Raw genomic sequence first — 72089 nt, forward strand, 5'->3', positions numbered from 1 at the left:
AAGGAAGTGCGAATGTCACAATCTAGTTTGAAGTTTGAGCTCCAATGATCCCGATAAATCCCTTTTGCTCCCATGAAATATGAACCACTTTGAAAGATCAGGTTACGATCTGATTTATTCTAAAAATTAAGAAGGTGAAAAGCCCTTTACCATAGAAAGAAGAAGTGAAACACCAAAAAGTTTGTGGGCCTTGTAGTGGTTAGTTGGTACATCCACTTCTCGGGGATGTAAATTTGGCATACGATATATGATTTCGATGCATGATAGCTCATTTGAAAGAAATATTTGAGGAATAAAATTGTTGACTAGGTCTAGGGAGTGCCATGACATTCCCTAGTCCACCAAGCTTCCAAAAAACCTCATTTTTAGCCTCAAGATGACCCTAGAAGTTTGGGACCAAACTCTCTGCACCTTGACCATATAAAGAGAAAACACAAGGAGCACTAAGAAAAAACAAGGATGAGATTGCTCTAATACCATCGATTTGTCTCATACAGGAGAGGAAATGAAATGGAGGAAAGTAAATGGAAAACACACAAATAAATATAGTAGATATTAGAGACCCAACTTCTATTAATCAATGAAATAGTAATAAAAATTAGCTAAAATGGTGGAATCTATATCTATATAGAGAGAGAGATGATGGCTATATGCATTCCTAATAGATATTGAAAGAGGCTAAAATAATGGATTTTAATATAAGAAAAGTACCCGAGAGGTCCAAAAGATGAAACACTAAAATATTTGTGGGAATTTGGGTGGTTAGTCGATACATCAACTTCTCAAGGATGCAAATTTTTCATGCAATATCTATCTTTTAGGTGCATGATATCTGAGTGGAAAGAAATATCTTGTGATTACAGCTTCTCACTGGGGCTAGGGAATTGTGTGGCAATCCCTAGCCCATCAAATTTCTAGAAAAGCTAATTTTTGGCCTCAAAACAACCCATAGAAAAAAGACTCTCATTTATTTTAGAGATACAAGGTCTTGTGGTGATATTTTATTTTCCCTTTGAAGTCCCCTACATTGTTGGATTGTCTCCCTCCCATCTAATGTTCCTTGTCCTTTCACAACATTATGAATATTCAAGGGATGCATGATTTTAAGAAAGGGATTTTGCAAGGTCAACCTTCACATGATCAACTCCTATGAATTAAATTGGTGGTTGATTAGTTTTATCAAACTCCTAAAATCCTTAGTTTTGGTAGACAATGAGAGAAACATTTAGAATTTGCCAAGAATTTGAGCCTCATGTCTTTGTAAGAAAGGTTGTTGGATTTTATGAGCACAAGTTTTAACTTAATACTCCAAGTTTTAGAGAGGGATTCATTCTCCCACAAAAGGAAGACGTCAATATAGAGAAAAAGAATGAGGAATTCATGGAGAAGAAGGAAAAATATTGGAAGAGGAGGAGAATAGAAAAGGAGGGGAGACAAAGGAAAAGAGGTGGAAAACGAAGGAAAAGGGAAATAGAGAAGGGGAAAAAATTGAGGTTATTTTGATGTCAATGTTGGTATATTTCCATTCAAATTTATATAAACTTGGCTCTGACTTAAACCAACAAGCATTTTAATTTTAATTTTTTGATGAAGCATATTAACCTTGTAAAATAGTTGAATCCCATTGAGGCATTATGCATGAAAATTAATAAAATGTACAATTTAAAATAAATTATTGTTGCAGAAATTTGGATCCTCTCCATTTCTGCGTATTCCAATTAAGAAAAGAGTGTGTTCTTCCTTATTTTTGTTGTGACTCTAAGCTTATTTTTGGTAGAACTATTAATTGTTGTCATTTGCATGTTATGTTAGGGTTCTAATACCATTCAACATATGTTTCTTGCAAAGTAAACATAAATCATTAAAACGTAAATGCCTAAGACTTCGATGCCACAATCAGGGCCCCTAATATAGGACAATATTCCTAATCCATGACAGCATTCAAAACATGAGGAATTCCACTTTTAATCAACGGGGGAAACATTTATTTTTTTTCATGGAAACTTGTATAATTAATTTGTTTCTTTTTATTTAGTCAAGGAAATGCTCAAATGAACCAAACAAGTACTTCTTCATGATCCATGGATGGTGAACAAGGTAAATTGGTAACCTTAATTATAGCCCAACCTTAAAGGGATCAAAGAGAATTGAACCCGAACCCTTGACCTCCCCGATTTTGTGAGAAGGACAATCAATCTCACTCCAAGATTATGATCCTTGAAGATATAATATTATTATTAATGTGACCTCCATCATAAATATTGTACTTTTTATTCTCAAATATATACATAGCTTCTCAAAACTACACAAACTATATTCTAAACTAGGGGCATAACAAAGATGAATTTGAATTATTCCCACCTTAACTTGTCTTAAATTTGAATGAGAGGTATATTTATCTTGTTTTCAAAATTTATTTCAAAGTGCATTAATCCATTCAATTGAAGAATATGTTCTTATTCTTTTTGGTATGATGATTCATCTGCTATTGGTTTTTCTCATGCTTCATTCATATTCTATTGGTTTCTCTGATAGTTTCATTCTAGGGACCAACTCCCAAGGGAATGGGTGCACAAAAAGCCATCACGACTGAAAAGTTTGGAATTATCATGGTGAAGGTGGTGCTGCTAGAAGTTATTCCTTTGCCACGTCTACAAGAGAATGTCTGTGCCACATTTTCCAGTGGATTTCTATTTGAATTTTTTGTGTTCAAGTACTATTTTTTCATGAATAATCCTATCATGGTACGTGTATATGTATGATTCGAAGATTGTTTATATTTTTTTAGCTTTGGGTTACACCCATTAGGTAAAATAAAATTATGAATGGGCACCTACCTTTGGCATTGTGTTAATGTTGATGTTTCAAAAATCAACCATAATGTGTAGTTATTATTGTGTTAATGGGAATGACATTATTTTGTTTCAAAATGTTTCTATTTTTATAGGCCCTTGAAGGCAATGAATATTTCTAATATGTCTAGATAAGGTATATTATAGGAAGAATTAGGTAACTGATGCCATTGGTCTTTCTATACTGTTAATCTTGAGTTGGAATCGCTAGATCTGTCTATGGAACTAGACCACTGAATAGTTAATGTACTGAATTGGGTTTTTTTATGTATATAATCATTCCAATGGAAATATTGAGTTCACTATGTTTTTAATGCTATATATGTTCCTTTAACATTTAATCATTCTTTCTTTTCCTCAGTAAGGGAACAAGCTAGTTGGCGAGGACTTGACCAACCTAGCTTGTTACCCTCTGATTAGTGGTAGTCATCTGTGCATTGGAATGAATATTGGATTTTGGGTTTGATTTGAAAACAGAATTTCAATGTTGGTCGTTGGCTTCTTCTTGTTGTGAGTTTTTTATTTAAGAGATTGAAAACACAAGTTTAATGTTATAATCTTTTCAGTTTCCTTCTTTCATTCTAGAGGATTTTTTCCAGGTTCTGTGTACTCTTATGGTTATGTGATGAATTTTTAATACAAGAACTTGTGAGATAAAACTATTTACATGATTTAAACACTTGAATTTGTTATGATTTCATATCATTGTGATATTGTGGAAGATAGAGGCCTCGACAGGTAGAAACTTGGAGGGTTAGGGTTGGTACAGGAATAAAGATCAATATATTCCCTGTTTAGGAAGAGTATGTTTATAATCATTTGAATTCTTCCTATTATATTCAGGTTTTAATGAAACAAAATAGGATTTATTTATAGATATGATTTATAATACATATTATTCGAATACTTTGTATTGTACACTAACCCGAGAGGTGGAAAGAGGAGATAGATAGAGACCATTTGATTGTCAAGAAGGAGAAATGTTTTAATGTCTTTTTAATCAGTGTGGAAGAAGAAACATTTATGCTTAGATAAGTGAGTGTGAAGAAGAGTTTGGTTCAAAGGAAAGGTTTATGTTTTGTTTCCTTTACTTGAACTTAGTTCCCTTTTCACTGTGTATGATTGGAGTCATTCATTTTGGTTGAAGCTTAAGTCAACTTTGAGATATGAAGATTGATGTTTCTTGTCTGATTAAGGTGACAGTGATTTTCTTGGATTCACATGTTCATTTTTTGTTTATCACAATATTTTTCTTTCCAAATAACAAAGTGAAGATATTCTATTGCTAGGCATCATAAACAAAGTAGTAACTTTCCTTCTCACAACAGTGAGATCCCCAATGTGATTATTTGGTTTATCTTGGAGCTTGTTGATCAGCGTTTCTACTTAATCGAATGATTTATTTATTGTTTATTATCTCAGTAAGTTTGAATGGTTCATGAGTGGTGTTGTTAGTAGATAATGTGGTTTTTATATTGCAAAATCAGCTAGTGCAGGAACAGACTAGTAGGGTTCTTGATTTTTTTTTATTACAGAACATAGAGAGATTTAATGTTTGGTTGGAGATATTGTCCTGTAATACATATTTTACTATTACTTCTTGGCAATGACTATGATGTGCCTCAAATTGTATGATCTACTAGTTTGACAAGTAAATGTTGAGGACACCTTCACGACCAACAGGAGAGTGAATTCCTCTCTAAAATTTGGAGTATTAAGTTAAAACTTGCGCTCATAAAATCCAACAACCTCTCTTATAGAGACATGACGCTAATTTTTTTATCAAATTATAAGTGTTTCACTCATTATCTACTAAATATAAGTATGTTAATATTCAGATAAAACTAATCAACCACCAATTAAATTCACATGAGTTGATCATGTGAAGGTTGACCTTACACAATCCCTTTCTTAAAAGCATGCATCACTTGAATACACATAATGTTTTAAAAGGATGAGGATTGTTATCTAGGAGGGAGATGATCCAAAAATGGAGGGGACTTCAAAGGGAAAGGTAGATGTCACCACGATGCCCTATAGCTCTAAAATGCATGAGATTCATATGATGGAGTGGCCTCTATTAGTTTTCGCAAGGTTCTTTAGAATCTACAATGATGGCATCATCCAATAGCCATAACACTCTAACATGCTCGAGAGAAAGAATATGTAACACCCTCCTCTCACATTTACCCAAGCTAACCATTCCACCAAGGTAAACATGTGACAAAGAGTTACTATGGTATTATTCAACACCCTAAGTGTAGTTAAGGAAGTGGAACCAATGAACCAACACTTCACAGACCTCCCTTAGGTGCTACAGGAGCTCCAGGAGCCAATCCACCACTCCAAGTGCCCAACCCACGAGTTAACCTAGCCTTTCAATGAATTAAACCCAAAGTTTATCCCATGACATGGGAATGCATGCAATTGGGGCCCTCCAGTTTCTCCCACAAAGACTGCAATGAAAAGACTGAAGACTTTTTCAACTAGTTCTAGATTTAACCCACTTTTCTAGGTCTAGTCTCCATACCACTGCATGGAACTTGATGAGACTTTCCAAGGAAATAAATGACACAAATGCAAAGCCTCTAACATAAAAATTGATCAATGAGCTGACCGAAACAATCCTAACCATGTCATACATTTCGTCAAACACATTGGGAACATGCAATCTACAGGACATAAGAACATATCTGAGCATAAGGGTATCATACTTATGTGATAATTGATAAGAAAAATTGATGCCTTATCACATTAGCTGCATGATCATCTATTAGGTCATATATTGATTGTTCATTCGTTTACAAATCAAAACATGATGAGATCCATACATCATTGCTATCATAAAACATGCTCAAAACCAGCATGTAAACAACAAAAATAATAATGATACAAAAAACATAGAATCCACATATAAACAAATACATTTACACATGAAATACCTTGGAGAAGGAACCCTTATTAATGAATGTAAAGCCCAACCGAGATTGGGACTTCCACAAACCACTTGATCATAGATTGGCTGAACCAATTCTTTATTTCAGCCAAACACTCCTATGCCATATTCCAAGCATGAATGTGGAACTCATAACAAAATAAAAACAAATAAGTATGGATTTCGATTGGAATTTTCCACCTACACCATGAGGAATTTTATTGTCTCCTAGTCTCTATGCTTTACCGCAATCCACAATCTAATTCAAGGATCACTATGCCATGATCAAGACACCACCCTCCAAGCGTTATCATATATCCTACCATTCACTGGTCAAGGATTCCTAGTCCCAATCAAGGGCACCCACCTCTAGGCTTTGTCATATATCCCATCATTCATTGTTCAAGTATTCATAGGCCCACTGAGCCAACATAAAACCTAGTTGTACCACATCCCACAATTCGATTCATGGGTTACTAGGCCAAGGATTTAGCACAATTCATAGTTTGGTTCAAGGATCACTAGGCCATGTGTTCTTCTTTTCAGAGATCCACCTCACTTCGCTTCGAATCAATTTGGAAATCTAGCTCAACCAAACATGAGAACCCCATCACACCAAGGTTATCTGGAAATGACAATGATTGGTTGAAAAACATTGTCACCCCTGGAAAAACCCATGCCAATGACAACAAGAGAACCAAGAACAAACATGCATAACCATTCATGCCAAAACTAGCAAGGAAATAATACATGCAAATTGGTACCTAAAAATAATCCCACTATAGCTCCTCAATCATGTTCTTCCTTGCTTAATCCTTTCTTTTCTTTGCCTTCTTTTCTCTTCTTGATCCAATGCTGAAATGCTCTAAGAAAACTCTAAGTGTACAAGAATGAGAAAGAGAGAGAGAGAGAGAGAATAGATATCCAGAACTAAACTGAGAAAAGGTTAACCAGTAAAAGCTACCAAATCACCCTCAAAAGTCTGTTTCTTAATGAGGCCCCTATTTTCTTCACCTTTCCATTATTTTCCTTTGTTTTCCTCCGCACATGCAACCTACGATCTTTCACCTTACGTTTCTCCTAATTTCCATTATCTTCATAAATAAAATGTCAATAATTGCCTCTTCACTTTCCAAAGCCTTTTCCTTTTCCCTTTCCATTTTCCTTTAGATATAATAACCAAAATGAACACCCAGTAGGATGTTTTCCCATCATTCGGCTTGGAATATGTGTCCCATGACCTTGGTCTTATATGTTTTACATGGATTTTTAACAAGGGATGTTATAGAAACCTTCCCGTTGGAGGAACACCATCCTCAATGTTCAATGACACCTACAACCAGCAAGACCATTGAAAAGAAAAACATATTTCCCATGGAGATTTATAACACAGCTCATTGCAATATTTGCAATGATCACTATTGAAACATGACAAACATACCATTCACTAGATCTTGATAACACACCTCATTATGGTAATTATGATAACCATCACATATAATAATACACATTTACTTCAACAACCAAATAACAATATTTTTCATGGAGCTTTATAAATCCAGCTTGATACAATATTTACAATGATATACACATATGCACATTTGCTAAACCAGTAAATAAAAGGACACAAAGCATGCATCCACAATAAGTGAATCCAGAGGTTCACGCCTCCAACCTCAAAACTAATACCAAGATTTAATTCCTTCCTAGGAAGTCCAAAATCCACTTCCAAAGTCAAAGTTGCATCCATTGTCCAGCGGTAGGATCATGTGCCACGTATCCCCTCAATGAACAATTATTGATTCATTGTTCCAAGGAACACTCGCATTGTGCATCTGATTCCATCTCGTAATGCTAATGAAAAAAACAAATTTATTCCCAACCTTCACTTCTTTGCTACACAGTCCCTTGGGCATTTTCGTCACCCCGTTCAGTGTAGTCACACACCTTCCAATCTCCATGGGCATCCCCTTCTCTGCTACATAGTCCCTCAAGAAACCCCCCCTGGCAAGGTTTCCTCACATCAAAAGGTCTAAAAACCAAGGCATATCCCTACCTCAAAACCATCATACCAATCGTAGCATGCTCATGGAAATCAATGGACACTATTGAGTACCAGTGTCCCACAATGGTCATGATTTTGAAGTTCTTTAACAACATAGTATAATCCGTCCAATTCCTTTAACACATATTTCATTAAATATGGAAGTATTCAGTGGATCTAGAATTTAGAACTTTAACTAAATTAAGTTTTTTCAAAATGAGGAATTAGAAAGTCACTTAATCCACTAATTTTAATGTAGATATTCACCATTTTTGTGTAAAAATTATCATGATAAACTTTATAAAACAAATTTATATAAACTTGCTAAAAAAAATATTTCACATTTTAATCTTGGATTCCTTACATTATCTATTTTAATATTTTTTATGGTTTATAGTAAAAAATAAGTTTGTTAAGGTTATTTTATGAAAATAATGATGCATATGTTACTATTATTAATACATTTAATTATAATCTGATATAGTAAATATCATGTATGTGTTAAGTCATGATTATTACTAAGGCAGTGTTGGCACAATTTAAAAGTCTATCACCTTTGCAACACTAGTTATATTATGGTTGAAGATTAAAAAACCCTCAAAGCATCGAGTTTATACTCGTATTAGAATTAAATTTCAATATATTTGTGATGGTACCAACCTTTTTGATTGTTTAACTAAACAAAATTATGATGATATTGAAACACTTCTTTTAATGCTTTTTCAGCATAACAATAAAATTCGAAATAACTCTTAATAATATATTTTTATCTCCTTATTTAGCATAGTTGGTCTTAGTGGATGATAATCATCATTATCACCATCATAATTACATACTATTGTAGAAAGTTTGCACCATTTTAGAGTTGAGGAGAAAAATAAATTTATGATCAAATTAAATGTTGAATGTGAGTAGTAGCATAATTTATTTTTATTTATTAGTTGTACCCTTATGTTAATAAAGAAGTTGATTGAGGCTCACTTTATGAATAATAGATTAATATGCAAGATATATATTAAGTATAAAGTTATTTAATGACAAATGAAATTTTTGGTAATGTGTCCAATATATACCATTATTTAGAACTTTAACTAGATGATATTTTTTCGAAATGAGGAAGTAGAAAGTCACTTAGTTCACTAATTTTTATATAGATATTCACCATTTTTTGTGTAAAAATTATCATGATAAACTTTATAAAACAAATTTATATAAACTTGAAAAAGAAAATATTTCACATATTAATCTTGGATTCCTTACATTATCTATTTTAATATTTTTATGGTTTATATTAAAAAGATAAGTTTGTTAAGGTTATTTTATGAAAATAATGATGTGTGTGTAACTATTATTAACCGATAATCCGATATAGTAAATATCATGTATATGTTGATTTACGATTATTACTAAAACAATGTTGGCACAATTTAAAATTCAAAATAACTTTTAGTAATATCTTTTTACCTTCTTATATACCATATTTGGTCTTAGTGGATGATAATCATTATTATCACCATCATCATTACATACTATTGTAAGAAGTTTGCACCATTTTAGAGTTAAGGAGAAAATATTTTCTTAGGATCAAATTAAATGTTGAATATAATTTATTTTTATTTATTATTTGTACTTTTATGTAAGAAACGAAGTTGGTTGAGGCTTACTTAATGAATAATATATTAAAATGGAAACTATATATTAAGTATAAAGTTGTTCAATGACAAATGGTCATAGTAATGTGTCCAATATATACCATCATAGATCCATTTTAAGTACATATGTAGGGATCAAATTTCAAGTGCAAACACATTTAGAGTGAAAGATACAATGTGTTATTTTTAATTGTTTAAACTATAATTTTGAATGCTAAATAGAGTATATATACGAACAAATAATAATTTTAACCATAAGAAACTTTTTTTTTATATATATAGATACATATGAAGTTAGTTAACAAAAATCTTCAATAGTTACTTTTGAAAATTATAAGATTTAAACCTCTGATTCACACATTTTTTTTTACTTCTAATTACTTTACAAAATATTCTTTTTTTATATTTTTCTATTTAGAACATAATTTTTATTTTAAACCGGCACAGACGGATAGACAAACTTACACATCCCCCCATATTGGGCTGTAAAACGAGCCTCTCGTCTCAATTACTAATCATTTTAATGATCAAAATCAATCATGAATTAGAATAGTAACAAAGTAGTACAATTTGATTATTTTCAAATACAACAAGAAAGAGAGAAAAATGAGTAAGATATTTATTACACATGTTTAGTTTTTATCCCTGTAATGTTTAAGGATACTATATTGAAAAGAACATATTAACATTCATCTAAAACTTAAATTCCTTACATTATTTCTATTACCATTAACATTTATATTTATGTATTAAATATGACCATGAATATTAGATTGTGTAAAAAAAATCTTACCTATAAAGTTATTTAACAATATATTAATATTGTTTTTCTTACTATTATTGACCATTTTAAATTGACACTAACTACTTTTCCTAAGTTGAGTACAAATTAATTATACTAGTATAATGTTGGCACTACTTCAAAATCTATAAGTAGAAATATTTTATAATTCTAGTTGTGTTGTTCAATGATCAAAATATTTTTTTTATAAATTAACATGCAACAAAATAGGGAATTTGATTATATCAATTATAATAAGGAAAATTAAGGAAAACTCACCTCAAAGATTATATCAAGCGTCTAGCATTTATTCATTAAGTGTTTAAATGGTTTATATTAAATATAATACTAATTAGGTATCCCATTGTAGTTTTAATATAACAAGTTTAGAAGATGTTTTTAGGTGCATTATTGAATTTTATTACACATATTTCATATGGTGAGAAGTCATGCTGGTCAAATAAAGCTTTGAAAACTTAAATATTTTATGGCATTGTCATGTAATTTGTATAACACGATTACATTGAAATATTAAATAATATAAAACTCCTTCAAAAAAAAATATGAAGAGAATTTTTATACAATAAATATGGGAAAATGTGTCTGAATGTATATTAATAGATCCTCCAAAAAAAAAATTACATTTATGTATCATATAAACCTACTCTTAAGATATTCGCTCAAGTAGATCAAGAATGGCTTCTACACCATATTTATTTATCTTGGTCTTCTTGCAATGTTCTTTCTTTGGCATCCATGCCCACACTATGGTACTAATTGGAATAGAGTCAAGTTCTTTGTCATTAGGATTTGGTACCCAATATTGCTCTAAAAATTTTCCATTGTATTTCCCTGACATAGACTTCCACCAGTCAAAATTTACATGAAGATTCTCACTTTCATTATCCCTAAAGATATTTGAGATGGATTTTGCCATCCAAATCATCTCACCTGCATCCTCATTTCCTGATCTAACTAGCAACATCTTTCCTTTCTCAACATCAATCATCGGATTGAATGTTGGCTTTGGCTTGTTGCATTTGGGTCCAACATATATTGGTTCATCTATTGCATTATCAAAATCTCCATCCATAATACTTGAGATTACTTGGAGTGCATTACGATCAACATCAACAATGTGCCTTGTCTTGAGCCAGAAATCCTCAGAAGATGAATCATTTCCATCTATTATTATATGATCATTATAGGTTCCATGTAATGTATCAAGAACTTTTTCCCAATACACCACTTTATTTTTCCATTCCTCTGTAACAATTGGTGAATCCTCATTCCCAATAGTGTCTTTCCACATTTTTATGTATGATGTTATCCCTTCCTTTAGTTCTTTTAAATAGACATCATTCTGTTTGGAAGCTAAGAAAGATGGCTTCCCTATGGGAATTATAGGTTGACCTTCATCATCTATATTCCATAACTTAATGGGTTCTGACCACTCAGAGTCTCTAATTGATTCTTTATACCTTAGTACTGGAACATCATTGAGTATAAGAAATTGGAAGTATTGAACATTAAGATGTCCAACTAGTGCATTTTTCCCTCCTTAATGTATCCACTAAGGAAACTTTTGAAGTCACAGACCTTGTCAATAAGTGTAGGTGGAAACACTCTATTTTCTTCAATTATGCGATATGTATCCATCATTTCAGGTAAAGAAGAAATATCTTTACTTTTTAGGTTGGAAGACATTCTTCCATAGGTTCCATCTATGTCTTCATGGGTATGCCCCATAGGCAAGAACCCAACCTCAATAGTGATGAAGACACCAAGTGCAGTTAAAAGTGATAGAAACATGAAAAGATAGCAATTCTTATTATCACTTCCCGCATTATCCAACTGTAACAACAAATGTGGAGGAAGAGGTTTAAAATCAACATTTTGACTTTTTGAACTTCCATGAGATATAAAATCATCCTTGTACCCTTGACATTTTGGGTAAATAGAGGTGTCAAGTAATGCATTTGTAAGTGGGTTTCTTGAAATTCCACTTTCATAAAGTAGATCACCATACATATCCATTTGTGGGTCTTCAAGGTCCCTTAAGCACTTTGCAAGGGATGTAATAGTAAATTGTGATCCCATCTGGGAAAATGGTAAGGAGAAATGACCAAAACCTCCTGCCTTATGCCCATGTGTAAGCATACCTGTCAATGACAAACCCAATTTGTTCCTACAACAAATTTTGATTTGACATGTAGCCTTGGGATTGATGTCTTTGTTTTGTCCATGTTATCATGGATAATGCTCAAATACTCCTTTGGAAACTGCTCTGACATAGTTCTATGGGTATAGTAGCAATATCTTCCACACATAACAATCTTGTTATGTTTCGTCAACCTACCTCGTGCCTTTTCTTCCAACTCTTTTGTAGTTGCTGACTTCATTTGTGCTTTCAACACAATACATTCACTGCATTTACTGAAGTTGGTGTTCTTTGAAAATGCCACATCTCGAAACTTAGTATTCCAGATCTTGCTCATTGTTGGTTGTGATATTGATGGGTAATTGAGCTTCTGGAGAGACTCATTGATCTCTTTTAACAAAGAATTTTGTGTGTAAGTCGAAGGAATCAGTCTTAAAGGAGCAGATGTTCCATCTTCTTCAACTTGACGTGTTTGATTTGGTGAAAAATCTAAATTATCCATTACAATTTTGTGCAATATTTCTATAGCTGCCACTGTGTGAGCTCGTGCTTTGCATGTGTTGGTGTTACCATGAATAGCTTTGATCTGTCCATGTTGGAAATAATGCTAGTAGTTATAGAATGTGCTTTGAGGAATTTTATGTATCTTATACCATGCCTTCTTACAAATAATATTCCCATTAAATCTCATGTCCTTTACATTTCTAGCAATAGGTGGTAGGCCATGGCCATGGTCATGGCCGCTTGACATCACTATGTTTGACATGAGTGAATTCAAGACAAATTCTCTAATACCATTTGTATTTATTTGTCTCATACCCCTTCTAGCACCTGCAATGGCCTTCCTATAGACATGTTGAAGAAAATATTTTCTACAACATACATCTGCTGCCAAAAGTCGAATTTCCTTCTCTTCATCTATTTTTGTTTGACATTTTGCAGTCTTTTTTGTAGCCATAACTCCTTTAATCCTTTTATATGGCCTTGTTACATTCATATCAATTGAATTTGTATCTTTTTCATTACAAAGTTACCCATCCCATTTGTTTAAGGGATTTGCGTCCTCTATAACATCCCATATCACCATTTCTTTGGTTGGTTCCTTGAACTTTTCCTTGACCCTTAATATCACACCTTTTTTTTCTAGCAACTTATTTATTGGCCATCTTACCAAACAATGTATAGACTTATCTCCAATTTTTCATATCTCACAATTTCCATCTATCTCTTCTAGAAAAACACCAAAATCCATTTCACCTAGTGTTTCACCCTCAACATTGTCATCCTCGCGGACATGAACTAGCATTCCTTTGGCAATGCACATTCTTGTTCCCATGCATTCATGTGTAAGAGAAACCTTCGCACATATGAATTTAACCCTATCTTGGGGAATATTTATGGCATGATCATGACAGTGAGGCTCCAAATCTGATTCTGGCCAAATTTCATAAGATTCTAATGCACCCCAAAGTGTATTCTCAAACCCTGTTGGATGTGGTAGAGGAACATTATGTTTTAACACCTTTTCAATTTTAACCATTATGCATCCTTTCTTTACCATCTTTCCATGCACTTTATGCCCAAGCTCTGTATTGAATATGGAGCCCTCGCCCACCTTCACTCCATGTTGTAGAAGATTTACCTTGTCTTCAATAGAAAATGTAGAAGAAACATTTGTACCTATAAACAAATGTAAATAATGTTAGTATTTACTCGAAAAAAGAACATTTATTATAGTATCAAAAATATATAACACATGCTTCAATATTTTGATTTACCTATGTGGTGTCTCAAATCCACAATTTTCCATGGATGTGTGTCCCCTTCATTAACATCATCATCAATCAAATGTGGTTGAATGAGATCAATTATCAAAATTGCAACATAACCAACATTAACCTTTTTTCCAACATAATAAGTTCCAGACTCTGCATATTCAACCATTGCTAGCCCAATGACTTGATCATTAATAAGGAGATCAACATAGTCCCCTTTTGCCAAAATTATATTTTCCATTGTAGCTTGCATCAATTCTGTAACAACAATTACATCGTAACTTGTAATTAAAAGAATGAACCGTGTAAAGTGTGACTTTATATTTCCCCAAAAACACACAACTTCCGAAAAAGTAATATAAATGCAAAAATAAAAATATTATGGTTGTCATGTTGTATGTAATGAAACATTGTTTCCTCAAATGAAAGCTAACAATCAATATCATTCCTTCTACTACAAACATAAGCATATTGCTAGAAGCAACATTACATGGTCAAATAAATCTAGCACATGCTAGATTTCCTTCTAGCACAAACACAAACACATTGCCAATAACAATATTCTAAGGCGAAGGAATTCCACCACATGCTAAATTTTCTTCTAACGTAAATAGAAGCATATTACTCACAAAAACATTTCAAAGTAAAATAAATCTTACACATTCTAGAGTTTATTGTAGCACAAACACAATCACATTGCCAAAAATAACATTGCAGTGTAGAAGATATCTAGCATATGATTGATTTACTTCTAGCACAAACAAAAGCACATTGGAAACAATAACATTGTAGGGCAAACAAAAGCCAACAAAATCCAACAACTTCTATCACAAACACAATCACATTTCCAACAACAATGACGCAAGGTAAAATAAATTTAACACACGCTAGCTTTACATGTAGCATAAATACAAGCATACTACCAATAACAACATTTTATGTCAGAAGAAATCTAGTGCATGCTATATTTCCTTCTAACACAAACAAAAGCACATTACCAAGGTGAAAGAGATCTAACACGTGTTATATTTCCTTCTATAATAAACAACCAAATTGAAAACAACAACATTGCATAGCAAAAGAAATCTAACACAACTTCTAGCCCAAACACAAGCACAACATTTCCAATAACACTGCCAAAGTGATGGAAATCTAACACTTGCTAGATTTCCTTTTATCATAAACAACCAAATTGACAACAACACTATTGAAAGCAAAATAAATCTAGCATAGTTTCTAGCCCAAACATAAATACATTTCCAATAAAAATATTGCAAGGTGAAAGAAATTTAACGCATATTAGCTTTACATGTGGCACAAATACAATCATACTACCAACAACAACATTGCATCCCAAAAGAAATCTATTGCGTGTTATGTTTATTTTTAAAACAAATCAACAAAGTGTAATGGTGATTATTTGTTGTGAAGACCCATATGAAAAGTGGCGTAATGCTAATAAGATCAATGCAGCTATTGCAGGATACCCACTCACCTTTCCCTTTATCCTACAAAAAAAATCTGAGGTGTGAAAACCTTTTTTTGTCGAGTGTTTGCTTGTAAGAGGGGAAAGTAATGAATAATTCTTCCTGCTAGAATATATTTATTTGGGGAAAACAGGGTGAAAAACATGAAGCCTCATCACTTCAAAATTTGTGTTTCCTTGGGGGGGTGGTTGTTCCTCTAATGGTTGATTTCCCATACTAATTAATGTTTCCTTTAGCTGACACATTTTTCCTTCCACTAGGTTGTCAACAGGAAGCTTATTATAAGATAATATTCATCTATTGTGCTCCTTCCAAATTTCCCAAAGGATGAAACCTCAAATGAAATTTCAGGTAAGGTTCACCACCTCGTTTTTTGTATAATGCACCTGCCATTTCTTTATTGTTTCTTGTATTCTCTCTCGACTTTGGTTTCTTTATCTAAATATTGAGGCTAATTAGTCCCATAGTGCCTCCATATAGTTACAAGTGTTGAGTAAATGATTAAGCCTCTCTTTTGTGTTTTCGAAGAGGAAACACGAAGAGGAACCTATAAATCCTCTCTTTATAAGTTTGTCCTGAGTTAGGACCTTCCGGTGTGAAATGAATGACATGAAAATTTAAATTAAGGCCAATGTGGCACCATCCAGTTTTCTCCACGATGGATCATTTGTACCAATATATCCCTCACTAACATAAGCTTTGACTTCCTTGAGATTGAACTCCAAATCTTCTTTTTTCCCCCATTTGAGTTGGTCTTGGTCATTATTGAACATAATTCTTAATTTTCTTAGTTCCTCTGTTAGATACTGAATAGCTAAGTCATTCTGGGTTGGCCATCGAAAGATATTGAAATTCCATCACCTCCATTTGTTATTTTCTAGTCCTTGATCCTAGAATTGGTGGAATTCTCTATACTCTTATATTTATGTGCTTAGCTTGAAGGGATGTCATTCCTCCCTGCATAACTTAGCTTGTTTCTACCACGCATCATCCGAAAATAGGGCCTCCTTTCCATTTCTGATTTCCCAGAATAGTGTTTTTGCATTATACGTCTTTTATTCCATGCTAAATTCCAAATTGCCAACCCCTGATGGGAACTTGATAACCAAACTAACTTTTTTGTATGGAAATTAGGTGCATATTTTGATTTCCAAAGCATTTCCCAAGGTGATGAGCCCCCTTTTGCATCTCCACCATAATTTTGCTCCATTTTCTTTGTTGGTTACCTCTGGATCTTGAAGACCTAGCCCACCTGCATCTTTTGGTTTGCACTCTATTTAAGGCCACTAGCGCCCATTTTCGTTTCACCTCTACCCCTCACCACAAGAAGTTCCTTTGGATGTCCCAGATCTTTTGGGAGAAGGGAGGATAGATAACATATACCTTGGAATATCTTGTAGCACTGTGTTTGTTAGAATCAGATGACCACCGAGGTTTAGGGCTTTGACATTCCATTGTTTCACCCTATCCTCAAGGTTTGATACAATTTTTTCCTAATTGGAGTTCTTCTAGGCTTGCACCATTAGAGGGACCTCAAGGTACTTTGATGGGAGGGATTTAAACATATATGCCCTGGTTTTTTACCTCTGCATGGTGTAAATATCTTGAAAATATGATTTTAGATACTCTTTCGGAGATATTACTACATCGCAGTAATCCATTTGTATCTATTTTGCAAAATATTAAGCATTATATTTTGCTTAAACGGAATATATTGTGGGAACTTTCTATACAAATTGATGAGCATTTTTCACAGCACGGCTGAAAGAGAAGCCCTTATGATCCTAACCTCTACTGCAAAGATCAAGGGGGGATATTGTGATCATCGTTTTGTATGTCGATGACTTAGTAATCACAGGCAATTATGAGAAGAGAATTTTGGCAAGATTTGAAAAGGTCCTTTGACATGACAAATCTTGGTCTATTGCATTAGTGTCTTGGTTTGGAGGTGTGACAGACACATCACCGGATATTTGTATATAAAAGAAAATATGCGAAGACACTTATTGAGAAATCACATATGAATGGTTGTAAGCCCATGCAAACTCCTATGGAACCAGACCTAGTAGGAACCGCACCTCTTATCATTCAAGTGACATGTAAGTTACAATGTGGCACAAAAATAAGTAAAGTAACATGGAACTGGCACTTGCCCCCATTAATCTAACGCATTCAAAAACATCTGGAGGTGTTGAAAACCATGGAATTCACCTTAGTTTAGTGGTTTTCGAATGTGTTGGTGGATAGGGTGGAAAATAAAGGGGTATATAATTTCCATTTGCTCACCGACGTGATGTGAAAGTTTTCAGAGGGCTAGCTAAAGGAGGAAAGCCAAAGATTGGCAGAGAGAGATCACTCCACGCCATTAAGGCAGGTTGATAGAGAAGGGGTGGGCCCGAATCAGGACAGTGATCTACCAGTTCATACGAACAAATAATCCTTCATTATGGACATACTTAGGAAACGAGAAGGGGTATGTGTCTGCAATACAAGGATAGAGTGATGGTTAATCATGGGAAGGAGAGGATTTCACCCATAATAGACTGTTAGTGTGATCGTCTCATTAATAGGAGATGTGGCAAGAGGAGTGGGAAGGTACGAAATCAAGAGGGGAAACATACAAGAGCAAGGTCAGGGTGATTATGATTTTGAACAAACCGCTCGCAAGGGAAAATGAGAGGAAGGACGTCCACAAGTACACACGAATGAACAACAACATCGCTAGCAGGTCAGAGTTACTAAAAATTGAGAGGGAAAGTACTCAAATATCGACGAGGCAAGTCTCATCTGGGGTGTCATCTTTAAATCATAGCTAGGGAGCAAGCTTCATCGACATAAGGCAAAACATTGAAAGGTTGTGTAATTGTGAGTTGGTGATAATAATTTCTATGAGGGAAATTCAGTTATCAGGGAGTGCAATGAGTAAGAGCTAAAGTGATGCTAGTAGGCCAAGAGGTAGTTCCCGCGGATGCTCAGGGCTTTAATTTTTGCAAACAGACATGCATGGAGGAAGCAGCGGAGGTTGTTGCTAAACAGTCACACAAAAGGGAAGGATATAGTGGAAATCTGGGAGAGTGAGGTTCAAAGACATTGTAGGGCTATCTTTGATGGTAGAATAGAGGAGGAAGGAGATTGGATCATCAACACAGGGAAATCCAAAACATAGATGACTGTGTACCAAAAGACCTTGGAGACTGCTTGGCATGTCAAGAGTCTAGTGGAAAATTTGCAAGCAGAGGCAGCAAAGTAGAGGAAAAAGAGGCAACTCGAGACAGAAATCGAGTTAAAATCTATAGACCAACACCTAAAAGGAATTGAAGAGGCTCTCAAGGGTTTGGTTAACATAGAGAAATTGCATGTTGGCAGAATTGGGGATCTTAACAAAATGTTCTCAATCTATCTAAATTATATCGATAATGTGGATATATCGATGGGTGTAGAGATAGGATATTTTGCCCGCTTGAGGAAGTATCGAGTTCGAGAGGCTTGCACTGTAGGCGGCTGTCCACTGGCAACCCTAGAGGCTCCAGCGACAACCCTTGTGGAGGACCCAACAATGGGGCCAACGACGATAACAACTCCAAGCAAATAATATTGTGTTAGTTGATCATGGCATCGACCAATCTTTTATTTAGTTTTGTGTTATGTTTATATAGGTAGTATTGTAGTTATTTTGTCAAGTTTAGGTCTGAAGATCAGACCTATATAGCTATTCAGATAGGCAGACCTACATATAGTAGTAGTGGGAAGGGGAACTTTTTTGAACTATATAAGGGAAAGTAAAGACAGAAAAATCTAATGGCATGTCTGGTTAAATGTGTGACAAAGAGAATCTTCTTCTACAACTGGTTTGGTAAACCAACTACTATTTTTGTATTGTATGTTTATGTAGTAATATATTGAAACTTTACTAACTTACAAAAAAGTTATCTTATTATTTTTCCCTTTAATATATTGTCTATTAAAAATATATGCTACATATTAAAAGATATTAAACTCTTAGAAACTTAATCTTTCTTATAAATATAAAATATTGGATATGATAAACATAAAATTTTATGTAAAAAAATTTAAAAATATATATTGTGTATTAAAATATATTGAATTCTTCAATATATTTTTTACCACTGGATGATGTGGAAAGAAATTTGATGAGGAATTTGATACCATATAAACTTAAAATTTTAATTACTAAGTCAATTATATGGCGTTATCAGGTTATCTTCCTTTTCAGTATGTTCTGTTCAAGCAGACATGTTTTGTATGAAAAAAATCTAATTTAAAAATAATTAAATTTTATTATTGAGTCAACTGTATGGGGCCTATCTTACCTTTCAGTTGTTTTGTATTAAAAAATATAAAGAATTTACAAGAATATTTGTTTACAAGGTGTTTGGAGAAATTTGATCTCTCTTTCAAGGCCCAATAAGGTTCAAATGGATTTGCTCTAATGCAAGTGAGGACTAGCTTCATTTCGAGATAAGGTTTCCAAGGTGTGAATATGCGAGGAGCGTTTACCATTCCACCATAGCTGTTGTTATCGCAGAGGAATATGTTTCTCTACTCCTTTACTATTTTCATTCTCATCCTCTTTTTAAGTGTTATAAGTAAAACCAGATAAACAGAACAATAGAACTAACTGGGTACAGTGGCACATAGAGTGAATTCCAAACAAATGCCCATATTTCAGCACTCTTTTCACTTGTAATAGAAGATTGTCTCAGTGACCAGGACAAAGCCATTACAGCTGTGAGAAAATTCTGAAGCAAGTCATGAAAATCAATATTAGAGTTATTCACTTGGCTTGATATTATTCTGGAAATTTGCCTCAATAGAAAACTTTAGATTTCTTAATAGCTTGCATTTATATGCCTGCGGTCCTATTGATGTCACTTAGGTACGACAATGGCTGAAACATTGAGGCTCAGAATTATGGTATGGATTAGCCCTTAATTACGACAGACTTCCGAAGCAGTCCTTATTGTAAATGAGTCGGAATTTGTGGACTCCTTGTCACAGCAGGGATTGAATCCTTGATTAAGGAATACACACTATTTTATCTACAAATCTTGATCCATAGCTGCCATCTGAATTTCTGAAGCAACGATGAAGCATTTGGCATACGAAGAATACAACAATGCAGCAGCTAGATATAGTATTTGAAAATGGAAAATAGGAGATACTAGAATGCCATAGTTAACATTGTAACATAGTGCTCTGCACAGTTAGGAAAGAAAATAAACATAGTTAGAAAAGGCTATTCATTACAGCAAAGTAAGCACTTGGACATAGCGAATTCAGATGTCCCATTTGTGGTTTGATATTCCTTTTTTTTCTCTGCATAATGAATTTCCAGAGGAAACCCACTGGGTACTTTCCCTCATTCTGAGAATGGTAGCCAGGATAAACTAGATTCTTCAGGGCTCAAGGCCAGCTCAACTGTCAGCAATTAGCTCATGAAGAGAGCAAGCATGTCACAAAGTGGAATATGAACCTAGATGTAGGACGATAACTACTTTCCTCTCAACAACTGGAGCTACACCCAATTGACCTATGGTTTGATAATTGGCTAAATTTGATATATTTTTGTAAGACAGTTCTCTCATGGGGAGTGGGTACAGTAGATGGAGAATTACGTTAGATCAAGTCAGAAATGTGAGCGTAAATAGCCATGAGAGAAAAATCTATGGGAGACAACTTTTTCGTGTATGTAGAGAAGGATACTAAGAGCAAAGCTTAATGTGTAAAGGTGGTGGTACGCAAAACTCTACAAATGGACGTCATTTGTCAAAATTGATCCTAAATGTGAATATGTTTTCTACTATGCCTGCAATTGTCAACTCTTTTTGTGCCTTTGTGTAAGAAAGTCTGAATTTTTATTTTGTATGAGCACAATGATGACTCGGAACTCTGTCTTGTGTGTCAGTGTCTGATCTATGGAAAAAGATAAATATAGATTTTAATCACTCTTGAATAGACTGTAAATTTTTTTTGGCATTGCATGATGTTGAAAATAGTTAGGTGGATTAGTGCAGAGCTTAAGAATATATTGAGTTTAATGGCACAACTGACACCATGAAAGAATCTTTGGAACAAGCGGTGGAGTAGATTTTTCCTGAGCAAAGGGTTGCAACAACGTATATGAATTTGGAAAAGACCCCCATGTAATGGTGGGTACGCACATCAGATCAAGTTTCACTCATGGCATGATATGATAGAGGTACTTAAAGATAAAGGCCTACCAGAAATTGAGGCTCCACTAGGTAATGACATTTTGGAATCCAGTTCTGTCAACCAGCCCCTACAATTCAGTGGTACTTCCAATCCAATGGGATACATGTATTACTGCGAAGTCATTAGGGGATATAGGAGGTTCCTATTTAACTATGGGTTCATAATTTTGTGCAAACCTTAGAGCCATTTCCAAAGAAGTGATATCTTGAGGTAAAAATGCAGTGGTAGAAAACTAGCTAGGTTGAATTATGAGAAAGGTTCTACAACACATTATATAACTCTACAAGGAGGAGGCACAGATTGCAAATTTGATAGATTTCATTTGGTGTTTCCAATAAATGGACCATCCACAAAGTCTAATAATAGGATCCCCAAAGGAGTACCCCTTAAAGGAACTTTTCCATCTGTGGTATAAAGAAACTGATTCCCTTTTGAAACTATTGATAATGTGGTAGGTGGTATTTCTCTGGAAATGAAAAGTATTGATCTCCTTGTTGTTTTGCGAGTTGTTGATAGCGTACGGGAAGATGGTGAAAATAGTGGGGAATAAGATAGATTTGCATTCTATTTAAAGGACCATTTTTCAGCAAGGAATGTGTTGTAGTGTAATTAAATCTGCATGTTGTTCCGAAGATTTCTCAATCAAATATTTCTCAATCAAATAGATCTTCAATATTTTTAAAGTTTATTTCCTTCCAAACTCAGTGAATATCCAGTGTTGGGTTGTGAAAGTGTGCTTGATATCTAACTTGGACGGATCCTAGTTGGTGTAGAGTATGCAGTGTTGGGTTGTGAAAGTGTGCTTGATATCTAACTTGGACAGATCCTAGCTGGTGTAGAGTCCCCCTGAGGGTCCACTCAAGCTCGCTACTATGTTATTGCTAATTCACTAATTTTTTTTGAAGCAGCACTAGCAGTTCTAGTTCCAGTAGTATATCTAGTAGTATACCTAAGAGAATATATATGCATAAGTAGCAGCAGAACAAACAGAGTAAGTATATGAACCTTGAACCAAGCTAGCATCATGATCAGCCTCTGTTAAGGAAATATCTCCACGTGTTGTGGGGGTCTCACCACACCAAACGCATCTTAGAGACCCTTGTCATGACCAGGTTAGCCCTGTAACTTCACTGCCTTCTAACGTGTTTGGAGGTTGTTGTTACCACTAGATATTGGTTTCATTCATTGTTCATAGGTAGCAAACTTTCACTGCCATATTTTGTTGAGAAATATCAGGAGCCCTGAAGGAGGAGGGTAGGGTCAAGCCTTTCCTCCATGTACTCGATCATCCTTTTCATATCGTTGATCTTTTGGGGTAGAAACATGGTTTCTACCTGCCTAGAACTGCATATGGGTTGTATCAATGGTGGAAATATTCAAAAAATCTTCATTTCCTCTGTTTATCACTTTGTCATGTAGGAAAACAGAGTACAGGAATATGGATTAGTCTGACTCGTAACTGTAAAGTTGCTATGTCTCGTAACTCCTAAACACCAACCATTTTATAGGGTAATATTTTCTAGAGAAGATAAATCATCCTTTTCATTAAGAAATAGGAGCACATTTACATATATATGACCCAAAAACCTCAAAGGTATGGACATCACCAATGCCAACAAAAACATCCATCACAAAATTAACTAACAGGGACCAAAAATGGACATGAAAAGAACATCTATAAACTTTGTAGAACATGGATAAAATTACTAAAAAAGATAAAAACCCGGATAGTATGGAACATTAAAATCCTAGTTACAAACAAGAATAACCAGTTCAAACAAAAATATTTTATTCATAAGATGACAAAAAGGATAGAATTTCTTGACATATCAAAAGAAGTGAGCCAACTGAAGATCACTGGGGATATGAACATATCCCCTCCTCAATAATTGTAAGCCTCCTGGTTCTTCAAATAAAAAGTGGCCTTCCTCCACCCGTAGATATTTTTTGGACATATAGTCTGCATGTTGGTTACATTCCCTCAAAATATGCTAGAATAATAGATTATGAAAGAGACCCTTAAGAATTTAAATATGTTACATCTAGTGCTTGAGGGAAAGAACCTTAAAATTCCCCTTCTCAATTATCCAGTACATCACACACTTGGAATCTCCATAAACCTGACATGAGATAACGTTCAATGATATTTCATTATATAAAAGGGCCCAAACTACAGAAACCTTTGCCTTGGTATTAGACTCTGAACCAATATTCAACCAAATATGATAAGACCCATTTCTAGGGAGGAAACTGATGGCATCCCCTCCACATACACCTAAATGATATGCATCATCAAAGAAACCTACATTTATAGATAGAGGACTATGAGGGAAGCATAAGGAGTGACTACGAGGAGGATTCAAAGGCTTGACATTGTTGTTGGGAAAAGTATCCAATACGGAATGACCCTATCCCACTCTAAGGGTGATAGTACCTCAGAAACAACCGAATGCAAAGCTATTCAAGATTACTTCTTTATGAGATGTAAGAGAAGGGAGAAAGAGATCCACTAACGGTTGTCTTCCGCTAATGTTTGATCCAATCTTCTCTCCTTGCTGCTTGCTCCCAGCTCCTTGCTCTTTCACTGGCCCAGCTACACAAAGACCCTGCAAAAGCACAAGAAAGGGAAACTACAAGAAGCATACATCCATAATTGATTCAAGGATTAGAATAAATCAAATATACAAGCATCAATACGCCACAAAGACACATGCATATAGAAGAACCTCAAATACTTTATTAATGGAAGAAGTAAAGTTCTGAGAGTGTTACAACCATAATAGGCCCAATCCAGCAACACCTCCCAGCAGAAAGAAATCTCCTCTTCACCTCCTTCAAAGCAATCACCCAATAGTTCTATACTCAAACCAACAGCACTTCCTTACATTCACAAGATTCCAGCCTCCATAGACCTCATGAGAGAGCTCTATATATAGGAGTTTTGGAGAAAGGATGAGTCAGCTTGAGTTTGGCATGAAGCTGACTAGTGTCCTCTCCCACTTTAGTTATACTTCAGTTCTTAAGTCCACTTGGAGTTTCTTACTTCCACTTGGAGATCTAGTTCCTCTTACTCACCACAAGGCGAATTCCCTGATCCAAGTGTCATTTTGGAAGCTTCCTGGGCATTTGACACCTTGCAGAATGACTGTGCCACTTGGCCAATCTCGCCCAGCGCAGGTAGCCTTCATTAGATTTTACATTCAGCGCAAGTACAGAGTGGAGCAGTTGACATTCAGCGTAGATGCTCAGTGGAGCAGTTGACATGATCTAGAATTAGCTTGTTTTTGAGTGTTTTCAGGTGGAGAACTGATTTTTAGTGTTGTGGTTTGCTGACCTTGTTCCTCTAGGGGTAGGAACAACATGTTTAGGGACTTTGGATCCCTTAGATTATCGACATTTCATGCTTCATGCTGTAAGGCACAAAAATGTCTATAACAGACATACAGAGAAGAAACCAATAATATGAGGAAGGATGTCAGAGATCTCTGCTTTCAAAGATATGCTTATTCTGAACCTTCTAGACACCCCAAGCGATGAAGATAGGAAAGGATTTATAATTACCCATGTTTTTCTCACATAAAAAAAGGAAATGGTCAATATGATACATTGGAACAAGGTCCAAAATATTAAATAACGTGACGGTTGCAGTCCAAAGTTCCATGGAAAAATCACACAGAAAAAATAAGTGATTGACATATTCAAAGTCCTTTGAATAGAGGATACATATATTTGGCCTAGATAATCCTTTGCACAATAGAGGGTCCCATGTTTATATCTAATTCTCTAAATCCAACCATATGAATAATTTCATTTTTGGAGCAATAAGCCAGTCTCGGAACTTATTATACCACCAATTTACCATGGGAAGGGAAGAACATGCTGATATAGAATTATAGGCATGGCAAGAAGTTATTTTCCCAAATGAGGTGTTCCAAGGACAAGCAATTGAACCATCCTCCTATGATAATGTTAGACCATTGAGAATAAGATTCTTAACAAAATTGTCCCATTCATATGCTAGAAGACCATGTAGACCCAATTCAGAAGCACATTTCCACTTGATCATAAAAGACTGCAATGAGGAAGACAAGAAAGGATGACACAATATATAAACAACCCAGAATTTGAGATGAAATATGAGCTTTGGAAATAATTAGTAGAAGGGAGATCCCCTAATAGAAGGAGCTCCAGATGTTATTAACAAACGGGGTTTATGTTTTGCAGGTGAGGCATTGTGCTATTGAACAAAATCTATGGCCATTTTGACTACTTATGATGGGACTTACAGTTCAGTCTTTCCACTACTTGTAAGCATGGATAATTTGCCCTAGTAGTATACCTAAGAGCATATATATGCATACGTAGCAGCAGAACAAACAGAGTAAGTATATGAACCTTGAACCAAGCTAGCATCATGATCAGCCTCTATTAAGGAAACATCTCCACGTGTTGTGGGGGTCTCACCACACCAAACGCATATTAGAGACCCTTGTCATGACCAGGTTAGCACTGTAACTTCACTACCTTCTAACGTGTTTGGAGGTTATTGTTACCACTAGATATTGGTTTCATTCATTGTTCACAGGTAGCAAACTTTCACTACCATATTTTGTTGAGAAATATCAGGACCCCTAAAGGAGGAGGGTAGGGTCAAGCCTTGCCTCCATGTACTCGATCATCCTTTTCATATGGTTGATCTTTTGGGGTAGAAACATGGTTTCTACCTGCCTAGAACTGCATATGGGTTGTATCAATGGTGGAAATATTCAAAAACTCTTCATTTCCTCTGTTTATCACTTTGTCATGTAGGAAAACAGAGTACAGGAATATGGGTTAGTCTGACTCGTAACTATAAAGTTGCTGAGTCTCGTAACTCCTAAACACCAACCCTTTTATAGGGTAATATCTTCTAGAGAAGATAAATCATCCTTTTCATTAAGAAAGAGGAATACATTTACATATATATGACCCAAAAACCTCAAAGGTATGGACATCACCAATGCCAACAACAACATCCATCACAAAATTAACTAACAGGGACTAAAAATGGACATGAAAAGAACATCTATAAACTTTGTAGAACATGGATAAAATTACTAAAAAAGATAAAAACCCGGATAGTATGGAACATTAAAATCCTAGTTACAAACAAGAATAACCAGTTCAAACAGAAATATTTTATTCATAAGATGACAAAAAGGATAGAATTTCTTGACATATCAAAAGAAGTGAGCCAACTGAATATCATTGGGGATATGAACATATCCCCTTCTTAATAATTGTAAGCCTCCTGGTTCTTCAAATAAAAAGTGGCCTTCCTCCACCCGTAGATATTTTTTGGACATATAGTCTGCATGTTGGTTACATTCCCTCAAAATATGCTAGAATAATAGATTATGAAAGAGACCCTTAAGAATTTAAATATGTTACATCTAGTGCTTGAGGGAAAGAACCTTAAAATTCCCCTTCTAAATTATCCAGTCCATCACACACTTGGAATCTACATAAATCTGACAGGAGATAATGTTCAATGATGTTTCAATATATAAAAGGGCCCAAACTACAGAAACCTCTACCTTGGTATTAGAATCTGAACCAATATTCAACCAAATATGATAAGACCCATTTTTAGGGAGGAAACTGATGGCATCCCCTCCACATACACCGAAATGATATGCATCATCAAAGAAACCTACATTTATAGATAGAGGACTATGAGGGAAGCATAAGGAGTGACTACGAGGAGGATTCAAAGGCTTGACATATAGAGAAGAAACCCATAATATGAGGCAGGATGTCAGAGATCTCTGCTTTCAAAGATATGTTTCTTCTGAACCTTCTAGACACCCCAAGCGATGAAGATAGGAAAGGATTTATAATTACCCATGTTTTTCTCACATAAGAAAAGGAAATGGTCAATATGATACATTGGAACAAGGTCCAAAATATTAAATAACGTGACAGTTGCAATCCAAAGTTCCATGGAAAAATCACACAGAAAAAATAAGTGATTGACATATTCAAAGTCCTTTGAATAGAGGATACATATATTTGGCCTAGATAATCCTTTGCACAATAGAGGGTACCATGTTTATATCTAATTCTCTAAATCCAACCATATGAATAATTTCATTTTTGGAGCAATAAGCCAATCCTGGAATTTATTATACCACCAATTTACCATGGGAAGGGAAGAACATGCTGATATAGAATTATAGGCATGGCAAGAAGTTATTTTTTCCAAATGTGGTGTTCCAAGCACAAGCAATTGAACCATCCTCCTATGATAAGATTAGACCATTAAGAATAAGATTCTTAATAAAATTGTCCCATTCATATGCTAGAAGACCATGTAGACCCAATTCAGAAGCACATTTCCACCTGATAATAAAAGACTGCAATGAGGAAGACAAGAAAGGATGACACAATATATAAACAGCCCAGAATTTGAGATTAAATATGAGCTTTGGAAATAATTAGTAGAAGGGAGATCCCCTAATAGAAGGAGCTCCAGGTGTTATTAACAAACGGGGTTTATGTTTTGCAGGTGAGGCATTGTGCTATTGAACAAAATCTATGGCCATTTTGACGACTTATGATGGGACTTATAGTTCAGTCTTTCCACTACTTGTAAGCATGGATATTTTCAATTTTGGGTGTATATACGTTGCTTCATTGTGAAGGAAAATGTGATTTTTAATGCTCCAAATGTTATTAAAAAACGGGGTTTATGTTTTGCAGGTTAGGCATTGTCCTATTGAACAGAATCTATGCCCATTTTGATGACTTATGATGGGTCTTACAGTTCAGTCTTTCCACTACTTGTAAGAATGGATATTTTCAATTCTGAGGGTTTCTATGTTGCTTCATTGTGAAGGAAAATGTGTTTTTTAATGCTCCAGATGGTATTAACAAACGGGGTTTATGTTTTGCAGGTCAGTCATTGTGCTATTGAACAAAATATATGACCATTTTGACGACTTATGTTGGGACTTGTTACAACAGATAGTCCATGCCCAATGATATCAAAATCTTCTATTCATGAAAAAGAAAGAGGGTGGTTTCTTATAAAGATGGAAGCCTCTCAAATTAGTCTTCCTGAGGAAAAGGTGAAAGTTACTGTTGAGAAACTGGCTAGGGATAGGTCACTGAAAGAACCAGCAATTTGTATCTTTTCTGGATGTAATCTGGGTATCTCTCATCTCAAGCGTTCTTGTGGTAATATTCTATTGAAAATAAGAAGAATTGTGGTAATATGCCATTGAAAATACACCAATTTGTATCTTTTCTGGACGTAATTTGGGTATCCCTCATCTCAAGCGTTCTTGTGGTAATATGCCATTGAAAATAATAAGACGTCCTAACATTTCTACCCAGAAAGTGCATGGTGAAGATGTTTCAGAAGTGATAAAGGTTTTTCTGCTTATCAATGTACTTAACACAAAGAAACAAGTAATCAAATTCCATTAACATGCACTTAACGTAACATATGCCCAAAAGTAGAGAAAATAACTAAGCTAGAATCCGATCCAAGAAAATGCAACGTTTTATCAGCTTATGCTTAGTAGATATGTGTTTAAAGTCTGCAAAATAAAAAAGATATAATCTAGAGGTAGCCCCAACAATCTGAACAACCAACAGGATATGATAATAATTTATTCAAAGAGATATTTTTTAATAAAACAAACAGAAAGCCTAAAAACATACCTGTTTTAGGCAAAAACTATGGAAGATCAGCCTCACAGAAAAAAATGGAATTAAATGCAGAGCTTATAAAACTATCTTGGCCGTCCGAAAGGGTTGTTGACAGATGTGCCTCAACTGTTAATGCTACAGGATACCCCCGACCATATTGGATATAATGTGTGCATCCGCTTCTCAAAGCACACGTATCACTGATTATCTGTCTGTTCAAAAGTTTCCCAAATCATTGAATGAGGGATTATCTTATGTTTCGTGTGAATTTGGGCAAGCTTGGAAGTCGGGTTGCAAACTGCTACAGGTGTCCTTATTTTTCTACAAGAAACAATCTAATGTGAAGGTGAATATGCTAAATGTGGTATTGGATGGCAATGATGCTAATGAGAAGTTGGAAAATTGGAAAGTGAACATATCCAATTCATTAAAACAATTTGTGGTAGGGTTAATGAATAACACATAATGAACCAAAAAAATTAAAAATAGTAATGGAAATGAAGTAAATTCAAAGTAAAAATTCTATCTAACTAATGTAAGAGTGCTACAACTATCATCAACAAATGTTAAGATAAGCTGTAAGAAAAAATTGCTCATAAACAAGTATGTGAACATAAATGATACAAGAGGGATATTCACCACCTAGGTCAATGGGCCAAGTTAACACAAGGAAACTTAAAAACCTTAGAAGAAATCTAAAGTAAGCGCTGAAATCAAATATCACTTCAATTAACAAACATGTTGTTTGTAACTTTGAAGATGACAAAGTTACAAAAAAATCTTGGAATCTGAACCTCTCGTATTATTCACATGTTTTCCTATGATTTTCTTCTAATCCTATTATCTTACTCAAGCCTGTTGTTTGTACAAGTGGATAGGAGGAAAACTCCTTGAGTGGAGGAATGCTTTCCCTCCGATAAGCAATAAAAACCCAGATCTTGTTTCCTGGATCACCACGTAGCAGTAGTAAGGAGGTTTTACTATTCTTAGGAAGTCGTGTTGGGTTACTAAACCAACCAAAACCAATCGTACGCCTTGGGATGTGTTAGTGTTAGTCTTTCCAGCCTTCCTCCAGTGATCAAATATGCTCTTACAATGTCGTCTCAGAGTGTCAAGGTCAAATTTTGTCATTTCAGTGAGTCTTCAAGCAAAATTTGGTCACTAGGCATTAGGTCTAGGGTTTGCTTTCACTCCTTCTAAAATTTCCCAAATGCCAATCCATGTCACTATTCAGCTGATTCTATCATCATTCATAGGGTTGTCATTATCATGTCAGTGTCTAATGAGTCATTTTACACCTTGTTCATGCTTCAGTTGCGCCCAGGCAAGGTCATTTCCCTCTCCTAGGGTTTTGAAGGCAATATCTCTTGGACGATCAAATCATTAGTGAAACTTGTATCCTGATGTTCATACACCTTCCCCTATCCTTAAAGTACCTTATCAAATGCTTCCCATCACTGAGATCCCCCAAAATCCTCATTTTTGCACAAACCCTAATTTCTTCCTACAACCTGGCAATTTTCTTGGTTGGGCCTATGTTTTGCCCTTTTGGACCCCTTCCCTTCACTCAATCTCTGAGATTCCACTTTCCCCTACTTCCTAACATCCTTCCCTACTTCCCAAAATTTCCTCAAGAATTTAGAAGCCCCTTATCCCCTTCATTTTGCTTCATTTCGGCAAAATCCCTTGTTCCACACATCGGGATAAGTTGCACTCAAAAGATGTTTCAGAGAAATCAAAGATGAATTTGGGAAAACGGAGAGAGGTTTTTGTCTACAGCATGCCAAAGAAGAAAAACCTCCTTCACGTTTTGCACAAGTGTCATGGTTTTATAGAAATGTCAAAATTACAATCGCCAGATCCAAGGAGGTTGGCCAAGGCACTAAAACGAAGAAAAAGGCCCGATCCCCTCCACATCTTGGCTGAGGCTTCCTTGAAGGAGCATGATGCTAAATGACTCAACTCCAACACAAATTTCAGAAAATTTTGAGCATTTTTGGTCACTTGTGAATTTTTTGGGCTAAAAATAGGTTTTCTTCACCAACGCGTAGCGCGCCGCGCGCGACCCTTAAGATGGGCAACTCCATTTCAGGAAAACTCAGAATTTCTGGATTTTTCATGCAAAAATACACTTTCTCAGCAATTTTCGAGAAATTTCACCAAGTTTTGAGCCTCCAGAAGGTAAAAAAACATGCAAAAAATGACTTTTTGCCACTTTTTTGACACACAGGAAGCAGTCTTGGGACATTGCAATTTTGGAGGGGAAAATGGACACCCAATTCAGAAATTCTACTCGGGTTGGAAAGTAGACATCTATACCTTTCCAACAAGCCCACTTTTGCCTCATTTGGACACCTGGAAGTGCCTCAAACGTTGCTCCAAAGGCGCGCTACGCGTTCAGAATCAGGGCGCTACGCGTTGGACAATTTTCACATAAATGCACCTACAGCTCAGCAAAACGCAGTTTTGACTGGATTTGACTTTTTGGAGTGGATTTTGATCCTCCTTGATGTAAATAATGTAATTTATGATACTTTGACACTTATTTATCTCTTCTAGAAGATTCATTCTTGAGATAGGCAAAAATTTAATGAATGAATTGGTTTCCTAGCTTATAGAGGCAAGTTGTTTTGACTGCCTAGTTTTCAGTGCTCAGTTTAGAATTGGTTGAAACAGCTCCTAGGATAGTGAGCTCGACCCCTAGAGGCAAGGAAAGATGTTAGATTGCCTATATTATGTACTTTCTTGGTCATTTTCATGGTTGGACTCTTGAGGGAGAATCTTCTATTGTATTACTCATTGTATCTCTGCAATTTTTGGCAAAGGAAGACCAGGGTTTTGCAGTCCTTTTTGGGATTCCTGTGGTTACATGTATTGATGGTGTTTTTCTCTTTGTACTTGTAAGTTTGTTATGTGATTCATATTCTTACTTTTCCTTCTGCAAATTAGGCAAATGAAGTGTTAAAGTAGAATTCATGATTTCCATGCTCTGCTTTTAAGTTTGCTTAATATCAATGTTTTCATCTGTTTAAGGAGAACTCAAGGTGTTTACTTGCTCTCCTTAGCTCCTCACCAATCATTCTTTCTCATCTGACTCTTTCAAAGGCATCAATACAGTCTCCTACCTTGCCCCAAAGAACCCCCTGCAAAAACTGTGTCCAAACCCCGCACCCAAAATTGCCTTTCCCCGATTTTCCACCAAAATCCCAAAAATCTCAAATCAAACCTTTTATCAGTTTACTAGTCTAAAATCAGTGTTCTTTATTGGTTATCTCCGCCCTTTGACGATCTTTGCTGAGATATACCGGAGAGAGCCCTCTCCTGCCCCCTAGGGATAGCTACGAGGCTAAGTGGTTTGATGTTGCCTTGGAGTTTGCCTTTCTCAGCCTGAGGTGAAATTTCAAGCGCTAACAGGATGATAATGGTGTTTCTCCTTAGATGATGTCCAAGGCCCCAAAAAAAGCCATCCTTGTGGGGCAAAATTATCCTCATATTAACACCCATACAACATCTATATACCTATGGTTTATAATGATGGCAAATAGTGCTCCCCATCACCTAATTGTGCAAAAAGCCCCAACTAACCTGCCTGCCATGTCAAACTTGTCCTCGATATTAGCATATCATCCTACATTATTCATTAGCTCATTGAGATAGAGGGATCAAGGACTCTCACTCCATAGTTGGGGACTATAGTCCATCAAGTCTAGGTAAAATTTCGGGCTAATTGTATCAAGGACACCTCAAGGTCAACCAACACTAATGCAATGTATTAGTTGTTGGTACATCGACCTATCAAAATGTCACAATATTGGGTAGTAGACATTAGTAAGTAGGACACTAGCCACCAACAAGAAACCTTGATGTTGTCAGTGAGCACCACTAGGCCAATCGTTCACCTTAGGGGCATTGGGAGGTGGTTCTGCGCCATGTGCACAGTCTATACTATTACTTAACCAACCAAAACCACTCGTATTCCCTGGGATGATAATGGTGTTTCTCCTTAGATGATGTCCAAGGCCCCAAACAAAGCCATCCTTGTGGGGCAAAATTATCCTCACATTAACACCCATAGAACATCTATATACCTATGGTTTATAATGATGGCAAATAGTACTCCCCATCACCTAATTGTGAAAAAAGACCCAACTAACGTACATGCCATGTCAAACTTGTCCTCGATATTAGCATATCATCCTACATTATCCATTAGCTCATCAACATAGAGGGATCAAGGACTCTCACTCCATGGTTGGGGACTATAGTCCATCAAGTCTAGGTAAAATTTTGGGCTAATTGTATCATGGACACGTCAAGGTCAACCAACACTAATACAATGTATTAGTTTTTGGTACATCGACCTATCAAAATGTCGCAATATTGGGTAGTAGACAATAGTAAGTAGGACACTAGCCACCAACAAGAAACCTTGATGTTGCCGATGAGGACCACTAGGCCAACCATTCATCTTAGAGGCACTGGGAGGTGGTTTTGTACCATGTGAACAGTCTGTATTATTACTAAACCAACCAAAACCACTCGTACGCCCTGGGATGATAATGGTGTTTCTCCTTAGATGATGTCCAACGCCCCAAACAAAGCCATCCTTGTCTAGGGGCAAAATTATCCTCACATTAATACCCATACAACATCTATATTCATTTGGTTTATAATGATGGCAAATAGTACTCCCCATCACCTAAATGTGCAAAAATCCCCAACTAACCTACATGCCATGTCACGCTCAATGTCCTCGATATTAGTATATCATCCTACATTATCCATTAGCGCATCTAGATAGGGGGTTCAAGGACTCTCACTCCATGGTTGGGGACTATAGTCCATCAAGTCTAGCTCAAATTTCGGGCTAATCGTATCATGGACATGTCAAGGTCAACCAACACTAATGCAATGTATTAGTTGTTGGCACATCGACCTATCAAAATGTCACAATATTTGGTAGTAGACATTAGTAAGTAGGACACTAGCCACTAACAAAAAACCTTGATGTTGGCGATGAGCACCACTAGGCCAACTGTTCACCTTAGGGGCACTGGGAGGTTGTTTTGTACCATGTGCACAATATTTATTATTACTTAACCAACCAAAACCGCTCGTATGCCCTGGGATGATAATGGTGTTTCTCTTTAGATGATGTCCAAGGCCCCAAACAAAGCCATCCTTGTCTAGGGGCAAAATTATCCTCACATTAACACCCATACAACATCTATATTCCTTTGGTTTATAATGATGGAAAATAGTGCTCCCCATCACATAAATGTGCAAAAAGCCCCAACTAACCTACATGCCATGTCAAGCTTGTCCTCGATATTAGCATATCATCCTACATTATCCATTAGCTCATCTAGATTGGGGGTTCAAGGACTCTCACTCCATGGTTGGGGACTATAGTCCATCAAGTCTAGGTAAAAGTTCAAGCTAACTATATCAAGGACACCTCAAGGTCAACCAACACTAATGCAATGTATTAGTTATTGGTACATCGACATATCAAAATGTCAAACATGTCCTCGATATTAGCATATCATCCTACATTATCCATAATTTAGCTCATGAAGATAGAGGGTTCAAGGACTCTCACTCCATGGTTGGGGACTATAGTCCATCGACAGGTCAAATTTCAGGCTAACTGTATGAAGGACACCTTAACAAGGTCAACCTACACTAATGCAATGTATTAGTTGTTGGTACATCGACCTATCAAAATGTCACAATATTGGGTAGTAGACATTAGTAAGTAGGACACTAGCCACCAACAAGAAAACTTGATGTTGGCGATGAGCACCATTAGGCCAACCATTCACCTTAGAGGCACTCGGAGGTGGGTTTGTACCATGTGCATAGTCTATATTATTACTAAACCAACCAAAACCAGTCGTAGGCCCTAGGATGATAATCAGATATTATTACATGCCATGTCAAGCTTGTCCTCGATATTAGCATATCATCCTACATTATCCATTAGCTCATCTAGATAGGGGGTTCAAGGACTCTCACTCCATGGTTGGGGACTATAGTCCATCAAGTCTAGGTCAAAGTTCGAGCTAATTGTATCAAGGACACCTCAAGGTCAACCAACACTAATGCAATGTATTAGTTGTTGGTACATCAATCTATAAAAATGTCAAACATGTCCTCGATATTAGCATATCATCCTACATTGTCCATAATTTAGTTCATGGAGATAGAGGGTTTAAGGACTCTCACTCCATGGCTGGGGACTATAGTCCATCGAGAGGTCAAATTTCAAGCTAACTGTATGAAGGAGACCTTAACAAGGTCAACCTACACTAATGCAATGTATTATTTGTTGGTACATTGACCTATCAAAATGTCACAATATTGGGTAGTAGACATTAGTAAGCAGGACACTAGCGACCAACAAGAAACCTTGATGTTGGCGATGAGCACCACTAGGCCAACCGTTCCCTTAGGGGCACTGGGAGGTGGTTTTGTACCATGTGCACATTCTGTACTATTACTTAACCAACCAAAACCACTTGTATGCCCTGGGATGATAATGGTGTTTCTCCTTAGATGATGTCCAAGGCCCCAAACAAAGCCATCCTTGTCTAGGGGAAAAATTATTCTCACATTAACACCCATACAACATCTATATTACCTTGGTTTATAATGATGGCAAATAGTGCTCCCCATCACCTAAATGTGCAAAAAGCCCCAACTAACCTTCATGCCATGTCAAGCTTGTCCTCGATATTAGCATATCATCCTACATTATCCATTAGCTCATCTAGATAGGGGGTTCAAGGACTCTCACTCCATGGTTGGGGACTATAGTCCATCAAGTCTAGGTCGAAGTTCGAGCTAACTGTATCAAGGACACCACAAGGTCAACCAACACTAATGCAATGTATTAGTTGTTGGTATATCGACCTATCAAAATGTCAAAGATGTCCTTGATATTAGCATATCATCCTACATTATCCATAATTTAGCCCATGAAGATAGAGGGTTCAAGGACTCTCACTCCATGGTTGGGGACTATAGTCCATCGAAAGGTCAAATTTCAGGCTAACTGTATGAAGGACACCTTAACAAGGTCAACCTACACTAATGCAATGTATTAGTTGTTGGTACATCGACCTATCAAAATGTCACAATATTGGGTAGTAGACATTAGTAAGTGGGACACTAGCCACCAACAAGAAAACTTGATGTTGGCGATGAGCACCACTAGGCCAACCATTCACCTTAGAGGCACTCAGAGGTAGTTTTGTACCATGTGCATAGTCTATATTATTACTAAACCAACTAAAACTAGTTGTAGGCCCTAGGATGATAATCAGATATTATTACATGCCATGGCAAGCTTGTCCTCGATATTAGCATATCGTCCTACATTATCCATTAGCTCATCTAGATAGGGGGTTCAAGGACTCTCACTCCACGGTTGGGGACTATAGTCCATCAAGTCTAGGTCAAAGTTCGAGCTAACTGTATCAAGGACACCTCAAGGTCAACCAACACTAATGCAATGTATTAGTTGTTGGTACATCGACCTATCAAAATGTCAAACATGTACTCGATATTAGCATATCATCCTACATTATCCATAATTTAGCTCATGGAGATAGAGGGTTCAAGGACTCTCACTCCATGGTTGGGGACTATAGTCCATCGAGAGGTCAAATTTCAGGCTAACTGTATGAAGGACACCTTAACAAGGTCAACCTACACTAATGCAATGTATTAGTTGTTGGTACATCGACCTATCAAAATGTCACAATATTGGGTAGTCGACATTAGTAAGTAGGACACTAGCCACCAACAAGAAACCTTGATGTTGGCGATGAGCACCACTAGGCCAACCGTTCACCTTAGAGGCACTGGGAGGTGTTTTTGTACCATGTGCACAGTCTGTATTATTACTAAACCAACCAAAACCACTCGTACACCCTAGGATGATAATGGTGTTTCTCCTTAGATGATGTCCAAGGCCCCAAACAAAGCCATCCTTGTCCAGGGGCAAAATTATCCTCACATTAATACCCATACAACATCTATATTCCTTTCGTTTATAATGATGGAAAATAGTGCTCCCCATCACCTAAATGTGCAAAAAGCCCCAACTAACCTACATGCCATGTTAAGCTCAATGTCCTCGACATTACCATATCATCCTACATTATCCATTAGCTCATCTAGATAGGGGGTTCAAGGACTCTCACTCCATGGTTGGGGACTATAGTCCATAAAGTCTAGGTCAAAGTTCGAGCTAACTGTATCAAGGACACCTCAAGGCCAACCAACACTAATGCTATGTATTAGTTGTTGGTACATCGATCTATCAAAATGTCAAAGGTCTTCATTGGTTTCCATGCCCACTTCAAGCCCAGGAACTCCTATCGGGCACAGATTGCATCCAAGATGTAGGTGGACATGTAGATACCTACTTGCATACCTTTGGGAAACTGTTAATCCCTTGTTACATGTTCCTTTAGCTAATGAGCCAACATGTCGAGCTAGTTGCATGCTTTGCCTTCTCTGGCCAGTTGGTCCAGCATGATCACCCAACTCCATGGGGAGGTTTTCGTTTCTTTCTTGGCCTTCTAGAGTATCTTCATCTTGTAGACTTGGTTGGGTACCATCCTAAATTTAGCGGCTCCTTCACCCATTTCTTCAAGATATCTCTAGAGTTGGCATTACTACTGGGTAAGCTAAAGGGTGTCTCCATGGTGATCACGGGCCTCGACATCTGATACATCTCATCATAATCATGTTCCCTAAAGGTAGCAATCTCCATCCCACCAACACTTCTCAATGTCATTGTCTCAGGATCAGTGTGTGAGAAGATAAATGTGAATGTGAATGCATGGAAATTCTAAGTGAAAGCAGGAATGAATGATCATGCATGCAAATAATGAATGAGAGATTCAAAAAGTGAAACAACATTCATGTGGGTGAAGTGAGTCGTTGAATCGGCGATCGTTCATGCAAAACGGTTTCATGCATGCAATAGCAATGAGATCCTAGAGGAATTTGAAACAGTGCTAGTACAAGCTAGTATGTATGTAAACGAAAGCAAGTGGTCACAGAAATCAAGAAAACAACACTCACACAAGAAAAACACAAAAAGCAACAGAAATGTTGCAAAAGACAAGTTAACAGGACTTACGCGTGAATAATTGAGTTGGATGTGTCGAAGACTCCTAGATGTGTTGTGGGATGTCAGAGATCCAAGATTAATGTGAATAACTAAGCTCTGAAGCATCGAATAAACAATTTTGAGGCTCATGATGCGCATGCCACAAATCTAGGAAAAAGTGACACTTGGAGGAAATATTCTAAAACGATCTTTTCATGTAACCTCCAACTACTAAAAATATCTTCCTAAAATCGAGGGATGCTTTTTGCATGTTGCTTTTTTCTATTCCAAGAAAAAGTAGCCCATGCATGGAAGTCAAATTTTCTCAGTCCTAGGTGGAACCAATCAACTGAATGGCACATGCAACAACCTGTTTAGCAGAGGGAAAAATTTGCACATTTATGGAAGGGCGTTGGGCTGACTGCCTAGAAGGATTGTGCAATTTCTAGGCTAAGTAGCTAACTGCTGCCCAGAATTGCACATTTTTTGTGCTGAGCAGCCCTTGCTAGGAGGAATTGTGCAATTTTTGTAGTGAAGCTTAAAAGGTAGATTTCCACAATTCTGGAGCCCAGCAGGCTACTAGACAAAATTGCAAAATTTCTGGAGGGAAGGTTGGTTCCCCTCTAGAATTGTGTAATGTCTTGGGGAATTTTTTCAACCTGCAGCTGAACCAAGTCCGGAGAAACAACCTATGAGGGGGATGCACGAAGCCATCTTGCACAGGTTGGCAACATGCTAGAAAAACACTAAATCTTGTGTACTTGACAAGGCAAGACATGCTGCTGAGGATGGTTGGTAGGGAGGCTCCAAAACAAAGCTAAGGAAAAATTTTGGAGGGTGGTTGTAGCTGCTACAACAAAACAATCGAACCAACACTTTACATACCTCCCTCAGGTGCTATAGGAGCTCCAAGTTCCCAACCCATGAGTTAACCTAGCCTTTCAATGAATTAAACCCCTAGTCACTCCCATGACATGGGAATGCATGCACCTGGGGCCCTCTAGTTGCTCCCAAAATGCCTTCAAGGGAGAGATTGCATTCTTTTTCAACCAACTATGTGCGAGAGACTGCGAGATTTAAGCCAATTTTTCAAGTCTAGTCTCCATACCACTACATGGAACTTGATGATACTTTGCCCATGGGGGCTTTACTGGGGGACCAATACCATACCATGTGCATTCATATTGGGGGATATATATTGAGGAAAAATGACATAATATATTGAGAATATAATAGGGGGTAAAGGTTTTTTATATTGGCAGGTATAAAAAATTGAGCTCAAAGTTCATGAGAAAATATAAAGAGGTATAAAAAATGTTAATGAAAAAAAGGATACCCACAATATCTAGTGAAGTAGGGGTTTTTAAAATTGGGAATATGTATTGGGTTTGTATTGGTAGGGGGTTAAATAAAGTGATTTTTAGAGGTATTTTCCAATATGTAGTGCAATAAAGGGTATTGTTTAGTATGCCACCAACACATGTGCTATGTTAAAGGTTTATTGAGTGAAGCCCCCGTGACTTTCCAAGGCAATAAATGAAACCAAGTCAAAGCCTCTAACAGAAAAATTGATCAAGGTCTTGACCTAAACAATCCTAACCATGTCATACTTTTTGTCAAACACATCATGAAAATGTAATCTACAGGTCATAATAACATATCTAAGCATAGGAGTATCATACTTATCTATTAATTTCTAAGAAACATTGATACCTTATCACATTAGCTACATGATCATCTATTAGTTCATATATTGATTGTTCATTCATTTACAAATAAAAACATGATGAGAGCCATACATCATCCCTTTCATAAAACATGGTCATAACTAGCATGTAAACAACAAAAATAATAATGATACAACAACCATAGATCCACATATAAACCAATACATTGACACATGAAATACCAAGGAGAAGGAACCTTTATTAATGAATGTAAAGCCCAACCGAGTTTGGGACTTCCACGAACCACCTGACCATAGGTTGGCTGAACCAATTCTTTATTTGAGCCAACCACCCGTGTGCCATATTCCAAGCATGAACGTGGAACTCATAACAAGAAAACAAAAAAAGCATGGATGCCAATGGATTTTTCCACCTACACCGTGAGGAATTTTACTGTCTCCTAGTCTCTATGTTTTACTGCAATCCACAATCTGATTCAAGGATCAATATGCCATAAAAGAGACACCATCCTGCAAGATTTACCATATATCCTACCATTCACTAGTCTAGGATTCCTAGTCCTAATCAAGGGCACCCACCTATAGGCTTTACCATATATCCCATCATTCATTGTTCAAGGATTCCTATGCCCACAGAGGCAACATAGAATCTGGCTTTACCACATCCCACAGCTTGGTTCATGGGTTACTATGCCAACGCTTTAGCACAATCCATAGTTTTGTTCAGGGATCACTAGGCCATGTGTTCTTCCTTTCAGAGATCCACCGCACCCAGCTTCGAATCCATTTGGAAATCCGACTCAACCAAACATGAGAACCCCATCATACCAAGGCTATTCGGAAATGACAAGGCTAGGTTGAAAAACATTGTCACTCCTAGAAAAACCCATGCCAATGACAACAAGAGAACTAAGAACACACACGCATAACCATTCATGCCAAAACTAGCAAGGAAATCATACATGCAAATCGATACCTGCAAATAATCCCACTATAGCAAGTCAAACATGTTCTTCCTTGCTTGATCCTTTCTTTTCTTTGCCTTCTTTACTTTTCTTGATCTGATGCTGAAATTCTTTGATAAAACTCCAAGCGTCCAAGAATGTGAGAGAAAGACAATAGAGAGAACTCCAAAACTAAACTGAGAAAAGGTTAACCAGTAAAAGCTACCAACTCATCCTCAAAAGCCTATTTCTTAATGAGGCCTCTATTTTCTTCAATTTTCCATTATTTTCCTTCATTCTCCTCCTCACATGAAACCTATGCCCTTTCACCCTAATTTTCTCCTAAGTTCCATTATTTTCATAAGTAAAATGCTAATAATTACCTCTTGACTTTCCAAAGCCTTTACCTTTTCCCTTTCCATTTTCCTTTAGCCATAATAACTGAAATGAACACCCACCAAGATGTTTTTCTCACCATTCAACTTGGAATACGTGTCCCATGACCTTGGTCTTATATTTTTTACATGGATTTTTGACAAGGGATGATGTTAGATAACCCTTCTCCTTGGGGGAACACCGTCCACAATGTTCAATGACACGTACAACCAGCAAGACCACTAAAAAGAAAAACATATTTCCCGTGGAGATTTTTAACATAGATCGTTGCAATATTTGCAATGATCACTGTTGAAACATGACAAACATATCATTCACTAGATCTTGATAACACACCTCATTATGGTAATTATAATAACCACCACATATAAGTATACACATTTACTTCAACAACCAAATAACAATATTGTTCATGGAGCTTTATAAATCCAAATCAATACAATATTTACAATGATATACACATATGCACATTCGGTAAACGAGTAAATAAAAGGCACAAAGCTTGCATTTGCAACAAGGGAATCCAGAAGCTCACACCTCCAACCTCAAAACTAATACCAGGATTTAATTCCTTCCTAGGAAGTCCAAAATCCACTTCTAAAATCAAATTTGCATCCGTTGTCTAGCGCTACAATCTCATGCCATGTGTCCTCTCATTGGATAGTTACTGACTCATTGTTCCAAGGAACACTCCCAATGTGCATCTGGTTCCATCTCACAATTCTAGTTGCAAAAAAAAATCCAATCCCGACCTTCCCTTATTTGCTACATAGTCCCTTTGGAAATTCAGTCACCCCCTTCAGTGTATTCGCACACCTTCCAATTTCCATCAGCATCTTCTTCTTTGGTATGCAATCCCTCAGGCAAACCCCCCCCTGGCAAGGTTTCCTCACATCAAAAGGTCCAAAAACCATAGCATATTCCTGCTTCAAAACCATCATACCAATCATATCATGCTCATGGAAATCAATGGACATTATTGAGTACAAGTGTCCCACAATGGTCATGATTATGAAGTGATTTAACAACATATTGTTTTCAATCCAATTCCTTTCACTATTGTTGTTAATTCTTGTAGCGAATTTCAACCACCAACTCGACATATTCATACATTCCCGTACCAAGTACATAATTTCCATTAGACTAAAAATGAATTGAAATATATCCAAATCATACCTCATTGGTGGCCTGTCAATAAGGTACACTTGCACTTATGTTTACCTTGAGTCACAAGAAGTCAAACTAGCATCTTTGACCAAATCATCACATATAAACATATCACATCTGGATAGCTAAAAAATCTACCATCATAAATCAAAATCATAGATCATATGTAACCATCATAAACCAGAATCATAGATCACATGCATAATTAAAACTAAAATAAAATATTGATACTTATCCTTTAATTAATCCTTTCTATATGCACACTGGATCAACTGTCACACCCGACAAACACCCAGTTCCTTCTCTTCAACCACGTACACATATAGATAGTGTACACCACATGCATACAACCACACATGACATAGAATACATGCACCTACACCCGATATACAACACATACCCCTACTCCTAGTGTACAACACAACACAATACATATACTTACATCTGATGTAGAACACAACATAATACATTCACCTACACATAATACAACACAATGAATACACATGTCATGATACCATGACTATGCAATGCACATACACATTACCACACTACACAAAACAAAATGTACAACATACACACAATGTTGCGTGTACACAACACAGTATGACATGCAGACAATACAACATGTACAACAGTACCACCTGTACAATATGTACACATCACCACATGTACACATCATCACCTACACAACGTATACACAATACCACATTTACACAACACCAAATGCACATCATGTACACAACACCACATACACAACATGCAACAACACCACATGTACACATCACCACATGCACAAGATCTACACAACACCACATGTACAATTGTACACACAACACAATATGTACATAGCACCATATGTACAACATGCACACCATGCCATATGTACACAACATTGAATATGCAACATGCACAAAGCACCATATGTACACAACACTGCATATCCAACATGCACACAACACCATATGTAGACAACACCACATATCCAACATTTGCACAACACCATTTATACAAAACACTGCATAAACAACATGTACACAACACCATCTATACATAGAATTGCATAAACAACATGTATGCAAAACCCTATACGCACAACATTGTATGCACAAAAAATCACCGGTGCAACATATACAACATATATACAATAGTAGTATTGCACATCAAAACCACAGTGTCTCTACCAAACAACCTTACTTCCAGTGTCTCTCCATCATCCATGCTTATCGTATCATGTCACAGATTATGTTGTTTTCATTCTGTTGATGTATCTCTCAACATTACCTGTCCATAACATAAACATAAGAATAGTATAAAAACATAATATCAACTCATATCCACATGATATTAACCTCATAAATTTGTCGAGGCTACTCTTTCCACTTGTTTCCCAGGAACCTCTTTCATGCCCTTCACCTATATAAGCAATCATTACTCCACAGAATGATCCCTAACAACCCTGTCAAACAATGACACACACACACACATATATATATATAGAAAAAGAGAGAGAGAGAGAGAGAGAGAAATTTTAGCATAAAATAATCATGATCCCATTAGAAAACGACATACATACAAACATATAAATATTAGAATTAAAAAATCATGATTTCTGACGACCCTGTCAAACAATGACATACATACATACATGAATACATATATACATGTATACTTATGTTTGTACTCCCACCATCTATTTACCACAATGGACCCAACCATTCCAATTGATTGTCATATTCTTACCTTCAACTAGCCTTACTCATGCACTAAGCTTCATCCAGGTCTTACATTACATATCGGGTATCACACAACTCTCCCCAAGCTACATTAACTTCCTTCTTCCTAACCAATTCCCAAGACCCTCAAAACATAAAAGGAAAGACCAAGAGAAAAACAATAAGAAAACCATGAAAACTAATAACAATATGACACCACAAACAAAGTGCAATGGCGATGTGCCCAATGCAATCAAATCTAAAAATCAACCAAAAATGAATTGCAAAAGGCTGAAAGCATAAAACTAGCAACAAACACCATGACTCAATCCCCATGGGTTCCTAATGCCTCCAAGGGAAATTCAACGTGAGCCTCATTCAATATTTCATGGCAGTCTCTTGTGTCCTGTAATCCCCTGCATCATACTGTCATCGACACACAACTATTAGTGCGTAAGTAAACATAACAATATACGAGTTATCTTACCTTGTTGTGCCAAGCACGTTGCCTTGTACCTGAACACATTCATGCCATCACTCAAGGGACTCCAATTCCCTTGAGAGATATAGCTATAACTAGACACTAGCTATTATAACTTTCAATACATGTCCATGAATATAGCAGATATCCACATCATCTCAGACAAATCAAGGTTAAGAAGACTTCATGTATGTAAAGCACTAATTTGTTTGGAATTAGGGTTTATAAACATAGCCAAGGGAATTCTTACCAAATTCCTTTCTTTTACCATTTACCTTGCTATAATTGAGTCTACCTTTATGCTATCACATCACCTAGCTATTAAGTATATATAAGAAAATCAATTGTTACCTTCTCACACTAATGCTAAACATGTTTCCCACAATTGTTTACACATTTCAGTCACATGTTCCAAGGATCAAGGCATCCTATTTATTAATTTGAAATCAAACTTTACCAATACTCGCAAACATATCATAATCAACTCACAATTATTAGGCATAATACGACGACTAGTACCTACTTACACTCAAGTACATATCAGTTCTCTCAACACATATGTATTAGTACAACCATCTTAAACCAATATCATTTATTCATGCAATCCTATAGACACATACTCATATCATGCAAATAATCAAGCATTCAAACAACTTGCAAACATGCGATGTTAAATAAATCAACTAGATGACATAATCAAACACTCGACCATCAAATAGATGACACAATCAAACTCATTCCTTAATGTATCTCAGGGGAGGTTATCTTGTGTGAAAAATTAATCTACTTTAGCATGATATAACTTCACAACATGTCAAATCAACATAAATAAGGCCATGATGTCCATAATAATAACTAGCTAACATGTTCACATCATAAACTCATAAACAATTGTCACTCATGCATACCAATCACATAGGCACAGTCAGTATAGATTAGTATAACAAAATATCACAAATATGTTAACTCATACCTAAATGTCATAACCATAACCATCTGCATAGGCCAATCCATGTTAGCATGATACATATAACCTCAAGATTCTAGTTTCAATGAACATACTCATCATGCATACAACCTCAAGGCATATAACTACGGGTTACTATCCTTAATGACTAATGGACGCATGTACATATGATCACAGTGAATAACTAACATATATCATACATGTAACCAAAAACAATAATAGAATGACCCAAAAGTGTAACTAGGTTCTGGTAACTCTAGCAAGATATATCTTATAAGGTTATTTCAGATCTCTAAGCTGACATATTTTGGTGGACGGGGCATTTTGGATTTCAGAAGGTTCAATCTGGCTATTTTGACAACAAAATTATGGAGTGTATTCAATGAAGATGGCCTATGGCAGAGAATTTTTTTTGGTAAATATATCTTTCAGCATAGCATGGAGGAATGGGTTAGAGCAGGGGCACCCTCGAATGCATGTTCCTCTATCATATGGTGAAGCCTCAAGAAGGTGATCCCATGGTTATGTAGTAGCCTTCGCTAGCTAGTGGGGAATGGACATAATATTTTAATTGGAAGGGATGCCATTAAGGGTGTATCTGGATGTCATATTCTCTTACCCCCTTTGATTCATTTCCTAAATCACCAGGGGATTGATACTCTCACCAGCATGTGAATGGGAGACTATACCTTGTTGTCCACCCCAGCATGGCCCCATGCATGGCATCTTGGTATTCCTCATCTCTTTGAAGAGGAATGGGAAAGCTATCGAAACCTACTATGCCAAGCAGGCATCACGCTGTCACAACGTAGGGATCGACTTGTATGGAACAATCAAATAGTGAATGGGAAGATTTGTGCCAAGGAAGCATATACACTCATCTATTCATACATCATGCCCCTTCCTTATACTGACTGGATTGATCATGTGTGGAGTTGGCATGTCCCTTTGAAATTAAAATTCTTTGTCTAGTTAACCATCCACAACCGCATTTTGACTTAGGATAGATTGATCAAATTGGGATTTATCGGTTGTGGCATATGCATTCTTTGCAAATTGAATGGGGAAGACTACTATCACCATTTTTTGAAATGTCCTTTTGCCGGTGTTCTTTGGGAGGAGGTTTCCCATCTCCTGGGATTAAATGTTGCGTGTGAATTATTTTCTATTACATATTGTCTCATATCATGGGCCCAACATGCTAGGCCTTATAGGGTTGTCCCATTTATACATTTTAGGGGATTTAGTGAGCTAGGAACAACCTCATTTTCGAGGGTAAAGTCCCAGATATCAAGATGGTGGCCCTCAAGATTGTTGCATGCTTTAATGAAATTGGTTCATGGCATCCAAAGACTCCTTCTCGATCAGTCACTTTGGTTGATTTGGGTGATATATTCCGCATATGTTACTTTGACGTATATCTTCATATTGATCCATCTTCTCCATGTCATTTTTCCTGGTTTAGTGGGTTTGGAGACAATTGCAGGGAAGAGATGATTGCTTTATGGGGTGCTATTCAATGTGTCTCTTGGATAGGCATTGAGAAGGTTAAGATCATTGACGACTCCCTCTATTTAATTCAATGGATACATAGTAGGAGTGATCTCAATGTCCCTCATATATGCAATTGGATGTAATGAATTCGAGACTTGAAGGCTTCCTTACGTGAGTGTCATTTCAGCATGTATACGGGTGACAAAACCTAGAGGTGGAAGCTCTTTCCAAGCATGGTGTGGCTCTCAATAATGGGCATAGGCTTTAGTAATGCAGGGTCGATGGTATCATTAGTGGCCAAGGCTATTTTGAGATCAAAAGGAGAGACATTCCAATCTCTTTCTGCCATTTTCAAATTTTTAGTTTTTTCCAAAATTTTTGTACTCTCTTTGTCTACCTCTGTTTTGTTATGTTTTTTGTCTCAGTGTCAATAATCTTTTCATAGGCTTATAGTGATGTATTGATGGCATATCAGTGGTCCAATTTCGTTTATATTTTGGATTTACCAATTTAGCTTGGGAAAGACCTGCAATATATGTATGCTAATGTAAAACAATATTCACTTCTATTGAAGAAATGTTTCTATTTTTTTCTTCTGAAAAAATGTGTTCCAACTACACCCAGTAGCTCCGCATCTACTTATGCCACACAAAGTATAGTAGATAGTAGCCATGAGATTGGGAAATCTATGATACCGAGACATATGAAATCAAAGTAATCAATAAAATATGGGTGATTGGAAGGAACCTTGTAATATTATAGAATGAATGGGTTGTGGAAATTTGTCCCACAGATTTATGGATAATCAGATGAACAATGTGGGTAACACTTTGAGTTGATATCGTTGGGAGTAGGAAGGATAATGTGCATGGACAAGTGGGATGATTCATCTCGTATTGGTTTCTCTCATGCTTTCATTTGAGTCACCAACTCCCAAGGGCATGGGCATGGGTATACAACAAGCCGTCATGACTGAAAAGTCTAGGATTATCATGGTGAAGGTGGTTCTACTAGAAGCTATTCCTGCGCCACGTCTGCAAGTGGATGTGAATGTCTGCCCCACCTTTTCCAATGGGTGTCTATCAGAATTGTGGATGTCTATTTGAATTTTTTTTGTGTTCAAGTACTATTTTTCATGTAAATCTTATCATGGTACATGTATATGTATAATTCAAAATTTGTTTGTATTTTTTTAGCTTTGGGTTACACCCATTAAGTAAAAGAAAATTATGAATGGACACCTACTTTTGGCATTATGGTAATGTTGATGTTTTAAAAATCAACCATTACATGTACATGTTATTATTGTGTTAATAGTAATGTCATTATTGTATATATAACGAATGTTGAGTGAACATTGTTATTACTTATTCTCTCTTAGGAGAGTGAAAGAGAGAACTGTAATAATAAATTTATTCAATATTGACCAATAAAATTCATAACATTGAAAAATAAATTTGTATAACAATAATTTGAATATCTTATTTTAATTTTTGTTAAACATAATTAATAAAAGAAAATACAAATCACTTCAAAAACAAAATCTCCATTTTATTACCATTCCAGGTGTATAATTTATATTCAAACTTGTTCTTACATTACACTGCATGAATGCAGCACTTATTTTCTATTACCAGGGTACAAAGTCTTTGTATGCGTATAAACATCTCATTCAGGTCAACGTTTGGGATGGGAATATTTTTTGGAATGAAATTGGTAGCTGATGTCATCTATCTATCTGATCCAGCTACGCCCATCAATGTAATCGATGGATATAAACGGCGCGGCCTCCGTAGGACTGAGTTCATGCGACCATGCAACTCTTTTGGCTTCACTTGCACCAGCTCCGCAACATTTGTACTGCCCATAATGCGCGGTTCTGCAGATGCAGAAAGAATGAAAACAGGAATATGTTAGAATGAGAATGAGATATGGGATTCTCAGGATTATATATATAGAGTACTGGTGCAGGCGGGTTAGAATAAAAGGATAGCGCTGGCTTACTTATCTCTGCTGGGATCATTCCAGTTATCCCATCCTTGGCGGACGATAATGTCAGCCATGTAAGTGTAAGCATACAATACTGTGGAATATGGTGCCCATGCCCTGCCCAGAAACATTAATCCCTTGCCTGTCAACGTGCAGTGCAGAAAAACGAAGCCCGTGTTGTCCGATAGAGAAGATCTCTTCTGAGTTGTAAATGCCCCATTATCTATAGGAATGGCATACAAATCGCAGCTCTGCAATCAACAAATCCAAAAAATCATTATCAGCAGCTCCCATTTTATATGAGAAATCAAAATCAAAATAATGTCTGTCTTGTTGGGTATTTTTCTGGCAAAATCCCAAAAACACAGAAAATAAACTCCAAAGAGGCAATGCTCTGTTTCCTTCACTCCAGGATCTTTTGTGCACAGGGAAGCTTTAAAATAAAATGACTGAAGACAGATTATTTCACCACCATAAAATGATTGATATTCATTTAAAATAAAAATGCCTGAAACAACATATTTCTTCCTCTTTTACTGAGAGGGATTTACCAAAAACAACATTCAACCAAAACTCTGTTTTCACCTGAGAATTCACTGAGCTGGGTTTACTGCTATAAAACCCTTTTTACATTACTGCTGTAAAACAAATTTTTACATACACAGTAAAAATTTCATTACATTCACTTATATAAAAAAAAACTCACACCATGCGCTCTTTCACTTCTTGTTTTCCACTGCTGTGGATATTACAAAACAATTTCATGCTATTTCTTGGTTCTGCGATGGCAAACCAATACAATACATCCATGTTCTATATGATTTCTCGCACTGCTGTGCGTTCAATACATACCACACATAGTTTTTCGCTGCTCCACAGTTTTACGATGGCCAACACATAACAAAAAAAACATTACAGCCTTTTGGTTTTCGCTGCCACTACATTTCTCAAAATGGTCAACGCACATTAAAAAAAAACTTACATTGTGTACATATGCCCATACCTCCGATACATATAAAAACATTAAAATTTAAATCACTTACCAATCATAATAACCATGCAATAAATACTTTTACGACGGTCAACCAAAATTGAAATTCACTCCACGCAAATATTAAATGCTGGCTCTTATGCATCTTCGGACAATCGACGTTGGAGAGCGCGGGAGCAGATTGGACGGCGGAGATCAATTTCGGAAGCCAATTTTGGGTTGAACTTTACCTCCCGAAATATTACGTTGGCTGACGTATGGGGAGAGCCACGCGTCAACTCTAAATTTTATCGGGGTTGATCGCCGGAATATCCCTTCGCCGGAAAGCTGGTGCGAAATATTTCAGGCGGGTTTGCTGAACGGTTTCGGGCGTTGTACGCCTGCGTTGAAATTACAAATTCAACACTCCCCTTTAATTTCAACTGCTGGGCATTTGTTCATACCCAAACACTTCCTCAAAAATTCAAAGCTTTTCTGATCCAGTGGCTTTGTCAAGATGTCTGCTACCTGTTCCTGAGTCCTGCAATGTTCTAGGACAATTTCTCCATTGTTCACCAATTCTCTGATGTAGTGAAACCTTGTATCAATGTGTTTCGTTCTCTTATGAAACACTGAATTCTTTAACAATGCAATAGCTGAGCTATTGTCACAAAAAATCACTGTCGCTTTTGCCTGCTCTTGGCCTAAGCTCCTCAACATTCTTCTCATCCACACTGCTTGACATGCTGCTGCTGTAGCTGCCACATATTCAGCCTCTGTTGTAGACAATGCTACAATGGACTGCTTCTTAGAAGCCCATGAAATGGCTCCTGAACCCATATGGAAAACATAACCGGAAGTGATTTTTCGATCATCTACACTTCCAGCCCAATCACTATCAGTGTATCCAATTAAATCTGAATGTTCTGAGACACTATATAATATGCCAAACATTTTGGTACCTTTGACATACCTCAAAATTCTTTTTTCTACCTGCCAATGTGCCTCCTTTGGCCTCTCCATAAATCTGGAAATTAAACTAACAGCATACATAATGTCAGGCCTAGTAGCTGTTAAATACATAAGGCTACCAACAATACTCTTGTACAAACTAGGATCAAAATCCTTGCTGCTGTCCTCTCTGCTGACTTTTAATCCCATTACTGTGGGAGTGATCGTTGCCTTGCATTCTTGCATGTTAAATCTGCTCAATACTTGATTTACATATCTTGCTTGTGAGATAAAAATTCCTTTTTCATTTTGATCTACTTCTATACCTAAGAAGTATCTCAAGAAACCCATGTCAGTCATTTCAAATTCCTCTTTCATGACTGATTTAAAATTCTCAATGAGCTGATCATCATTACCTGTGAAAATAACATCATCAACATATAAGACAACAATTAAAATTTTACCATCTTTTTCTTTGATGTAGACGGTGGGTTCTCCTTCACATTTGTCGAATTCATTATCCAATAGATATGAATCTTTCCTGCTGTACCATGCTCTTGGCGCTTGCTTCAGCCCATAAAGAGCCTTCTTCAATTTGCACACTTTGTGCTCTTCACCTTTCTTCTCATAGCCGAGAGGCTATTCAATGTACACCTCTTCTTTTAACACTCCATTTAGGAATGCTGACTTCACGTCCATTTGGTAGAATTTCCATTTGTTTTGTGCTACTATGGACAGCACTACTCTCACAGTTTCCATTCTTGCAACCAGTGCGAAAGTCTCCTCATAATCTCTCCCATACTGCTGCTTGTACCCCTTGACAACTAGCCTTGCCTTGTGCCTTTCTATCTTGCCTTCAGCATTGCTATTAGTCTTGTAAACCCATTTGACTCCAATGACTTCTTTCCCTTTTGGTAGCTCAACCAAATCCCATGTTTTGTTTCTCTCTATGGCATTCATCTCCTCATCCATAGCTTCTATCCATTTCTTATCTTTGATTGCATCCTCGAAATGAATAGGATCATCAACATGACAATACAAGGCAAATAAGGAATTCATTCCTTCATCATAAATGTCACTTAAGTTTCTGAGCTTCTTACCTCTTTCATTTGGTGTGCAAGTGCTTGAAGATGCACTTGAATTTCCTCCTTGTGGTGTGCTTGTAGAAGCACTTTCATTTATCCTCAATGGTGTCCCTTGATGTCCTTCTGTTGGCGCTGCTGTTTGGGGATGCATTTCAGCCACTTCCTCTTCATCTTCATCATGAGACAAACAGTTTTTAACATTGACTGTTTTCTCTATGCTTCCATCCCAAGCTTCCTCCTCAATGAATTGAACATCTCTGCTGACGAAAAACTTCTTGGTAGATGGGATATACAACCTGTAGGCTTTGGATTCCTCACTGTATCAAATGAAAAGACATTTCTCCCCTTTGCTGTCCAACTTCCTCCTTAGCTGATCTGGTATGTGTGCATAGGCCACACATCCAAAAACTCTCATGTGGGTGACTCCTTTCTTTCTTCCACTCCACGCTTCTTCCGACACTTTGTTCAACACTGCTTTTGTAGGACACCTGTTCAAAATATACACTGCACAATTTACAGCTTCAGCCCAATAATCATTTGGCAAATGCTTTGCCTTCAGCATGCTCCTCGCCATATCCATGATGGTCCTATTCTTCCTTTCAGAAACTCCATTTTGCTGTGGGGTGTACCTTGCTGTAAACTGTTTGTGAATTCCATTTTCTCTACAAAATCTTAGGAATTCCTTGGAGATATACTCACCTCCTCTATCAGTTCTCAAAACTTTTATATGCAACCCGCTTTGGTTCTCCACAAGTGCTTTGAAATTTCGAAATTTTTCAAACACTTCACTTTTGTTTTTAAGGAAATATACCCAAGTTTTTCTTGTAAAGTCATCAATGAATGTTAGGAAATATTGGCTGCCTGCTAATGATGGAGCTTGCATTGGTCCACATAAATCTGAGTGGATGATCTCTAAGGGTGCCTTTTCCCTTATGCTTTTACCTGATGGAAAACTTTCTCTATGTTGTTTCCCCAAAATGCAACCTTCACAAAGGCTGTCCGGTTTCTCTATCAATGGTAGTCCTCTTACCATTCCTTTCCTGCTCAACAAATTTAGATCTCCAAAATTGAGATGTCCAAATCTCAAGTGCCACAACCAATTTTCATCTTTTGGCACGCTTTGGAAAGCCTCTTGGGTAACTGCTGCAATTACATTTTTTTTTTTCAAATCTGCCCTGATCCTGAGAGGGAACATCCTGTTCTTTGTCATTTTTACTTCAGCAATGCATCGTTTGCTGGGTGCTATATCCATGATGGTGCATACATCATTTTTAAAGAAAACATTGTACCCCTTATGGACAAGCTGTCCAATACTCAAGAGGTTACATCTCATTCCAGGGACATAGTAGACATCTGCTATGGTTTTCTTTTCTCCTTGCTTTGTAAATATTTTTACCTCTCCTTTTCCCATAACAGAGATTTTACTATCAGTTCCTAGTGTAACTTCTGATTTCACATTCTGATCTAGAGCAGAAAAGAAGGCTATGTTTCCTGTCATATGGTTGTTGCAACCTGAGTCTAAAAACCATATGTCTTCACTGTTTGTTTCAGCCATGTTACAAGCTAACAACACATTATTTTGGCTGATGTTTTCTCTAGTGACATTTGCATTTTGTCTATTACTCATATCATGTTGTTTCTTCCTACATTCACTGGCATAATGCCCATATTTTTTACAATAATAGCATTGGACATCAGATTTTTCATACCTTTGTCCTTGAGCATGATGTTGCCCTCTTTGTTGGCTGCTGCCTTGGCCTTGGTTCTGATTTGGATTACTGCCTCTTCCTTGTGCATTTGCTGGGCTGTTCCTTCCACCTCTGTTCTGGCTTCCGCCTCTTCCTCTTTTGTTTCCTCTGCCTTGACCTCTTCCTCTTCCAAAGGACATCTGGGTCTTGAAGGCTTGCTCTAGAGATAAGCTTTCATTTCTACTCAACCTCTGCTCATGTGTTATCAGTGATGCATGTAGCTCATCAACTGAAAATTTTGAGAGATCCTTTGTCTCTTCAATGGTGGTGACAATCGCATCAAACTTTGAGGGTAAGACCCTCAATATTTTCTCCACAATCCTCCTATCTTCAAGGGTTTCTCCATGAGTCCTTATCTGTGTGACCAAACCAATTACATGTGTGAAGAATGAGTCAATGTTGTCTGACTCCTTCATGCTCAGATTCTCAAAATCTTTTCTCAGCAATTGTAGTTTTGTTGTCTTCACTCTCTCCATGCCTTGATAGGCTGTCTTGAGGGTTTGCCATGCTTCATTGGATGTCTTAGCTGCTGCTAACCTTGGAAACACACTTCCATGCACTGCTTGATACAAGAAGAAAAGGGCTTTTGAATCCTTCTTCTTGCAGCTCTTTAATAGATCCTTCTCTCCTTGAGTTAATGCATTAAACTCATTTTCATCTGCTGGTTGTTCAAAACCTTCCTCAACTATTTCCCATAAGTCTTGGGAAGCAAACAAGGCTTTCATTGTTATTGCCCAATAGTCATAGTTTTTACCATCAAATAATGGGAGCTGCATACCCATGCTATTACTGGTGCTTGTGCCAGCCATTCTTGCAGCCTCAACTATGCTTCAATTTCTTGACTGTGTATTTTAAAACAACTGACTGCTTCTTCAGCAACACAAAAAAAACTTTGTGAAATACCTGAGTATTTTCTTGACTGAGCCTTCACTCTGCTGGAGAAGATCTACTGCTGCAACAAAAGACTCCTCCCTTCAGCTTCTTTGTCACCTTCAAAGAGCCTGAGCGTGCTTTGATACCACTGTTGGCGATTTTTCTGGCAAAATCCCAAAAACACAGAAAATAAACTCCACATAGGCAATGCTCTGTTTCCTTCACTCTAGAATCTTTTGTGCACACGGAAGCTTTAAAATAAAATGACTGAAGACAGAGTATTTCACCACCATAAAATGATTGATATTCATTTAAAATAAAAATGCCTAAAACAACATATTTCTTCCTCTTTTACTGAGAGGGATTTACCAAAAACAACATTCAACCAAAACTCTGTTTTCACGTGAGAATTCACTAAGCTGGGTTTACTGCTGTGAAACCCTTTTTACATTACTGCTGTAAAAGAAATTTTTACATACACAGTAAAAATTTCATTACATTCACTTATATAAAAAAAAACTCACACCATGCGCTCTTTCACTTCTTGTTTTCTACTGCTGTGGATATTACAAAACAATTTCATGCTATTTGTTGGTTCTGCGATGGCAAACCAATACAATACATCCCTGTTCTATATGATTTCTCGCACTGCTGTGCGTTCAATACATACCACACATAGTTTTTCGCTGCTCCCCAGTTTTACAATGGCCAACACATAACAAAAAAAAATTACAGCCTTCTTGTTTTCCCTCCCACTACATTTCTCAAAATGGTCAACGCTCATTAAAACTCAAAATGGTCAACGCTCATTAAAAAAAACTTACATTGAGTACATATGCCCATATACATATAAAAACATTAAAATTTAAATCACTTACCAATCATAATAACCATGCAATAAATACTTTTACGACGGTCAACCAAAATTGAAATACACTCCACGCAAATATTAAACGCTGGCTCGTATGCATCTTTGGACAATCGACGGTGGAGAGCGCGGGAGCAGATCGGACGGTGGAGATCAATTTCGGAAGCCAATTTTGGGTTGAACTTTACCTCCCCAAATATTACGTTGGCTGACTTATGGGGAGAGCCACGAGTCAACTCTAAATTTTATCGCCGGAATATCCCTTCGCCGGAAAGCTGGTGCGAAATATTTCAGGCGGGTTTGATGAACAGTTTCTGGCATTGTACGCCTGCGTTGAAATTACAAATTCAACATGTATGTGGGTACTGCAGATTTTATTTGTATTTGCTTTAAACTTTACCTCATAGATAGATCTTCCATTGCCGCATACAAAATCGATAGCACCCTCAATGTAACAGTTTTGAAAATAATGCCTCCCACTTTCGTCTAACACGGTGTCCTGATACCCCAGAAATCTGCAATCGTAAAAAGCAGAACGATCTCCCGAAATCCTCACCGCCACAGCTTGATCTTCCGGGGTAAGATTTCCCGGACCATATGAATTCTGCATATATATAAAATTGACTTGAGTATTTTAAAAATTATATATATAATCTAGGCATATGCCATCTCATGTACTTTTTATACTATGACATTAATAGTCAATAATAAAATTCAAAAACCTTACCTTGATTGTGATTTTTCTGGCTGTGAAATCCGAAGCATACACAGACACCGTTGCTGAATAATATGTCCCACCGCTTGATTTCGCGCTATCATTTCAAGTGATGACGGTGCTGTTGGCGTCCGACCCACTGACCCTCACGAATGGCTTCTCTGCAGGAATCGTCACCTTCTCTCTGCACACCAGTACCAGTACACACAAGAAGGAAAGCACTCTCATATATACACCCTTTCTGTTTCTGATCACAAAACTTTCCTTTACCTCCCCTTTTTGACATAATTTATTTCACAATAAAATCATTCATTCTATGTAAACGACATAAAGGAAATGTATGTAAGCTGGAGCTATTTCCTCCTCTTATGAAACTCTCACATTATTATTATTTAGCTTCATTAATTACCGACCTATAAATACCGGGACGGACATTAATCACGACGGGGTTCTTGTTATGCACTGGAACTGCGTTGATGGCCCCCTGGACCGTTGTGAAATCGCCTTGACCTGCTTCCTTAGCTACTGTCAACACACGGGCTTTGTCAAAGTTGGCAGCAATTCCAGACGAACTGCCCCCCAATTCTGCGGAATCCACCTTCCCCCAATTACTGTTTATACGTTTTACAGATTTTCTATGGACAGCACAGTGGGTAGGTTGCGTAAAAAACACGTGCACCACTGCAAGAAATACTCCTATAACAAGCAATCCTCTAGAGTTGGCCATGGCCATGAATGAATTAAAGGAATAGGTGGATTCACAGAATTGGTGTGCATTGAAAAGAATCTATCAACCCAATTCTATATATGTTAGCAATAATCTATCATTTTCAAAGCAGTCACACATAAAACAATAATTCGTAATTAGTAAGGCCCTACTCACGATACTTATATACAGCTAGCTACCCTTCAGCTCTCAGCCAAATGAAAACCCAAGCTCTCAGCTTTGCTAAGGAGCTAGTCCTAATCTCTCTGCTCAACTGTCTTATGCCTTCTGCTCTGGTTGTGGTTGTGCACACCATGACCGATCATGCGATCGCTATTTGAGCCTTTGCTTTCCTAATCCCTAGGGATCCGTTGCGTCCACTTGTTGTTCACACACTTCGAAATATTTGTGCAAACCCGAAACCGCGATGCTGGCGACAGAAATATTATGCTACGTAGCAGACAATGTGCCTCGTATCTATACTGATCTGATTCTATAATTTTCAAACATGACTCAAATTCAAACTACAGTCTCTACCATTTGTTGAAATGAAATGGATTTCAAGATTTCACATTTCAACAAACGGTTGAAATCTTCACGGCTTCCATCAAATGATACACGACACGACGTCATTTATCAATTCATGAGTTTGAAATAGACGACAACTCTTCTTGAGAGCGCAACTTCCTCTTACATAAAGCTAAGGAGTCTTAGAACTCATTGTTCAATGGTCTCTTTAAAGGAGGTCTACAATTCAATGTTCAATAATGATATATGGGTGGTTAGAAATTTGAGAGACTATGAGAGAGCCAGGTTTTACACCAGGAAAATTACAGGCTGTCTATTTTATTGATTTTAATGGTTCTAACATCTATAGTATAAAGATAACTCACTCTAACAAATTTAGATAGCTCAGATAAGAAAACTATTTATTGAGTGGATATTCTCCTTCACAAATATAGATTTATATATGTAGTTTATGTTATATGTATAATTCTAAAACATATTTACTTTAATTTCTCATTTATTGAGTGGTGAGGGCTATATTTACTTTAATTTCTCATTTGTTGAGTGGAGAGGGCTCTATATCTTATAATGTGTCATTATATTTTTATTTGTAATTTTGATGGAAATGTGTAATTTAATATGAATAACAAAAAAAAATTAATTTACCTTATAAACTAAATATTTCAATATGCATATTTAGTAAAAGATTTTAATATCTCACACACAAATATATATTATATATAGTGTCCCTCTTCTATTAAAAAAAAAAAAATTGTATTTTGGAGTTTAGTAATTCCTTCTATGTTTAATATAAGGTTCACAGCAACAGTTTAAAAAATACAAATAACAAAATTATATGTATGTGAGAGAGAGAGTGGAAATTAAACATGTAACATTTTAAAAAATATTAATCACAAGAATAATTCTATACATTATACGAGAAAATTAAAGTTTCTTTATAGCTGAAACATTTTATTAGTGTGTCTTTCAAAACCAACATAGATGCATCTTAACTCCAAAACACTCAAGAACTGACAATGATCAAATCTCCTAGGTTGCAAACTTTAGGTTTGTATCTTCACATATTTGATCGACTTGATATATATATATATATATATATATATATATATATATATGTTTGTAATTAAAAAAATGTCAAACCAATATTCACTATCAAAATTAAATAGGATGAACTCTAAAAATCAAAATGGGGTGAAATTATTGAAATGCACATTCTTATTATTAAAATATTATTAAAAAGAGAAACCTTTGGAAAAAACTTAAAATTTAAAATTAAAAGAGATGAACTTTTAGGATTAGAAATTAATAAGAAAGGGAATAAAGGAATCCCAGTGGGTTAGATTCTCATCATTATGAGACATTTTTTGGCTTGTCTCATCTATAATCAGATAATTTAATTAAATAACAAACAATTTCTCTATTGGGTGAATGCATGAAGATGACTTACTTTTTGGTGAAATGTAGCCATGCAATTTTAAATTTTCCCTCTTTTATCAAATTGAAATCTTCAAAATTCATAAAAACATTGTGAGTTATGTTTCACAATAAAAAGTAAATGTAGAGAATTATTCCAAATTAATTAGTGTCCCTATTCTATTAATAATTTTTTCCTTAACAAAATTTAAATGAAAAACATGAAGAAATAGGGTTAATGATATTAGGGTTATAATTTCATAAATATGAGAAATAATACTATAAAGAGAATAATATCAAGGTGAATGTAACTAAACTTATTAATTTCAAGTAATTAATGTTATTAATATAGATATTTATTACCCGGATGCATGCAGGTGTTAATACGATGCATTTATGAGGATCTCGCATTGCATGCATTGGCCCTGCACTTGGTTTGCAGACGAAGATTGTAGATCTCAATGACATGCGAATTTATTAGGATGCAGGACGAATGATGGTCGCACAAACCGTCTTTAATGTGTGCCTCGATAGAGAGTTCATGCTCAAGGTTTTATTCATGGACTGGTGTGAACCATTGCTCTTGGTTCTTTTCACCTCCACCCATTTTTCTTCCCGCACCCCTGTCTCACTCAGGTTGTCTGGAAGCACTCCTTGGTTCTCTGCCATTTTCCCTTTCTTGGTTGTTCAGACAATTCGAGGATGCCTCGCCGTTGAGTGGTCTCTCGTCGAGGAGGCAATATTGGAAATAGAGGCAGAGCCTCTCATTCTACTCCTGAGAACGTAGTCCCCATTACTTCGGCCTCCCCATCCTCTCAGCCCTCTGGCCACGCTGGGCCTCTCCTGCAAAATTCCCTTCAAACAACCCGCTTCACCTTCCATAGTAGGCTCAACAGGCTAGTATTGCCTGCCAATATCACTGTTATTCTTGCTGAGGAAGAGGACAATCCCAACAGCTCACCACACACCACCACCTCTCAATCTCAGGATGACAGTGTCCTTGAGGGGGAGATGGCTGGAGTTGTGTTTAATGAAGATAACATGCAGGATGATAGCACTGTTCCTTAGGCGCCTCTGCATCTGGCAGATTCGACTCAGCGCAAGGTCCTTGCTTGTGGACCGGTTCATCATGCAGGCAGCATCCTCAACCTGGTAACTCTGGTGGTATCGAAGGGAATGAAGACAATGGATTCCTCACTTGGATTGCCTCGTCTAACCAAGTGGACAAGGATGTGCGGGACTCTCCGCATCATGCCGAATGATGTTGGTTCATTGTCGAGGGGTGGCATTCTTGCCTTTGCTCTATTTGATTTTATGCTATGTGTCTATGTTTTGGGTCACTGGTTATGGGTCTGGTCTCATTTCTCGTTTGGTATCGGCGCGAGCCAAGTTTGGCGAGTTTTGTTTTGCCTATTTTTGTCCATGGCGAGTATGACAAAATGCTTCTCAGAAAAGCCACTGCAGGCGATAGTAAAACTGTCTGTGTCTACCAAATCATGTTATGAAGTCTTTTAATCCTGAAAGGACAGATAGCAGCATATGTATGTCTCAGAATCTCTGGCTATGGGCTCGCCTCTGCCTCCTCTGAGGTTTCGACCTCCATGTACATATTTTTCTATTTTTTAATAGAATTAGTAAAAAAAAAATATAGATATTTATTAATTAGTCGAAAGATAGGTTGGAGAAAGTGGAAAAAAGTGAAAGAGAAAGGGCCCATGAAGATCATAATTCTAAAAATAAAATAAGGAATTCAAATGGATTTCTCAAGAAAAATAATAGAAAACATCTAAGAATGAGCATAATATTTAAAGAATAGACAAACCATATTAGATTGTGTATTAAAAGGTTTTAACATATGTTAGTGAGAGGAAATGGGTGGAGTGGATGTCTCGTGAGATGTTGGATATTGGGTTTCAATCATTGACTAAGTTTATACATATCCTAGCCATTTAAACTTTTGGTATGTTTCTCTATTTTGAGGGCTTCTCTGCTGACATGATGAGTATAGAATAGAGAGGTTCTTAGAATATGAAATCATCAAAATTCATGAGGTATTTAGTATTATAGGAACCCTCAATTATAAATGATTCTGAGATATGAATATTGTGGTAATATTGTATAATTTCTTTTAGTTGAACCTTGAAGGACCTTCTTGTTGGCCCATGTATCCTTTTCCATAGGAGCACGGAATCGGATAAACTTCTAGGCTGAGCATAGGATCAGATTTGGTTTATTAGAGCTAAACAAATTTTTAAGGCAGGTGTGGGGTTTAAATAGAGTCTTAATGTTCTTTTTCTTGCAACAATCTTGGACATGAGTGTAATAACCCTAGTTTCCACTCCACTACAATTAGAAAGACTCTAGTTCAACATACCTTAGTTGTTGGTTGAAACTCATCCCCTTTCACCCTTGTTTTTAATTATATGAATCTTAGAAGGAAGTTCTTTGATGTTATAGGGCTAAAATTACTCAGTAATTTATCATAATTATTTTTTCACAATTTCATAATTATTAAATAATAATAGTCACATAATTGAGAAGAATGGTCTTTGTGAGTTAGGAAAAACTCATAATTGGGCATGAAACATAGTTTGATTAGTGAAAGAATTTGTGAGTTCTCTCCCACATATTTCATGTATTTTTATATGTGGTTTTTTTAACTATTGCTAGTGCATGTTGACTTGTCCTCTGTGGCTAAAAACATCATCTTGTTTCACTATGTATATGTGTAGTGGGTTGGTTCAAGAAGTTAAGAGTGGGATATCTGTAGGGTCTAGAAACTTCACTAATTTGTGAGGGTTTCATGCATGCATATTCCATCTTACTTAATGAGATGAATATAATGTATTTGCTTTAAGTATTGCTAATTCATATACACTTTTCCACACATTATTTGATGTATCTAGAGAAAAATACATGAAGCAATAACTCTTTGACTTCTAAGAAAATGTATAGGTAATATGATTGACGAATCCATTGGGAAAAATCACTAGTGAGCCTATTAACCTTCTCTTTACCACGTCCCTTTCCTTGGTTAATTTATAAATAATTTTGTATTGATGGAAATCTATTTTTTCTATCCCTTGTTTTTATTTATTATTGAATTGATTCTTTGTTGATTGAATGACCCTTGAAGTTCTAGATCTAAGTGTGTTTTAAAACTTATTCTAAAAAATAAATAAATGAAAGGAGGAAAAATAAGTCACATATTTTAGATCAAATTATGTGACTTTTTGTACATAATTTGAATGAAAAAAAAATGTATATGAACTCTCCTTGAAGTTTTAGCTGAACTCAAAAAGGACATTGTCTAAAACAGGGTCTTTGTGAGAAAGAAATTATTGATTGAGAACATATTAATCTTCTGATTTCTCATGACAATCATGCAAATTTATTTTCACAATATCTTTTGATAGGGACCTACGTTTTACATCATAACAAACCATGTGATAAAAAAAATTACTAGATTTATTTCTATATGTAATATGTTATGTTTCTTAGATATATTTAGTAACCAACTGCCTTCAAAAAAAAATTCTCTATTTTTTGTTTTATTTTTTTTTTCTACTGATTTTTTAAAGTTAATTTGAAGCTTTATTTGTCACCCAAAATAAATAAAACACATCCTCTACCCTTCATTATATAGTTTTAATTGAATTGGAAACAAAAAATGTACTTAATTAGCTTGCATTAGGATTAATATTGAGCCTTTTTCACACCATCTCAATTGCACTATGTAGCCCTAAGATATAGAAAACCTAAAATAAAGTGTAATAAAATTAATTAGACATTTTTCATTATATAAAACAAAAAGTATCTTAGGTTTGTAGATCGTTGGAGTATAGAAACCATCGGAGAAAGAGAAAAACCCATGGAACTAGCTTAAATTTTTTCGTAACATGTGCTTTTCAAGGTAAAGAAGGTGGAAGAAAGGCATATTTTGATGAGATTGAGGGTCTCAACATGAACTAAAGTGGAGATTAGATTGATGCATTTAGGGAGAGGTATTTGGGTAAATAAGAACACCAAATCAAAACTTACCTTGATGGCATGCTCATCAAGTCGAAAATGTTTGGCTTTTTGGATGAAGTAATGGGAATATTTGATAAAGGAGGAGGTGTAGCTAGTAAGGGATCTAAGATTTTTCTTAAGGAAACAAGAGAGGGCACGATTAGTGATCATATTTCTATCATATGGGTAGTGATCATATGGTTAGTAAAATTTTGTGGATATTCCACCAGAGAGTTGATGGATCATATTGGTAGCAAAATAGTTTTTTTTAGGTATATTGTGGGGAGTTGTATGGGATCTAGATTAGCTAAGCCAAAATTCACAAAACCCTAATCATAGTCAATGAATATGTGAATAACCATTACGATCCCATTAAGCACATGTTTACCAAACTAGAAGCACAAGTCTTAGATATAAACCCTATTGTGAGCTTCCTTGTGAAGGCCACAACCAATAAGGGCAAGGTATTAGGGTAAGATGGAGGTTTTAATGCAGGGGTTGGACTAGATGGGAAATAAATAGGGAAAGAATAAATAGAGAAGGAATTTAAGAAAGAAACTAAAAATATAAAACCCATTCTAGTGTCTTGAACCATTCAAAGTCCTTATTCAAAGTGGAATCGAAGATAAAAATCAAGTTGTATCATGGATAGATTGATGCTCTAAATCTAAAACATTGGTTGTAACAATTAAAAGACTATTTTATTATTCACCATATAGAGGAAGAATAGAATAATTCATTTACTTAGTTGAAAATTGAAATTAAAGGGCCATGCCCTGACTTCATGGGAAATCCATATGGAGACCTTGAGGTTGGAGGGAGATCCTTTAGTGACTAAGTGGGAGGATTTCAAAATCCTCATAAATTTACAAGTTTACCTTATCAGACATTTAGCTTACTCGTGGATCTAGTGGAATTATTTTAGGCAGAAGTAGGGGAAGAGAGTACATGAGTACACCACTAAATTTAGAAAGATAGCCATAATGTTGGGTATCTCCCAAAAGTACCCAAACATGATCATCCACTATCTTAGCGCATACATATCGGTTTTTTAAACAAAGTGATAGTGTTAAAAACTACGTTGGTGGGTGACACTTTTGTATAGGAATAATTCTTGAAGAACATAGGCCAGAAGAAAGTGAAATCTAATGGGTCGAACCAGAGGGAGTACCAAAACACTTCTAGGAGGTGAAGAATAAGTGGGAAGGGGAAAAATATAAAAAGATAATAACCATAACATTCCAATTTAAAGATACCAATGCCACTACAACCATTTTAATATTGATGGTCATAAAGAGAAGTGTTGGAAGTTGCATCCAAAGCTTAACTTGAAGAATAAAAAGAAGGATACTTAGAAGAGGAATCTCATGGCTACTGATTCAAGCAACCAGGTTGAAATCAACTTGGAAGTGGATGATAATATCATTTGTAAATCATTATAAAATGAATTGAATGTGAGTATCCTTCAAAAACAAGAAGATAATGAAAATACTAGACTCTTCCACATAATGATATAGGTAAAGAAGGCAAAGATTGATGCATTGTTTGACTTTGGATCATAGGTGAACCTCATTGTGGAAAAGCTAACTGACAAATTTCTATTGGAATTTCATTATTACCCAAGCCCACATCCATTAGGATGGGCAAATAATGATCTTGAAATAAAGGCAACCAAACAATGCAAAGTTAGATTGCTACCAGTGTTAACTGTAATGATGATTTAGAAATATATGTAGTCCCCCTTGATGTATGTGAAGTGGTGTTTGGAAGTCCATATATATATAGTAAAATATGTTTCTTACTAATTGTTCTACAAACTGATTTTGTCCTAAAATAGTAAAACATATTTCTTTCTAGAACTAACCAGTTTCTCAGCTTGGTTGGTACTAATTGTTCTAGAACTAACCAATTTCTCAGATTATTTTTCTCTTACTAGTTGTTCTACAGACTCATTTTGTCCTAAAATAGTAAAACATATTTCTTTCTAGAACTGACCAGTTTCTCAGCTTGATTGGTACTTCCTAGTGAAATCTTGACTTGCGCTTATGAATGTTGATGTTGAAGTATTTTCCATCCTAGATGAGGCAGTACTAGTTGGATCTCGACATGTATATTACATTTCATATATATATATATATATATATATATATATATACATACATATATATGTATATATATGTATATATATGTATATATGTATATATATACATATACATATACACACACATACATACATACATATATACATACATACACATATGCATATGCATATACATATACATATATGTATATGTATATGTATATATATATATATATATATATATATATATATATATATATATATATGAATGAGATGTAATCTTCATCTAGAGATCTAGCTAGTGCTACCTCATCTAGGATGGAAAATACTTCACCATCAACATTCATAAGGGCAAGTCAAAATTTTAGAAGAAACTACCAACCAAGTTGAGAAACTGGTCAGTTCTAGAAAGAAATATACTTTACTTTATTGGGACAAAATCATTTTGTAGAACAACTAGTAAGAGAAAAATCATTCCTAGAGGGGTGTAGTAATAAACAAAAACAACAAGAAGAAGAGTTACTACATGCATACAAGGATGTGTTCGAAGAGCCTAAAGGGCAACCATCCAAAAGGGAAGTGGAGTATTATATATTGTTATTCCCAAACTCCCTATGGCAAAACATTTGGTTGTACAAGTAGCCTGTTATAGAAGCAAGTGATGCCAAGAAGTCGTTGTAGTGGATACTGGAGCAGTCGACCAAATACCTCACCATGTATGTCAAACATTATCATTGTGCCCAAGAAGGATGGGACTTGGTGGATGTGTATTAATTATAGGGTGTTGAAGAAAATCACGCTTAAGGATTAGTATCACGTACCTAGGATAAAAAAATTTCTATATTTGTTGTGATAAGCCAAATACTTCACCAAGTTGGAGTCAAAATTTAGATATCAAGGGTTTTGAGTCAGATAAGAGGATTTCTGGATGACCATATGCAAAGCTAGGAAAGGTTTGTATGAGTGGTTACTCGTGCATTTTGGGCTATGAAATGCACCAACTACACTTCTGAGGCATATGATATGTCAGAGATCTTGACACAGGAAGGAGTTCCTATATGTTATCATTATAAAGTATTTCACGGGGGAGTTCTTAACTACCTTACCTAGGACTAGAAGATATATGTCCTTATACACTATGTGAAGAATAGAAAACATTATCTGATCAGAAAGGGCGTAGTAATCCACACAAATCACCAATAACTATAGTACCTATAGGCCTAGAGTAAGCTACTAAGAACTACAAGTGGATGGGATTTCTATATCAGTTTCATTTAGTGATTAAGTATAAGAATGGCAAAAAACACAAGTTGGGTGGCATGATTTCAATGCCACCCACATCAAAAATCACATTTTTGGGAAATTTGATGCACATGGACCCATTCACCCATGATGCATACATAGAATCATATTTAGAGGATGAGGATTTGAAGGAGGTGTTTTAGCCTTTGTAGAGACAGAGTCATGTGCATGATGGTGACACCATAATTGATTAACATCTTCAAGATGAGTTACTCTATAGGTTGATAATGTATGCATTCCTAAATGTGAGTGATTATAGCTACTTAAAGAGGCTCACACCTCCAAGGTTTTAGGGCACTCTCGAGTAGGGAAGACAGTGGAAAACTTGCATAGGTGTGTGTATTGGTGCAATATGTAAGAACATGTAGCTATGTTCATAACAAGGTACATGTTTTTTTGTACTAGCAAGGCTAATATTAAGAAATAGGATCTAAATCATCTCTTTCTTATGCCCACTTGTCCTCAGGAAATAATTTCCATGGAATTTGTGAGACATCAAAATAATGGATTTTTAACATAAATAAATAATCCTAGAGGTTCAAAAACTTAACCCTCTAAAATGAAAAGCAAAAAGGTTTGTGGGGATTAGGGTGGTTAGTGATAAATCAACTTCTTAAGGATTCAACTTTTTCACACAATATTTATTTGGGATTCATGAAATCTCATTGGAAAGAACTATTCAAGGACCACAACATTTTACGAGGGTAATGGAATTCCATGGTAACCCACAAACCACCAATTTACAAAAACCATCATGTTCTTCCTAAAAAAGGATCTAGATGTTTAGGACCCAAAGGTCATAGAAAAACTACAAAGAAATAGAGAACTATTGAGACAGTCGAAAGGTCGGTGGCCATCAATAACCATGTTAATCAAAATTCATCATTTGTTTCTATCCTTATAGTGAATAGGATATCCTCTTCTTATTGTGAATGTTTGATTTACGATAATTCTTCCCTTTCAACATGTTAGAGCGGTGGGTTTATTGAGTGATTTCATCTTATGTGGACTCCAAATCACCTTGTGACAATTGATTGAGGAAACTACATCATATGAAATTCATGAATTTTAGAGCCATATGGACTTAGGGTGACATCCACTTTTCCCTCCAAAGTTCCCCTCAATTGTTGGATCATCTCCCTCCCATCTAATGGCTCTCATCCTTACACAACTTTATGCATATTCAAGTGAGGCATGCATTTATGAAGGAAATATTTTCATTCTTGAATTCTTTTTGGATAGGGTAATATCACTATAACATATATAACCATCTCTCTAAAGCATCTTCATCTACTTGGCCTTCAAATATGGGGTTATAAAAGTTAACATATACCTTGAAGGGTTTAACGCCACTAGAATTGTTCATTTTTTAAGGTGCCTCGACTGCCATTGGAAGATGTTGAAGGTTCTAAGTGAAATTGTCCATAGTCTCATTTATTTATTGTGCAAGTGTTTCCTTAGGAAAAAAATGCTAGGATATTATATTGCAACATCTCTCATTTATTCTAGTGTTGGAGGCCACATGGGTTTGCAAGAGCGATCATTATCAAGTGAAATTAGCTTGAGACCCAACTCTCTGCACCCTAACCTCGTCAAGGACATGAAATAAGAAATAATGAGAATATTTCTCTCATACCATTGATTCACATTGTACAAGGAATGAAATTTAATGTAGGAAAGTAAATAGAACACACACATAGAAATATAATAGATATTGGAGACCTAAATTCTATTAATAAATGAAATAGTAACAAAAATTGGCTAGAATGGTGGTAGCTATCTTTGAATATAGAGAGATGGTGGTGACATTGATTTGAAAAAGATATTACAACATGCTAAAATAATGTCCTTTTAACATAAAGAAAGAACCATAGAGGTCCAAATGCCTAACCCTAGAAGATGAAATAGTACCAAAAGGTTTGTGGGCGTGGAGGTGGCTAGTTGGTACATCAACTTCTTAGGGATGCAACTTTTGCATACAATATTTTCCAAGGACTAAAATTTTTGAATAGGGCTAGGAATGCGTTGGAAATCCATAGCCTAAAAAATTTCCAAAAAACATCATTGTTGACCTCAAAATAGCCCTAGAAGTTTGAGACCCGACGTTTTGCACCTTAACCTTTTAAGGGACATGCACTAAGAAACAACAAGGATAATATTGCTCAGATACTGATAATCTAGTTTATACAAGGAATGAAATGAAATGCACGAAAGTAAATGGAAAACACACAAATAGATATAGTAGAGATTGGATACCCAACTTCTATTGATAAGTGAAATAGTAACACAAATTGGCTAGAATAGTGAAAGCTATATATGAATGATTGATGTAACTCTTATAGATGACTTTTTTCACTATTACGGTAAGAGATGAGCAAACTTTAATGGTAGAGCTCGAGCGATGGCGGCGCCTTGAGGTTTAGGGTTTCTGGGTACTGTGACAGACACAGAGCTGGAAGCGAATAGATCGAGGCTAGCAGTTTTGCTCAGAAGGGGACAAAATCTGACCCTACAGAAGGTCAACGAGGGGTCCATTGGGACCCCTTCTTTCAAACAAATAGTCATGCAGAATTAGAAACCAACAACGTAGGAAAGAGTCAGAATTTCAGGATATGAGAGACTCAGGCAGAATAGCGGGAAAAACAAGGAGAAAAAACAAGAAGAGGGCAGAGGACCAAGTAGCAACCATCAAATCAATGAAAAAGAAGTTGAGGGACTGGTGAATAATGGAAAAAATACTACTACAGGACAAAGACTCGCGGATCACAATGAGAAGCAGTCAAAGGAGAAGGGGGAACAAAAGGAAGACCCCCAGGGGAAGGAAGGAATGTTAGGTGAAACCAGCTCAAACCCCAGCAACCACCCAACAGCGAGCGGAACCTGCAAACCTAAAAAAGCAGAGACCCTAAGAGTTGTCATAGTAGATCCGGAGATCCAAGCTTATCGAGAACACATGGTAGAGCATGCAGTCATTTGCAAGTTTATGGGTTTATGGCCATCTGAAAGAGCTCTATGCCAATGGATACGACAACACTGGAAACCCAAGGGCGATGTGAAACTACACTTAGGAGCAAAAGGCTTCTTCACTGTAGTTTTTACCAACCTAGAGGACAAGGACAGAATTTTTGATGGTGGCCCATACTTCTTAGCTTCAGCAGGTCTCTACATGCGGCCATGGAAACCAAATTTTGTTCCAGAAAGGGAAACTTTCACTCAGGTACCAGTATGGATAAGGCTGTTTTCTCTACCCATTGACTACTGGGGTCTCTCAGCACTGAAACAAATTGGGGATCGGCTGGGTACTTTTGTCAAAGCCTCAGAGGTGACAATACAAAGAAGATACACCTCATGTGCAAGAATATGCATGGAAATGGATGTCTCCGGTGCTCTACATGAGGGTCTATGGCTAGAGTACAGGGATGAGGATTACTTCCAAGCAATAGATTATGAACAAATTCCTTTTCGCTGCCGAAAATGTCATGAGCATGGACATCTAATGAGGGAATGTCATCTGAACAAACAAGAAGAAGTCATTAAAACAGAGCAAGCAGACAGAGGCAGAGATAATTTTGTAAAACCCAAGACAAGACAAAGAGCCCACCGAAGAAGACCAAATAGAATAGAAACAGAGCGAGGATACCACAGGAATACCTTTGAAGTCTTAGAGTTAGACACAGACTCAAAGGATCCGAATAAAGTTCCCACCTCCAACGGTGAGCGAATCAATAACACAGGGCAAACCTCAAAAGAAACAGAAGAAAACAGGATAAGCACCAAAGTCCAAATGAATGAGCAGATAGAAGAACCTGAGGAGGATTCAGATATGCTCACCAGCGATGGAGGAAACGATGATTTAGAATTGGAGGAAGTTCTAGCAAAGGAAGGAATGAACCTACCAGTCATGTCAGAAAACTGGAAACTTCGAGGCATAGAAAATGTGTCGGAAGAAGAAATCAGAAAGGTTAATGAGTTATTCATTGCGAGGCAAAAAGCAGATTTGGAAAGACAAAGCAGAAAGTTAGGTATAGCAAGAGGAGCTCGGAACCCACCAAAGAGGCTTCTCCACAACTACAAGATCTAAGCAAAAAAAGAAGAGAGGAAGGAGAACAAGTGGTGAAGCTCTGCAGGAGCTTGGAATATTAATGATAAACTCAGGGAAGATGAAGGCTCTAGAAGCCTTCTCTTTTTACCAATAATTCTTCTAGTTAATCATGAAAATCATCTCATGGAATGCAAGAGGGCTAAATAGCCAAGCAAAGCAGAGAATTCTGAAAAGAAAATTTCAGAAAGAAAAACCAGATATCTTTTTCATTCGAGAAACTAAAAGCAGTAATACAAGCATGGCTAACATTAAAAAGCAGCTTGGAAACCACCTTAACTACATGGAAGTAGAAAGTCAGGGGTGAGAAGGAGGTCTAGTCACGTTGTGGGACTCTAGAGTGCTTCAGATCATATCAGCAGAAGCCACCAAAGCTTTTATAGCAGTGGAAGCCCAACCCATAGTTAACTCTGAATCCTTCTTATGTATAAATGTTTATGGACCCCAGAAGATAGAGGATAAAATTACTTTTTTAAAGTCCCTGTCAAGTTTAATTTCTAGACATCCTTACTCCAAGTGCATCATGGGGGGTGACTTTAACATGATAACTACTCTTCTGGAGAAGAAAGGGGGAATAAGAAAACTCAGCAAGGATGCTGAATTATTTACAAATTTCATTGATAGTGCCAAACTGGTGGATATCCCACCTAAGAGTGGCACTTATACTTGGAATAATAGACGAGGGGGAGATAGGCTGATTGCCTCTCGTCTGGATAGATTTATCATATCAGAGAGCATAATTATGAATGGTATTCTAGTTGAATCAGATATCCTTCCAAGTGGAGGATCTGACCACTGGCCAATATCCTTAGTAGCAGCTATCCATGGTACCCCCAGGAATAAACCTTTCAGATTCGAAAAATTTTGGTTGGATCACCCCAACTTCCTCAATCTGGTAGAGAAATGGTGGTCTGAACCAGTGATTGGAGGGGGTTCCAAAATGTTCAACCTTCAGAAGAAACTAAAATACACAAAAGCCAAAATCAAAGAATGGAACATTACGGAGTTTGGAGATATCTTTAAGGAAAAAACCTTGATAGAAAACAGACTGGAACAGATTCACAAAGCGTGGGCTTCAGGGCACAACAGTGAAGAGTTTGCAGAGCAGGAAAGGATTCTAACTGGTCAGTGGCACACACGTTGTCAACAGGAAGAGACTC

The 72089-nt window shown here is 36.4% G+C and overlaps 1 protein-coding gene across 1 annotated transcript; it reads right to left on the reverse strand.

The window, feature by feature from the left end:
* Positions 1–49325: 49325 nt before the first annotated feature.
* Positions 49326–57517, reverse strand: LOC149259017 (putative pectinesterase 53). The gene is made up of 5 exons (XM_089446175.1): positions 57214–57517; positions 56935–57065; positions 56476–56679; positions 49596–49831; positions 49326–49470 (listed from the first exon to the last, which is right to left on the reverse strand). The coding sequence occupies exons 1-5, from the start codon at positions 57515–57517 to the stop codon at positions 49326–49328; spliced, it is 1020 nt and encodes a 339-aa protein (XP_089302301.1).
* Positions 57518–72089: the final 14572 nt, after the last annotated feature.

Source organism: Pinus tabuliformis, chromosome 6, assembly GCF_031772625.1.
Source record: "Pinus tabuliformis cultivar Carrire ecotype Pingquan chromosome 6, CPIR1, whole genome shotgun sequence".
Classification (NCBI taxonomy): domain Eukaryota; kingdom Viridiplantae; phylum Streptophyta; class Pinopsida; order Pinales; family Pinaceae; genus Pinus; species Pinus tabuliformis.

Excerpts from the sequence above, each read along its gene's own strand:
- LOC149259017 (XM_089446175.1), bottom strand. The coding sequence starts at position 57,517 with ATGGCCAACTCTAGAGGATTGCTTGTTATAGGAGTATTTCTTGCAGTG. Across the intron at positions 57,066-57,213 it reads CGTGATTAATGTCCGTCCCG|GGGAGGTAAAGGAAAGTTTT; the intron begins GTATTTATAGGT and ends TATGTCAAAAAG. Across the intron at positions 49,832-56,475 it reads ATGGAAGATCTATCTATGAG|AGCTGCGATTTGTATGCCAT; the intron begins GTAAAGTTTAAA and ends TGTTGATTGCAG.